General features: G+C 50.3%; 1 protein-coding gene and 1 long non-coding RNA gene across 2 annotated transcripts; one reads left to right on the top strand and one right to left on the bottom strand.

Annotated features, from left to right (window-relative positions):
- Nucleotides 1-24,047: 24,047 nt before the first annotated feature.
- On the bottom strand, nucleotides 24,048-26,718 carry LOC142476764 (uncharacterized). The gene is made up of 2 exons (XR_012791965.1): nucleotides 25,049-26,718; nucleotides 24,048-24,744 (listed from the first exon to the last, which is right to left on the bottom strand). It is a non-coding gene; the product is annotated as an uncharacterized LOC142476764 (long non-coding RNA).
- A 47-nt stretch (nucleotides 26,719-26,765) lies between these two features.
- Nucleotides 26,766-38,416, top strand: YIPF6 (Yip1 domain family member 6). The gene is made up of 7 exons (XM_075581936.1): nucleotides 26,766-26,917; nucleotides 28,761-28,889; nucleotides 29,957-30,035; nucleotides 31,083-31,125; nucleotides 32,424-32,549; nucleotides 33,084-33,241; nucleotides 34,854-38,416. Exons 1-7 carry the CDS (start codon nucleotides 26,822-26,824, stop codon nucleotides 34,976-34,978), a joined length of 756 nt encoding a protein of 251 aa, XP_075438051.1. The 5' UTR covers nucleotides 26,766-26,821; the 3' UTR covers nucleotides 34,979-38,416.
- The last annotated feature ends 30,802 nt before the right edge of the window (nucleotides 38,417-69,218 follow it).

Raw genomic sequence — 69,218 nt, 5'->3', positions numbered from 1 at the left:
GACAATCAATTGATTTTGAATAGGTGGAAGAATGTTTAATAAGTACAAAGTAGGTTCTGGCGCCTGGGTACCATGTTAGCCCGTAGAGAAAAGACTGTTTCCAATTAAAAAATAAAAAATGAGAGTAAATAATTATTTATTTACAAAATGTTTTACCAGGGGTGAGTAATACATTGAGAGTTACCGCTCGTTCTCACGTATGTCCTGGGCACAGAGTTATGATGACAAATACATGGGTACATTAAATGAACAGAGCTTATATATTATATAAAGACATTGCATTATACCTTTTAATGGATAACAAAGAATTGTCAGCTTCCAGGACAACTAAAGTCCCTACTGCAGCCAAGGTAAATGTAAGAATATTAACCCCTGAGGAAGCTCAACGGAGCAAAACGCGTAGGGGGGTGGGAGCTAGCTACAGAGATGCTTTGAGGACTATCCAGTGGCTGGTGTGGACTTTCTGGAGGAATTTCTAGCCGATATTTGGTCCCTCTATCCCTGGTCATTACCAACTTTCACTGTGCGCGGCCGTCGCAGCTGAATTACCGGTGGGGAGAAGGACCTGGGTGGTCTCAACGCCTGCTTATGCATATTGCTTGTGAGTGTAATATATCTCTTACTTTTCATAATGTTGTCACGGGGACTATAGGAGTGCTCACCCCAAACCGGACTGGACCGCGAGGGCCGAGGTGGGGGATACAGGTAAAGCACCGCCCTACAGCCGCGTGAGCGGGTCCGGTAAGCAGAGTAGTGTGGATAGCCTGGGTCGGGGCAGGGAGAGTGTAGAATCGTAGAGGTACTTGCCGGAGTCAGGGTCGGAGAGATCAAGAGTAGTCGAAGTCCAAAGCCAGGGTCGAGGAGAGGAGGAAGGTAGAAGTCCGTAGGGCGAGCCGGGGGTTCGAGGGTGCCAGAGGTCAGGAGTCCGGATTCAAAGCAAGGGGTCTGTAACAGAACGACAAGAGCAGACTGCGAAGAGTAGCTTGTAGCAAGCACAACCAGAGACTGACCATGCTCAGCAATCAGCTCTGGGCTGGTAGCACTATACACTGGTAGGAGCCAATGAGAACCTCCAGTGGTGATGTCAGATGAAGGTAGTAGAGCGGCTGATAGGCTGAGGCAGGATGCAGGACAGGTGTGGGAGGAACAAGTACATTGGCGGGGGCAGTGGAGGTGGACATACTTGCGATCGTGCGCGCGCGACTCCCGCAGCGGAAGGGGAAGCGGGAGCATGCCGGGAAGATAAGCAGAAGCCGTCTATCTGCCCCGGCGGCGCGCAAGTCCAGAAGGAGACGGAGGCAGGGAGGAGACGTGAGGCCGGATGCCGCGCGCCCCGGCGGCGGAGGGGGTGAGTGTCGGAGCGGAGGAGTAGGGCGCCGCGGGGGGTAGGAGACGCGGCGTCCTTACAAATGTAAAGCAATCTGCACCATGTCTGCCTTCTGTATGTTTGAATGTGGGATCCCCGTCCCACTTGTCCCCTCACTTCACTCATCTGGCGCTGACGAACGCCGTCGCGAGAGTGTCCGGACACACACACAAGTTGGTTACTCGTAACAACCACACAGCCTAAATCACTCACGGACCATGCGAGCGAGTCATTTATACATTTTTCACCTATGTAAAATACTGTATTGCACTCTACTTATATTTTATTTTTCATATATACCTGGATTTATTTGCACTCCCGATTCTCTGCTCCAAGTAAAAGTAAGAAACTAGAAATACATGAAATAGACGACATATATTTCTGCAAACTAAAAATATCTGCGCATGGGAAGAAGCCGTGTGCCCGCCTGATAAACGTTGGCTGGAGGGGGGGGGGGGGGGGGGGTTTGGGCAGGATGTCATTTTGCTGACAACGTATACAAGAAATAAGACAATAGATAGAAAACTGTAAGTGTTGCTGCTACAGTATGAACCCTGATAACCTACGTGACCTCTCTGCCCGCCCAATATCATCCAAATCACCCTCTCCAGTTTAAGTGACCGTCCTATATATCAGACAAATGAAAGTATTTTTAGAGAAAATTGTACTGTATTTGGCTTCCTTTGAAACACCATTAAAGTATTGTTTTACTTATGTGTTTCTTGTGAAAAATGTATACACTTCTATGTCGGTCTGGTATGTGTAATTTAGCCATTTGGCTAACGATAACAGCCGTATGTGATTACACAAAACAGCAGAAGACGGTGGATTTGGTGGTATTTAAAACTTCTTTATAAGCAGCCTTATCATGAAAGAATTTAGGTAAAGATCATACAAACAAATGTTGAACGGTTCAGGTTTCTCAAACATCGGAGAAACATTATAAATGGGTTACTAACCATTATGTTTCCAAGCATTTTCTATTGTTCCACAATAAAAACCCGGAAGGCCTTAAAGCTGCAGCGGAGGGGGGGGAAAGGGGAGCGAAGGGGGGGTGGAAAGGGGAGCGGAGGGGGGGGTGGAAGGGGAGCGGAGGGGGGGGAAGGGGAGCGGAGGGGGGGAAAGGGGAGGAAGTGGTGGGAAGGGGGGAGGAGGGGGGAGGTGGTGGGAAGGGGGAGGTGGTGGGAAGGGGGGAGGTGGTGGGAAGGGGATAGGTGGTGGGAAGGGGGGAGGAGGGGGAAGGTGGTGGGAAGGGGGAGGAGGGGGGATGTGGTGGGAAGGGGGAGGAGGGGGGGAGGTGGTGGGAAGGGGGGGAGGGGGAGGTGGTGGAAGGGGGGGAGGGGGAAGGTGGTGGGAAGGGGGGGGGCGTTGGTGGAAGGGGGAGGAGGAGTGAGGTGGTGGGAAGGGGGAGGAGGGTGAGGTGGTGGGAAGGGGGAGGAGGGGGGAGGTGGTGGGAAGGGGGAGGTGGTGGGAAGGGGGAGGCGGTGGGAAGGGGGGTGGGAGGCGGGTGGGAGGGGGGGAGTGGGAGGGGGGGGGGGAGGCGGTGGGGGGAGGCAGTGGGAGGGGGGGGGGAGGCGGTGGGAGGGGGGGGGGAGGGCGGTGGGAAGGGGGGGGGGGGGGGAGGCGGTGGGAAGGGGGGGGGGGAGGCGGTGGGAAGGGGGGGGGGGAGGCGGTGGGAAGGGGGGGGGAGGCAGTGGTAATGGGGGGTGGGAGGCGGTGGGAGGGGGGGAGTGGGAGGGGGGGGAGGCGGTGGGGGGGAGGCGGTGGGAGGGGGGGGGAGGCGGTGGGAAGGGGGGGAGGCGGTGGGAAGGGGGGGGGGAGGCGGTGGGAAGGGGGGGGGAGGCGGTGGGAAGGGGGGGGGGGGAGGCGGTGGGAATGGGGGGGGGAGGCGGTGGGAAGGAGGGGGGGGAGGCGGTGGGAAGGAGGGGGGGGGAGGCGGGGGAGGCAGTGGGAAGGGGTGGGGGAGGCGGTGGGAAGGGGTGGGGGAGGTGAAGGGGGGGGTGGAGGGGAGGTGAAGGGGGGGGTGGAGGGGAGGTGAAGGGGGGGTGGAAGGGAGGTGAAGGGGGGGGTGGAAGGGAGGTGAAGGGGGGGGTGGAAGGGAGGTGAAGGGGGGGGGTGGAAGGGAGGTGAAGGGGGGGGGTGGAAGGGAGGTGAAGGGGGGGGGTGGAAGGGAGGTGAAGGGGGGGGTGGAAGGGAGGTGAAGGGGGGGGTGGAAGGGAGGTGAAGGGGGGGGGTGGAAGGGAGGTGAAGGGGGGGGGTGGAAAGGAGGTGAAGGGGGGGTGGAAGGGAGGTGAAGGGGGGGGTGGAAGGGAGGTGAAGGGGGGGGTGGAAGGGAGGTGAAGGGGGGGGGGTGGAAGGGAGGTGAAGGGGGGGGTGGAAGGAAGGGGGGGTGGAAGGGAGGTGAAGGGGGGGTGGAAGGGAGGTGAAGGGGGGGGTGGAAGGGAGGTGAAGGGGGGGGGTGGAAGGGAGGTGAAGGGGGGGGTGGAAGGGAGGTGAAGGGGGGGGGTGGAGGGGAGGTAAATGGGGAGGTGAAGGGGGGGTGAAGGGGGGTGGAAGGGAGGAGAAGTGGAATGAGGGGAGGTGAAAGGGGGTGAGGGGAGGTGAAAGGGGGTGAGGGGAGGTGAACGGGGGCGAGGGGAGGTTAAGGCCGCTCACTCACCCGTCCGGCAGCTCCCACGTGGATCTGAGGCGGGAGGCAGCGTGTTGTGGCCGCTCCCCCGCTGTGTCCCGGGCGCTCGCTCCCCCGCTGACTGTAGCGGCGCCGGGGGGGGGGGATCAGGGAGACACTGACACTGGAGGGGAGGTGAAGGGGGGTATGGAGGGGAGGTGAAGTGGGGGTGGAGGGGAGGTGAAAGGGAGGTGAAGGCCGCTCACTCACCCATCCGGCAGGTCCCACGTGGATCTGAGGCAGGAGGCAGCGTGTTGTGGCCGCTCCCCCGCTGTGTCCCGGGCGCCGCCATCTTGGGTACTCGGCGCCGCGAGGCAGGCTGCCTGGCCACTGGCTGTTCCCCCGCCGGGGAGGGGGTGAGTTGTAGCGCCGGGGAGGGGGGGGCATGTATATGTGTGGGGGGGGAGAGGTGGGAGATATAGAGGGGGGGTCTCGCACGGCCGCTGACACTGGGTGGGGGGGGGGGGCGCTGAAGGGGTAATAATAGTGTGTGTGTCCCGCTGACTGTAGCGGCGCCGGGGGAGGGGGGGGGGGCAGGGTGAAAGCGCGGGAGACACGGGGAGAGGAGGAGGTGCGCGCGGGTACTGCTAACACTGTGAGCCCCGCTAATGTAGGTAACAGAGTGTGTGTGTGTGTGTGTGTGTGTGTGTGTGTGTATGTGTGTGTGTGTGTGTGTGTGTGTGTGTGTGTGTGTGTCCCTGTGTGTCCTTTGGCCCGTCACTCCGCCTCAGGCCAATGAGAGGTGTGCGGGGGCGGGCGGGCCAAGGGACCAATGACATTGCCGCTAGGGACGCAGACATACAGTGCTTTCACAAATATATAGTAGATATCTAGAGATATCTATTTTAATTCATTTCCACCCCCCACATTTTTCTATTCCTGTTCTAACATATATCTTCATTCATCTTTCATTTTTCTATTCTCTTTCCCTTCATCAATTAATATATGTTTATTTAATATAATTATTATAACTTTATCACTTTATGTTATTATAGTCATTTATTTACAAAGGTATATAGCTGTAGCTTCAGCCTTTACTATAACATTGACAACATCTCTTATGATTTCTCTAATGGTAAAATTCTTTGTCTGCTGTACTTCTTCCTACTGACCAATCAGTATGAGGTAACCGTGTCTATAAAGAGTATGTCTCCACACTATGTGGGTATTTCCCTGATGAAGTCATCTAATTGGTGACGAAACGCGTAGGCAATCTGCACATCACGCAGCCTTGACACGTGAAGCCGGGCACGTGCACGAGATTCTGATAGCAAGCAACTGCTTTTCTCCTGTATTTTATTTATTTACTAGCTGAGAGACCCGGCGTTGCCCGGGATGTAAATGCGTAATAGGTAGTATTATTTATAAATCGTGGAACAATAGGTGACTGTTTGTTGTAAAGGTTGGATAATAATATTGAAAAGAAAGATGGAAGAAAATGTAATACGATGTTGTATAAAAATGGTTTATTGTAACCACACCACAGTACAATGTATATTTTGGTGCCATAAGTGATGTAAAAATCTGAGTCGTGTGTCCTGCTAGGGTGTGAGGCGGCGGGTGGCGCGTGGGTTGTGAGTGCTGTCTGTGAGTGGGGGTCCTGCTAGGGTGTGAGGCGGCGGGTGGCGCGTGGGTTGTGAGTGCTGTCTGTGAGTGGGGGTCCTGCAAGGGTGTGAGGCGGCGGGTGGCGCGTGGGTTGTGAGTGCTGTCTGTGAGTGGGGGTCCTGCTAGGGTGTGAGGCGGCGGCTGGCGCGTGGGTTGTGAGTGCTGTCTGTGAGTGGGGGTCCTGCTAGGGTGTGAGGCGGTGGGTCAGTGATGTCGGGGGGTAGGGGCGGGAGGCAGCAGGTGTGTGTGGCGGCAGGTATGTGTCGAGTGTGGCGGGTGTCTGTTGAGTGCGTGCAGCGGCTGTGAGGCGGTGGGTGAAAGGCAGAGGCGGCCGGAGTAAGGGCGGGTGAAAGGCAGAGGCGGGGGTGGGGAGGCGGTAAGGCGGGCATGAAGGCGAAGGGCGGCGGGAAGGGGAGGAGGGGGTGGAGGAGGGGGGCAAGGGGTGGAGGAGGGGGGAAGGGTTAGAGGAGGGGGGGGGAAGGGTTAGAGGAGGGGGGGAAGGGTTAGAGGAGGGGGGGGAAGGGTTTGAGGAGGGGGTTGAAGTGTGGGAGGGGGAGGGAGGGGAAAGGGGAGCGGGGGGGGGGAAGGGGAGCGGGGGGGGGGGGAGGGGAGAAGTGGTGGGAAGGGGGAGGAGGGGGGAGGTGGTGGAAAGGGGGAGAAGGGGGGAGGTGGTGGGAAGGGGGAGAAGGGGGGAGGTGGTGGGAAGGGGGGAGGTGGTGGGAAGGAGGAGGAGGGGGAAGGTGGTGGAAAGGGAGAGAAGGGGGGATGTGGTGGGAAGGGGGAGGAGGGGGAAGGTGGTGGGAAGGGGGAGGAGGGGGAAGGTGGTGGGAAGGGGGAGGAGGGGGGAGGTGGTGGGAAAGGGGGGAAGGTGGTGGGAAGGGGGAGGTGGTGGGAAGGGGGGGGAGGTGGTGGGAAGGGGGGGAGGTGGTGGGAAGGGGGGGAGGTGGTGGAAAGGGGGGGGGAGGGGTGAGGTGGTGGGAAGGGGGAGGAGGTGGGAAGGGGGAGGCGGTGGGAAGGCGGGGGGTGGGAGGCGGTGGGAAGGGGGGTGGGAGGCGGTGGGAAGGGGGGTGGGAGGCGGTGGGAAGGGGGGGGGAGGCGGTGGGAAGGGGGGGGGAGGCGGTGGGAAGGGGGGGAGGGAGGCGGTGGGAAGGGGGGGGAGGCGGTGGGAAGGGGGGGTGGGAGGCGGTGGGAAGGGGTGGGAGGCGGTGGGAAGGGGGGGGAGGCGGTGGGAAGGGGGGGTGGGAGGCGGGGGGGAGGCGGTGGGAAGGGGGGGTGGGAGGCGGTGGGAAGGGGGGGTGGGAGGCGGTGGGAAGGGGGGGTGGGAGGCGGTGTGAAGGGGGGGAGGCGGTGTGAAGGGGGGAGGCGGTGGGAAGGGGGGGGAGGCGGTGGGAAGGGGGGGGAGGCGGTGGGGAAGGGGGGGGGGCGGTGGGAAGGGGGGGGAGGCGGTGGGAAGGGGGAGGGGAGGCGGTGGGAAGGGGGGGGGAGGCGGTGGGAAGGGGGGGGAGGCGGTGGGAAGGGGGGGGGGGCGGTGGGAAGGGGGGGTGGAGGGGAGGTGAAGGGGTGAAGGGGGGGGGTGGAGGGGAGGTGGAGGGGGGGTGGAGGGGAGGTGAAGGGGGGGGAGTGGAAGGGAGGGGGGTGGAAGGGAGGTGATGGGGGGGTGGAAGGGAGGGGGGGTGGAGGGGAGGTGAAGGGGGGGGTGGAGGGGAGGTGAAGGGGGGGGAGGTAAATGGGGAGGTGAGGGGGGAGGTAAATGGGGAGGTGAAGGGGGGTGGAAGGGAGAAGTGGAGTGAGGGGAGGTGAAAGGGGGTGAGGGGAGGTGTTGGGGGGTGAGGGGAGGTGATGGGGGGTGAGGGGTGGTGAAGGCCGCTCACTCACCCGTCCGGCAGGTCCCACGTGGATCTGAGGCGGGAGGCAGCGTGTTGTGGCCGCTCTCCCGCTGTGTCCCGGGCGCTCGCTCGCTCCCCCGCTGACTGTAGCGGCGCCGGGGGGGAGGGGGGGGGTATCGGGGAGACACTGACACTGGAGGGGAGGGGGGGTGGAGGGGAGGTGAAGGGGGGGTGGAGGGGAGGTGAAGGCCGCTCACTCACCCATCCGGCAGGTCCCACGTGGATCTGAGGCGGGAGGCAGCGTGTTGTGGCCGCTCCCCCGCTGTGTCCCGGGCGCCGCCATCTTGGGCACTCGGCGCCGCGAGGCAGCCTGCCTGGCCACTGGCTCTTCCCCCGCCGGGGAGGGGGTGAGTTGTAGCGCCGGTGAGGGGGGGGGCATGTATATGTGTGGGGGGGGAGAGGTGGGAGATATAGAGGGGGGGTCTCGCACGGCCGCTGACACTGGGTGGGGGGGGGGGCGCTGAAGGGGTAATAATAGTGTGTGTGTCCCGCTGAATTGAAAAGCAGCGCCGGGGGAGGGGGGGGTCAGGGTGAAAGCGCGGGAGACACGGGGAGAGGAGGAGGTGCGCGCGGGTGCTGCTAACTGTGAGCCCCGCTAATGTAGGTAACAGTGTGTGTGTGTGTGTGTGTGTGTGTCCCTGTGTGTGTGTGTCCCTGTGTGTGTGTCTGTCATTGTGTGTGTGTGTGTGTCCCTGTGTGTGTGTGTCCCTGTGTGTGTGTGTGTGTGTGTGTGTGTGTGTGTCCCTGTGTGTGTGTGTCCCTGTGTGTGTGTGTCCCTGTGTGTGTGTGTCCCTGTGTGTCCTTTGGCCCGTCACTCCGCCTCAGGCCAATGAGAGGTGTGCGGGGGCGGGCCAAGGGACCAATCAGATTTCCCCTAGGGACACCGGACATCCAGCAGGCATGCATGCATGCAGGCAGGCAAACATACAGTGCTTTCACTAATATAGTATAAGATAAAAATGTGTTACCAGGAAGTAATACACTGAGAGTTACCGCTCTCAAGTATGTCCTGGGCACAGAGTTAAGATGACAAATAATACATGGTTACAAATACATAGTTACATAAGTGAACAGGGTATACATTATATACAAGACATTGCATGTACAGTTAGAGATAATATATATTATAGGCGCGTGTAAAAGTTACAGATAATATATATTATGGGCGTATGTACTGCACCGACACACTTTATTCAAGCAAATACCCAGTATGTACCTGGCAGATACCTGGAATGCGCCGCTCCTCACCTCTGACAAGCCCCGTTGCGTTTGCCTTCCCAGCCTGGGTTCATGCCTGGCTGACGGGCGGCTGATCTGTTAAATGATAATGATTAGGATTTAATAGGCTGCAATGCTTCGCGTGTCTACCAGATGGCATAAATTCATGAATTGTAATACAGTATATATATATATACTGTGCAGTATTGCAGCCAGCGGGAATAAAATGCTTCAATCCCTTGCTGGAAAATACCTCAATGCACTCGGGCAGAAAACAGTCACAAACCTCAATACACCCGGGTATACCCGAATTCGTGGGACTAGCCGAGCTCGAATAAAGTGTGTCGCCAGTGTAACAGTTACAGACCAGATTAAAATGTGAGACAGCTTTAGTTTTTAAAGAATTTAGACTGGTGGCGGCTGTGAGAGTCTCCGGTAGATTGTTCCAGTTTTGGAACAATCGGGAATGCCTCCGAACGCGGACGCCAAACTTTGCAGTTTTTTGGTGATTTACTTACACTAGGACTGTGACGATAGCCGACACAGGTCTATTAATATTACACAAAAATAACTGGGTTTGAACTGAACGAGGCTTAAGATATAATAAAGTGATTTTATTCCTTTGGATAGGTGAACACACGAATAATACAGTAACAGACAAGAAGTACACTTACTTAGGGGTTGGGGAATGAGAAGTTTGATGTAGCATTTCTCTCAGCAATCAGGTAATCATTCAGGTGATATCAGGTAACCATATCAGCAAACGAAGACAAAGGATATAGGGTGGACAGCAGTTTATAAACCTTTTGTCCCTCTATCCTTAACATTAAGTACCTGATTACCTCCAGCCAATCTTTAATGTGGGAACACATTTTAATACATGCCCCCCTGCTAGCTGGCACAGGCGCAGTAGAACTCTGGGGTCTCATTTCTGTAGCCCCACATATGCAAATGGAATGCCAGCCAGTCTACCCATTTGGATCTCTGGCAGGAAAACCTTTGTTGGAAGTTGTTAAATGGGACACTTAAAAACTGCTCTGGTTTGAGCCTTCTCCGCCCTCAAATAAACAGGGAGGGTGACAAAACCCTTTGAACAATACTTAAGTCCTAGACATTGGGTCGCCTCTAGGGCCATCTGCTACCCTGGTATGCAAAGAAATTTCCTCTGGGTCTTTGTCCATACCTTGGGATACAGTATTAAACATAAAACATAAACGTATTAAAATATCCGGTTCCGTTGGGTTTAGCAGGTCCAAACTTCCCAGTTCTCATTGCCAGAACTGGGACACCATATGGTCCAAAAAGCGACTTGCTACGACCTTCGGAACCGGAGATACACAAATGCACATTAAATAATTTTTCACTTTAATACAAAAATCTCTGCTAAAAAAGAAATCTCAGCTTTTCACTAAATCCCCATTGAAAACAACGGGCTTCTCCACCATAGACTTTCAATTTTAAATTGCCGCCATTGAAGTCAATGGGGTTTCTCCGCCATTGAAGTCTATGGGAAAAGTCCCGAACTTTCAAGGGGGTCCATACTCCGTTGGGTTGGTCCAGGAGGTTCAAGGATGGTTCTGCAGTGATGCCGGAGCAATGACTGCAGATACCCCAAACCTTGATCCGCTGGGCCCTCCGGAACCGGAGATATGGCGTACCAAATTTCAGCTTTTTCCACTTAGTCATTTTTCTGAGCCGTTTCTGCCGCCTCCGGCAAAGCCTATGGCGCGACCCGCTCCATCTGGTTCGACCCTTATCGGGGGTCCAGGATTCGGGGACCCGGTTGTGGTCGAGTGGGGCGAAGCCTAGGAACTAGGGGCAAAAAGAATTTTATTCCTAGGGGCCCTAGAACTGTTTATTCCCACGCCACTTGACGTTGACCTTGACTTGTAAGTGATCAAAGCTCTCCTATTGAAAATGTATCCGCTTTGCGGTTTGCGGTCTGGACGGCAGCCAACTTGTTCTTCGAAAGTTACCTCGAGGAATCTCCATTGAAGTCAATGGGCCCATTGACTTTCAATGGGAAACCGCCGCTCTCCCTCTCGGACGCCACCTGCTGGTCTTTACAGGAAACAGGACTAAAACAACAAGATTCTCCATTAGAATGCATTGAGCCCTAATGGCGGCCAATGGGGACCTGCAAAATGGTGCCTGAAAAGGCGGGAAAATTACACAAAGAGCTATAATCATTAAAGGACTATTAACGCTTGTGCTCCCGGATGGATTCTAGTGTGTGTGTGATGCAGACACTGATTAAACTAGACATTACAATGGAACAGGGGAAAATACATTTACAGGTTATAACAAGGGTTAAATCACAGTTCTGGACCTCAGCCCAGTTAACCCCTTGTCTCCCTGGTGAGGTCAGGGGATGGCCAAATGGGGTGCAACCCCTTTAATACCGGGCCACCCCCTTTCTCCCTCTACAAGGACTGTTACCTATTTGGATGTCGGTCAAGTCGATTGGAAGTCCGCTGGTTTTCTGATGATCGCTGCAGATCTGACTGATCGAGATTTTCCATCATTGGAATTCAAAGTCACCAGCCAGGTGCCATAACCTGTTGTCTATCTCAATGCTTGTTTTTATTGTGCCACATGAGTGTGCATTTGTCTCCCCTTTTTTAATAGTTTTCAATTTTTATACGGTAATGCACTAGGGAGTGTACACTTTTCGTTCTTTGTTTTAAGATTTCTACTTGGATGTGGTGCCTCTCAAGAAGAGCACCCCACCCCCTCTGAATCGGCTTTCTCCATATGAAAACGGGACTTTGTTCTAGTTCTGGTATAATTGCAGTCTAGCATACTGTTATGGACTTATAGTGTGGACTATATCTCCTTTACTTATTTAGATCTATTGCTTCTCACTATATTGTTTGACTCATGGTCATATATATATTTTATTGATGATCACCTGTATACAGCTACTTACGGTATTGATCTACAGCGCTGGTTCTCTTTATATATAATATATATATATAACACAGAAAAGAAGACAGCTCACGGCCCGTAGCGTAAAAACATTTACATGTAATAAGGAAAGGGGAAGGGAGGGAATAGACTCACTCACAAGGAAAGCATAAAATCAAGCAAATTGTGAACAAATAATGTCACCGCCAGCCTGGTTGATCCACCAGTGAGTGTCCACAGGATGTATCCTCAGCCCTGGAATGGAATCAGATGCCCCTCGGTAATGACATCCGTGCGGTAAGGGGTAGGAGGTGAGTCTTGGGTCCCTGGTAATAGAATCCTAATCCACAGACTAACTGCAATGAGCAACTAGTGCTGTCTGCCTCGTGCAGCAGGGACACGATCCGGCCCCGATCCAACAGCCCCCCCCAGTGATGACCCTCAAGAATGTGAGATTGCTCCTGTTCAATGTCTTTCAAGGCATCAAAAGTGTTGGCAGAGAGAATATATTTGGAGGCAAGAATGGGTCCCTACTGATCCTCGGTTTTGTCGTCCACCAGAAACTGACAGGAGAGAGCATCGGCTTTCGTATTTTTTGAACCCGGAAGAAAAGAGATAATAAAATTGAATCGTGAGAAGAAGAGTGACCACCTGGCTTGACGAGCCCCTAAGCGTCGGCACCTTCGATATAGAGAAAATTCTTGTGGTCAGTGAGAATAGTGATAGGGTTCTCCGAACCTTCCAACAGATGTCTCCATTCCTCCAAAGCTAATTTGATTGCTAGAAGTTCCCTGTTACCAACGTCATAATTTTGCTCAGCTGGAGAATTTTTTTTCGAAAAGAATGCACAGGGATGGAGTTTGGCTTGGGGAGTCTTCCTCGGTATGATCCTCACCAGTAAGAAGAAGACGAAGGAGCCTGGCCTGTAGGGAGATAAATGCTGGTTGCATCAATGGCTTCCAAACCCACCGGGCATCTCTTGCGAACGAGGGGGATCTTATTCCTTTCGGCGAAACCTTGATCTACAAAATTTCCTCCCGACCCGGAGTCCACAAAATCCAGCGCAAAAACGTGGTAGCCCTCGCCGGTGAGCATAACAGGAAGCAGAATCCTGGTAGGTAGTTTCGCTGTGATAGGGGATAAAGAAAGTGTTCCCAATGTGATTTCACTGGACCTCATTGGGAGTTGGCATTTCCCAACTTGTGGGGACAATGAAGTACCAGTTGACCGGGATTGCCACAGTACAGACAGAGACCGGCGTTGCGTCAGTATTGTTTTTCCGTGGCAGACAACTTATTACCACCTAGTTGCATGGGTTCAGGGATACCGGGGTGAAAAGATTCCGGTGTGCTACCTGGGAAGAAGACACTCTCGGAGTGATCAGGCGATGGCGGGATCTTTCGGACCTCCTTTCCTGTAAACGTTGATCAACGCGGATGCAGATAGCGATCAGCTCCTCAAGATCGGTAGGACGCTCTTGTGCAGCGAGTTCATCCTTTAATGTCTCAGAGGCCTTGCCAGACGGCAGCTGATAGGGACTCATTATTCCATCCGGTTTCAGCAGCGATAGTACGAAACTCAAGAGCGTATCTAGTGACAGGACGGTTTCCCTGGGAAATGTGGAAAAGAGAGGAAGACGACCAGGTGTGTAAAAAGACTCTGCGGAATTCCTGGGCGAAATTGTCCTATGTCCTGAGTAAGGTCCGATCTTTTCTCCCAGATGGGGTAAGCCCAGGCCAGTGCGTCATCGGTGAGTAGCGAAATGATATACGCCACCTTGGATCTTTGAGAAGGAAAACGAGAAGGCATAATTTCAAACTGAATAAAGCATTGATTAAGAAACCCTCGACATCCGTGGGGATCTCCAGCATAATGATTGGGTGTCGGAAGTCGGGGTTCGGATGTCAGGGTCATAGGCATAAGAGTAGACGTGGTGGCAGCAGGACCCTAAGGGGCAGGCGCAGGAGGAGGGGCTTGCGCCCGAACCGTGAGAGACAGGAGATTCTCTTGTAATAAGTCCATGCGTCGGTTGTTCTGCTCTAAATATTCTCAATCTTCGAGAACATGCTGGCGTGCGTGCTCAAGACTTGCTCCACCTCAGCGGGGTCCATGTTTGTAGGGCTGAGCATACTGTAACGATGCGCTCACCACAAACAAGGCGTGACCATGAGGCCGAGGTGGGGATTTGATAAACGCCAACTCACAGGCAAGAGGGCGCGTCTGGAGTGTAGATAGCTCGAGGTAGCCGGGTCGGGGTAGGAGAGGTCAGTGATACTTGCCGAGGTCTGGATTGGAAAGGTACGGATCGTTGCAGGTACTTTTGCCAAGGTCGGGATTGGAGAGGTACAGATCATTGTGGGTAAGCCGGGGACAGGAACGGAGAAGTGCGGAATCCAAAAAGCAAACAAGGTCAGGCAACACAGGACAAGACAGGCAAGGTACAGACAGGAGGCAGAACTGAGTGACCACAGCACACATAAACAAGGTTATGCTCAGCCAATGTGCCAGAGGGCAGACTGAGCATATATAGGAAGGACAGGCCAATGAGGAGGAAGCATACTCCCTAGTATGCCTGACTGTGGTTGGAGACAGGTGAATCTAATTACACTGAGAAGGGTGGTAGGTCACAGAGGTGGCCTTAAAGACTCCTATTTGCACTCGCTTGACCAGTTGACTTAGGCTAGGAAAAATTCAATCCTTGGAGATAACTCCATAGCCCTACATGTACAATTATAAAATCACATTTATTAAACATATATACAAAAGAGACCTAATGTCTAAAAATGCCACTATGTGGCTCCAGGGAACACAGAGGAAGCACAGGAGTAGGGGAAATTTGCTGTTAGAGTATATTCAGTTATTGGGAGACTGCTACTGAGTATACTGTCGTATTGGTTTTGCTAGTACTTTCCTAGGGGGAATTCCCATCATAATCCTCTGTTAGTAACATTGAGGTGTATAGCCTGTGTGATAGGTTGGGATCCCAGCATGGGAAGGTTATTAGGTAGTTGTGGTTTATAACCATGTAGGATGGGGCTATGTAGTTCAGGGTAAAGTCCCTATGTGTCATATAATGTAGTATATAGACAGAATAGTTTAGGGACCCCTATATACTGTCCCTCTACCTTCCTTCAGTAGGGTGCAAGGTGCTCCTAATGGAGGCGCCCCGCTATACAAAACTGTTAGCAGTCTGGGCGTCACTACGTGTAGCGTGGCGCCGCTATTATTAATGAAGCAAGACAGTCAGTTATGCCGCTTTAAATGCTGTTTTCAGTGCTGTCTGAATGCATTCACCAATGTATATATGGAGAGAGCGCGCTCCCTTCAGCTGTTCATACGACCTGTGAGTGTCTCAAAACTCTCAGCTTCCCGCTTTGTGTTCCTCCGCGACTCCGGATGACGTCACCGGAAGTGCGTCATCACGTACCAACGCACGTTTCACGCTCGTAGGCGCTTCGTCAGGGTAATGGGAGTGACATCACTAGTCTCCTCCCTACTATAAGTGCTGGTTGGTTGGGGGCGTGTAGCATTTCCCAACCAATCCCAGTGTTGTGTGGATAGGAGGACAGCTGTATTTGATCCCCATTAGGGGACGTCATCCGGAGTCGCGGAGGAACACAAAGCGGGAAGCTGAGAGTTTTGAGACACTCACAGGTCGTATGAACAGCTGAAGGGAGCGCGCTCTCTCCATATATACATTGGTGAATGCATTCAGACAGCACTGACGACAGCATTTAAAGCGGCATAACTGACTGTCTTGCTTCATTAATAATAGCGGCGCCACGCTACACGTAGTGACGCCCAGACTGCTAACAGTTTTGTATAGCGGGGCGCCTCCATTAGGAGCACCTTGCACCCTACTGAAGGAAGGTAGAGGGACAGTATATAGGGGTCCCTAAACTATTCTGTCTATATACTACATTATATGACACATAGGGACTTTACCCTGAACTACATAGCCCCATCCTACATGGTTATAAACCACAACTACCTAATAACCTTCCCATGCTGGGATCCCAACCTATCACACAGGCTATACACCTCAATGTTACTAACAGAGGATTATGATGGGAATTCCCCCTAGGAAAGTACTAGCAAAACCAATACGACAGTATACTCAGTAGCAGTCTCCCAATAACTGAATATACTCTAACAGCAAATTTCCCCTACTCCTGTGCTCCCTCTGTGTTCCCTGGAGCCACATAGTGGCATTTTTAGACATTAGGTCTCTTTTGTATATATGTTTAATAAATGTGATTTTATAATTGTACATGTAGGGCTATGGAGTTATCTCCAAGGATTGAATTTTTCCTAGCCTAAGTCAACTGGTCAAGCGAGTGCAAATAGGAGTCTTTAAGGCCACCTCTGTGACCTACCACCCTTCTCAGCATAATTACCTATCCCGTATGCACCCTATCCTTATTTACCAGTCTATTTTATTCCAATTCATGGTGAGCGGTAGCCAATCCCTACCTTGTTATATATGCTTATAAGAACTCAGTTCTTTTCGGCTGACCAGCTCCCCAGAAATGGGACTACGTCAGCACAGCAAGTGTTAAGCGTGTGTGGTATAGGTGAACAATAGATTTTGCCATCTGCCTGTGTAATTGGGTACTATATCACTAGCCCCTATGGCTGTTTTTCTGTCCACAACACCAGACTTTGATGAGTGGCAAACTGAAGCCACTTCTGTTTTTTCACTTGATCAAGAGCTACCACCAAGCTCCAGTCAGAATGACATTAAAGGCTTTTTTTCCAGTTTGGAAAGGGCAATGAAATTACAGGCCCGTATCTGGTGGGAGATAACAAGCCTCACCAACTACCTCAGACTGGATCTAGTCCCCCGAGGTCTAAGACTGAACTTAGCTCCATCACAGTATCAAACTGATGAAGCCTTTAACAAGGCGTGGGAGTCAGAACTGCTCAACTGTTCATTTAAACTAATGAAACTACTCATTGAACATGAGACAGACAAACTAACAAAAACCAACAATAACATAGTACTGATTAAAAAAGACATTGAGACCTGGAGCGGACAGGAAGAGTTCAGTGACCTAGAAAAAAAGCTAAAAACAAACATTGACAAATTAAAAGCAGACATCAAACTAAGAAAACAGAAAAAATTTATTAGGGACTCCTCTGACTTCAAGGAAGGGAACATCTTTAGGTACAAAATAAAAGCATCCAAAAAAAGATTTGTCCCGCAGCCACTTGAAACATCTTCAACGGAGTGGGAACACTCTGCTAGTGACACTGACCCTGAAACACAAGGAGAGAGAGTTAACACAACCCACCTTGAGTATACTAACCCCGGGCCACATACTGCTTCAGACCAGCATTTTTTAGGAGCAGGAAGCAGGTACATCCAACCAGGCCGAGGAAGACCAGGAGGGGGAGGGGAGGTGTCACTAAGAGACAGAGAGATATGGGGATATCAACCCCAGATGCAACAGAGGAGACCCTACAGAGGGAGGAAGAGAAGAAACAGGTAGTGAATCTATCTAACAAAGTGCTTACAACACTCCATATAGAAGTTCTAAGCAAAGGCCTGTCTTTTTCTCCCACCAATGATATAGTCCCTTTCGAGTGCATAAAAGATCTTAATTTGTTCTCACGTAAACTCCTTCTACACAAGTTTTTTCAGAGAAGGAGACACAACTCTATACAGGGAACAATACTAGAAGACTTGACAGACGCTGACCTAGACAATTTAGAGATGTTGAATGACCTAGAGGAAGTTTCCAGTAGACCTTATGGTGAGGGTCCATTCACGGACCTCGACACAATCCACCTTTACGCCCCCCTCAGAGTCTTGCTCAAATGTGGATGTGTTTGTGAAACTGGTAACGACTGAGATCCTACAGTTGAGTAAAACTAATCAGAGACAAAACCTTACGCACCCACAACGCCTTGCACTAGTAGATTTGGAGAAAGACCCCCTGATCGAGATTAAACCCTCTGACAAGGGCGGCAACATAGTCCTTCTCAACAAGGAGGACTATGCTACCGAATGCAAAAGACTGCTATCAGATCAAGCGAGTTACAGGGTACTTCAGGAAGATCCTACAACAGTGTTCAAAACACAATTAAGGAAAATACTGAATGAGGGTGTAGACGCGAAAGTTATCTCCAAGAGAGAGCAGGAGTACATTATGGTAAAAAATCCTCAGATTGCCACGTTCTATTACCTACCTAAGCTACACAAGTTAAAACTACCGCCACCAGGAAGACCAATAGTATTGGGTATTGATAGCCTGACGGCATGCGCTAGCAAATATCTAGACGTGATTCTGAGACCGTTTGTGAACTCCCTACCATCATACCTAAGGGATACCAAAGACGTCCTTTTACGTCTTGAGGATGTGGTTGTCAGTGCAGATACACTACTTGTAGGTCTAGACGTTGAGGGAGTCTACACAAGTATCCCTCACGCCGTTGGTTTGAAAGCTGTTATACACTTTCTCAAACAACGAGGTAACAACTACAATAAACATAATGCATTTGTAATCCAGTTATTGGATTTTGTACTTACAAAGAATTACTTTACCTTTGATAAAAGATTCTACCACCAAATCCAGGGCACCGCTATGGGGACCACATGTGCCCCCACCTACGCCAATCTATATCTAGGCTGGTGGGAGGAAACGGTGGTCTTCAGCGAGGCCCTGGAAGAATACACGAGGTATGTGGACTGGTGGGGGCGCTACATTGACGACGTCATTCTCCTATGGAAAGGCCCCAAACCGCTCCTCAAACAATTCATTGAAAAGTTAAACGACAATGACCACAACTTAAAACTTACTTTCAACATGGACGACACATCCCTGAACTTTCTTGACCTGACAATCAGTAAACAGAAAGATGGTAAACTCATCACAACCATATATAGAAAAGAAACAGCGACTAACAGTCTTCTAAGGGCTGATAGCCATCACCCAAAACATATCATCCACAACATCCCTACGGGACAGTTCCTTAGATTACGAAGGAACTGTTCAACTGTAGAGGAATTCAATAAACAAGCTGATGATATGACTACTAGATTTATCAACCGAGGCTACTCAAAAAACAACATACGCAAGGCTAAAAAACGGGCCATCAATACACCTCGAGCTCAGCTTCTAGTAGACAGACAGCACCCACAAACACAGACGGGCAAAACCATACGATACATCGGGACATATAATAAACAGTGGCAGGATCTGCGAAAGATTTTTAGCAAACACTGGCATATCCTTACGAATGATGCTGACTTGAAACAGGTCCTTAGAGACTCCCCAACTATGACATGCAGAAGGGCACGCAACTTAAAAGACAGATTAGTGCATAGTCACTACAAGGACACTAAACCTAGGACGTGGTTAGGAGACAGGATACCCATAGGGTCATACCCATGTGGGCGCTGTAAAGCCTGTCCCTTTATGCAAGTTACTAAAAACATCAGCAAACCAGTAAGTAGTGACTATACCATTAAGAGCCACATCAACTGTCTGACAGAAGGAGTTGTATACCTCATCACGTGCAGATGTGGGGCACGTTATGTAGGAAAGACCCACAGGGCCCTTAAAGTAAGGATCCTAGAACATCTAGGGTCCATTAGAAACAAGAAGGATACCCCTGTTGCCCGCCATGTTTTACATGAACACAATGGGGACCCCAAATTCCTTACCTTCTGTGGGATTGAGCATATACCTTGGGGGCCGCGGAAGGGAAACTGGGACAGACGTCTTATGCAGCGTGAGTGTCAGTGGATATTCACACTGCAGACTCTGTCCCCAGAAGGCCTAAACGAGGGCTATATTTATTCGGCATTTCTGTAGGGATCATACCACGACTGTCACAGATATGGTTAAACATTAAGATGCGAGAATGGGGTTGCTGCGATAGATGACCCATAGTGTCAGGTCAGCAAGGATCAGTGATATCAGACAAGGGAGCTAAGATGATGGGGACAATCTGTAGTGACCCCTGATCCCACATATTCTTTGAACACATAGGGATGGGGTTCTTACAAAATCCACTCTCAAGACACCAACAATGAGAGAACAGGACAATGGGTCAGTTAAATAGAGTCCTAAACTCCCGAAGTCCGTATTGACTTTAGAGGCGGACCTTAGTAAAAACGTACACTCCTACACTAGACACACATATATATCTAGCTGTATGATATACAATCACTAACATCATCTGAGGTACCTAAACCCATTGCTGACGATCATCCTAGAGGATAAACAACAACACCTTGAACCAACCCATACCACACACATTAGTTAAATCTGATCTCAATGACAGACTATGTCCCAGTGTATATACATCCTTCACTATACTTTGCCATAGCACACACGCAGTACACCCTGTGCTGACTATGTACAATCATTTCTGCCCCTTATGAGACTGTATAATACCTCATACGTTGATTCGGATACGTTACCAAGGTAACATGAATCACTGATAGCAGGACGCCTAATACACACACCCCTAATGGGGATCAAATACAGCTGTCCTCCTATCCACACAACACTGGGATTGGTTGGGAAATGCTACACGCCCCCAACCAACCAGCACTTATAGTAGGGAGGAGACTAGTGATGTCACTCCCATTACCCTGACGAAGCGCCTACGAGCGTGAAACGTGCGTTGGTACGTGATGACGCACTTCCGGTGACGTCATCCGGAGTCGTGGAGGAACACAAAGCGGGAAGCTGAGAGTTTTGAGACACTCACAGGTCGTATGAACAGCTGAAGGGAGCGCGCTCTCTCCATATATACATTGGTGAATGCATTCAGACAGCACTGACGACAGCATTTAAAGCGGCATAACTGACTGTCTTAATTTATTAAAACAAACACATAAACAGCTGAGGGGATCCAACCCCTCCTCAGCTCAATGAATTAACTGCCCAGAAATGTAAACCATATATATGGTCTCTAAACATAGAAAGCTCTAACACAGTAAAACATACACAACAAAAACACAATCAATGTAAAAATAATAAACAGAGAGAGTACTAACAGCCCAAGGGAGTTAAGATAAAAACCGCCATAGAGAGCTATAATACTGCTGACAGGGGGAAGCGAACACTCACACTGAGGCAGAGAAGGGGGACCTCTGATGACCGTACAGGATCCGGATCACGGCATCAAAGGAAGATGGAAACAACCGCCTCTGGAGCCTCAGGCAAGCTCCGTTTCAGCCTCTCAGCAAACACGCGCAGGATGACCTGTCGTGACCTCTACGCGTTTCGCACCACGTGCTTCGTCAGGAGGTCACGTACAGCGTCATCTGCGCGTATTTGTAGGGAGAAGGGAATCAGTTAGGACGGCCCCCTTCCGACGCCAGACCCAATGCCCTTAGAATGCCAGTAGTATGTTTAAAGTGATGCTACCTCTTTCCCTTGAAATGTCACGTATTGCAGCGGTCACGTGTTGCCGGTTTAACAGACATAGATACGAATCCAAACCTGCAATACTTACATATAACATAACTTGAGATCATCAACGTGATCCGGATCCTGTACGGTCATCAGAGGTCCCCCTTCTCTGCCTCAGTGTGAGTGTTCGCTTCCCCCTGTCAGCAGTATTATAGCTCTCTATGGCGGTTTTTATCTTAACTCCCTTGGGCTGTTAGTACTCTCTCTGTTTATTATTTTTACATTGATTGTGTTTTTGTTGTGTATGTTTTACTGTGTTAGAGCTTTCTATGTTTAGAGACCATATATATGGTTTACATTTCTGGGCAGTTAATTCATTGAGCTGAGGAGGGGTTGGATCCCCTCAGCTGTTTATGTGTTTGTTTTAATAAATTAATACTAATCCTGTCCCTTGTGCGCTTTTGTGCATTTATTTCTTCTCTGTTTCTCAGGGTGTCCTCCCCCCCTTCGAGGGGGGATCACCTCTGAAGTGGGAGCCTCTGGGGAGACGCTCCATGCACGAGCAGCACAGGGATTATTCCTAACGAAACAACTGCAGCACGAGCGCTGAAAATCCTGCTTTTTGCTGATAACTGACTGTCTTGCTTCATTAATAATAGCGGCGCCACGCTACACGTACAGTAGTGACGCCCAGACTGCTAACAGTTTTGTATAGCGGGGCGCCTCCATTAGGAGCACCTTGCACCCTACTGAAGGAAGGTAGAGGGACAGTATATAGGGGTCCCTAAACTATTCTGTCTATATACTACATTATATGACACATAGGGACTTTACCCTGAACTACATAGCCCCATCCTACATGGTTATAAACCACAACTACCTAATAACCTTCCCATGCTGGGATCCCAACCTATCACACAGGCTATACACCTCAATGTTACTAACAGAGGATTATGATGGGAATTCCCCCTAGGAAAGTACTAGCAAAACCAATACGACAGTATACTCAGTAGCAGTCTCCCAATAACTGAATATACTCTAACAGCAAATTTCCCCTACTCCTGTGCTCCCTCTGTGTTCCCTGGAGCCACATAGTGGCATTTTTAGACATTAGGTCTCTTTTGTATATATGTTTAATAAATGTGATTTTATAATTGTACATGTAGGGCTATGGAGTTATCTCCAAGGATTGAATTTTTCCTAGCCTAAGTCAACTGGTCAAGCGAGTGCAAATAGGAGTCTTTAAGGCCACCTCTGTGACCTACCACCCTTCTCAGCATAATTACCTATCCCGTATGCACCCTATCCTTATTTACCAGTCAATTTTATTCCTAATTCATGGTGAGCGGTAGCCTATCCCTACCTTGAATCTAATTACACAGCAGAACGGAGACTCTGCGCACGTGCGCTGGTGCCGCGCATAGCGAGTGTGTGCTGCACGACGGTGACGTCACTGCACGAGCGGAGCCTGGAGGCAGGACCAGCGGGGACAGAATTTACTGCCGAGTGAGGGCCGTGCGCAACCCCTAGAAGAAACGCTGGTATTAGCGGGTCCGCGAGATGCGCTGCAGGAGGCAGGGGAGGTAGGACACCCAATCGCGGGTCTGGGTAAGCTGGGAGCGCGTCGGGGGGGGGGGGGTCTCAGATGACGGATCCTTACACAATCCCTGACCACGGCGAGTATATATATGACCATTCTGATCTCTCCTATACTGACCCAGCTACACGACCTTACTCTGCACTCCGGACGCGGTCTTGCAGTTGGAGGTCGGTGTATTCCAACATCCCCACCTGAGCCTTGCGGTCCCGTCCTGTTTGTGGTGAGCACTCGTTACACATACCTCCTTATACCCCCTGTGCCCATACCTCCTTATACCCCCGTGCCAAAACCTCCTTAAACCCCGTGCCCATACCTCCTTATACCCCCGTGCCCAAACCTCCTTAAACCCTGTGCCCAAACCCCCTTATACCCCCATGTGCCCATACCTCCTTATACCAACCTGTTCCCATACCTCCTTATACCACCCTGTTCCCATACCTCCTTATACCCCCTGTGCCCATACCTCCTTATACCCCCGTGCCAAAACCTCCTTAAACCCCGTGCCCATACCTCCTTATACCCCCGTGCCCAAACCTCCTTAAACCCTGTGCCCATACCCCCTTATACCCCCATGTGCCCATACCTCCTTATACCACCCTGTTCCCATACCTCCTTATACCACCCTGTTCCCATACCTCCTTACACCCCATGCCAATATCTCCTTATACCCCCGTGCCCATACCTCCTTATCCCCCCGCGCCCATACCTCCTTATACCCCCGTGCCCATACCTCTTTATACCCCCTGTGCCCATACCTCCTTATATCCCCGTGCCCATACCTCCTTATACCCCCGTGCCCATACCTTTTTATACCCCCCTGTGCCCATACCTCTTTATACCCCCCCGTGCCCATACCTCCTTATACCCCCGTGCCCATACCTCCTTATACCCCCGTGCCCATACCTCCTTATACCCCCCTGTGCCCATACCTTTTTATACCCCCGTGCCCATACCTCCTTATACCCCCCTCCCCATACCTCCTTATACCCCCCTCCCCATACCTCCTTATATCCCCGTGCCCATACCTCCTTATACCCCCGTGCCCATACCTCTTTATACCCCCATGCCCATACCTCTTTATACGTCCCTGTGCCCATACCTCCTTATACCCCCGTGCCCATACCTCCTTATACCCCCCTCCCCATACCTCCTTATACCCCCGTGCCCAAACCTCCTTATACCCCTGTGCTCATACCTCCTTATACCCGTGCTCATACCTCCTTATACCGTGCCCATATCTCATTATACCCCCTCCCCATACCTCCTTATACCCCCTCCCCATACCTCCTTATACCCCCTCCCCATACCTCCTTATACCCCCTCCCCATACCTCCTTATACCCCCCATTATATACCATGTACCTGTCTATTTTTAATTTTTTTCCACAGTAAAAATAAAATACAAATTGAGGTCCGTGAAACCCAAAAAACGTTTGTTTTTTTAACCAAAACACCCGTGCAAGCACATATCCTTAATATAAAAACCTTCCAAGCATACGGTTACCACGGGCACATTTATGGTAAAAAATAATGAATGCTCGGTCATTTCGCTAATGAAACATGCTCTGCAGTCTGTGCCGCTCTGACTTGGGGTGACGTCTCCAGCCTGTTTCCTGCACCCGGTACCCCATTCTTCATCCTGTTCTGTGCCGCTCTGACTTGGGGTGACGTCTCCAGCCTGTTTCCTGCACCCGGTACCCCATTCTTCATCCTGTTCTGTGCCGCTCTGACTTGGGGTGACGTCTCCAGCCTGTTTCCTGCACCCGGTACCCCACTCTTCATCCTGACCTGTGCCGCTCTGACTTGGGGTGACATCTCCAGCCTGTTTCCTGCACTTGGTACCCCGCTCTGCAGTCTGTGACGCTCTGACTTGGGGTGACGTCTCCAGCCTGTTTCCTGCACCCGGTACCCCACTTTTCATCTTGTCCTGTGACGCTCTGACTTGGGGTGACGTCTCCAGCCTGTTTCCTGCACCTGGTACCCCACTTTTCATCCTGTCCTGTGCCGCTCTGACTTGGGGTGACGTCTCCAGCCTGTTTCCTGCACCTAGTAACCGGGGTGGTTCCTGCATCTGTTGTCTGGGTACTTGCCTGTTTGTGTTAGGGATCTGCTAACCTTGGATTCCTGCAAAAACAGAAGAGTAGAAGGGGAAAAAAACCTTAATTACATCTGAAGGAAGCCACAGATTCCTCAAAATCCAAGAGAAGGTATTTGGGAAATGTACAAGCAGCGTTCCTCCTGCATGCCTTTGTTAGAAAGGTAAATAGCCAGGGAAATGGTAGGCACAGATATATACAGAGAAAGCAATCAGGCATGTAACCCATTCCCTGCCATTCCTGAAATGTGTTTCTGGATGTAAGATACTGTAACCATTTCACTGCCAGCGGGCAACGGTTAATGGTTTGTCAGATTTTGACCTGAAAGTCACCTTAATCGGAGATGTTATCCTTCTAGGACCGGAATCAGTCAGACTTGGGTGTTCTGAACCAAGTGATGACAATTTGATGGAGAAGTAGTGAATTTTCTCACGGGATTGCTAAAGTCTGTGTATTTATTTATTTAAAAAATATTTTACCAGGAAGTAATACATCGAGTTACCTCTCGTTTTCAAGTATGTCCACAGAGAAATGTCTCTCATGCTAAAAATCAGTGAGAGTCACAGATAACCACACGTGTTAACTGTCACTGGTTAACTGAAACCCACAAGTAAGTAATACTCCGTATCACTGAATTAAAAGAATAATGTTTCAAATGAGTACTCCACACTGACAAACTAACATTACAATACACATCACTGCAAATGATTTATAGTCAAATAAAGTCCGGTCAGCCTTCGCCTGTGTCATTGCCGTAAGGAACCAGTTTAGGTTGAAAAAAGACATATGTCCATTGAGTTCAGTCTTCTGCTAAATTCTAACCCGGTTTGATACTTAAATAGAAATGATATTAAATGACAATCCTTCCGTAGAAAGGACGCACACGGCATACTCAACCAAAATCATTTCTATTAAGTTATATTACGTGAAACACAAAGCAAAATGTGGATGTGTTTGTGCATCACGTAATATAAATTTGGTTCACTGCTCACTGTGGTGGTATTCTAATTACTGTCATTTAATTGGATACTTTGCATACAGAACAGTACAGAATATTAGTATATTAGATAGCGTCCAGAGAAAGCCTAGTGACCACATTTCTGCAACGGCTCAAACAGGACAGGTTTATATGACACAACAATATACTGCAGAAAGTGGATGGGCTGTTCTCATATGACGTCGCCTATCTGTCTGTGCTTCTGTACAGAACTTTGCACACTGGGCCTGTCCTGAGTAAACCAAGACATTTTCTAGATATACCTATGACATTGGTCATATGTGTAATTGTCATTGTATAGGTAATATATGCATGCATGGTTCAGTGGTAGGGTCCCTGCATGCTACAGGCTGTGGGTTATGTAGGATGGCCTTCACAGTGACCTCGCACTAAAGATAATTCATTTTAGATTCCAAGACAAATATAAGGAATACAATGATGTCCCCACACACACTGCTGACACTGACATACATACACATAAATACACACACACACACACACACACACACTGCTGACAATGACACACACACACACACACACACACTACTGACACACACACACACTGCTGGCACTGACACACACACACACATACACACACTGCTGGCACTGACACACACACACACACACACACACACACACACACACACACACACACACACACACACACACACACACACACACACACACACACACACACACACTGCTGGCACTGACACACACACAGCTGGCACTGACACACACACACACACACACACTGCTGACAATGACATACACACACAGACTACTGACACTGACACACACACACACTGCTGGCACTGACACACACACACACACTGCTGACACTGATACGCACACACATACACACACTGCTGAAACTGACACACACACACACACACTGCTGGCACTGACACACACACACACACACACACACACACACACACACACACACACACACACACACACACACACACACACACACACACACACACACACACACACACACACACCTGCGCGTGCGCAGCGACTCCTTTCTGTTGCCATAGAGACCGGACGCCTCGAGCTCCGTGACTCCAGACCGAGCGACCGAAGCGGAAAAGGACGCGGGGTGATGACGTCAGAGGATTCGACTCCACGTCGCTTGAGCTGGAGAAGGGAAAAGATGGCGGAAACGGAGGAAAGAGAGGAGAGTGGGAGCAAGCAGCTGGTGAGAGAGCGGGGGCAATAAACAGGAGGAGGGGTGGGAGAGAGGGGGCAATAAACAGGAGCAGGGGTGGGAGAGAGGGGGCAATAAACAGGAGCAGGGGTGGGAGAGAGGGGGCAATAAACAGGAGCAGGGGTAATAAACAGGAGCAGGGGTAATAAACAGGAGATGGGGTAATAAACAGGAGCAGAGGTAATAAACAGGAGCAGGGGTAATAAACAGGAGCAGGGGTGGGAGAGGGGGCAATAAACAGGAGCAGGGGTAATAAACAGGAGCAGGGGTGGGAGAGAGGGGCAATAAACGGGTGAGGGGGGGGCAATAAACGGGTGAGGGGGGGGCAATAAACGGGTGAGGGGGGGCAATAAACGGGTGAGGAGAGGGGCAATAAACGGGTGAGGGGGGGGCAATAAACGGGTGAGGGGGGGGGGCAATAAACGGGTGAGGGGGGGGGCAATAAACGGGTGAGGGGGGGGGGCAATAAACGGGTGAGGGGGGGGGGCAATAAACGGGTGAGGGGGGGGGGCAATAAACGGGTGAGGGGGGGGGGCAATAAACGGGTGAGGGGGGGGGGCAATAAACGGGTGAGGGGGGGGGGCAATAAACGGGTGAGGGGGGGGGCAATAAACGGGTGAGGGGAGGGGGCAATAAACGGGTGAGGGGGGGGGGGCAATAAACGGGTGAGGGGGGGGGGCAATAAACGGGTGAGGGGGGGGGGCAATAAACGGGTGAGGGGGGGGGCAATAAACGGGTGAGGGGGGGGGGGGCAATAAACGGGTGAGGGGGGGGGGGGGCAATAAACGGGTGAGGGGGGGGGGGGCAATAAACGGGTGAGGGGGGGGGGCAATAAACGGGTGAGGGGGGGGGGGCAATAAACGGGTGAGGGGGGGGCAATAAACGGGTGAGGGGGGGGGGCAATAAACGGGTGAGGGGGGGGGCAATAAACGGGTGAGGGGGGGGCAATAAACGGGTGAGGGGGGGGGCAATAAACAGGAGCTGGGGCTAGAGGGCAATAAACAGGGGCCGGGGGGGCAATAAACAGGGGCCGGGGCAATAAACAGGAGCTGGAGCTAGAGGGCAATAAACAGGTGAGGGGGGCAATAAAAATGAGCATGGGTGGGAGAGGGGCAGTGGTGGGAGCAGGGGTGGGAGAGGGGGCAATAAAAATGAGCATGGGTGGGAGAGGGGCAGTGGTGGGAGCAGGGGTGGGAGAGGGGGCAATAAACATGAGCAGGGGTGAGAGAGGGGGCAATAAACATAAGCAGGGGTGGGAGAGGGGGCAATAAACGGGTGAGGGGGGGCAATAAACGGGTGAGGGGGGGCAATAAACATGAGCAGGGGTGGGAGAGAGGGGGCAATAAACAGGAGGGGGCCACACTGGGACAGAGTAGGCCGCATATAGAAAGGAGAAAGCAGTAACTAATTTAGGGTTAGGGCAGAGTCTGTGCAGAGGGAGGACATGTCACTTGGGGGTAGGGTCCCCAGGACCTGGGAGAGATGTGCAGGGACACCATGTCAGTCTGGGGCAGGGAGAGGGTTTTATACTATTAAACCCTTCACTGCGCCCGCACCGCGGAGCAATATAATAATAATAATCATAATATGCGGAACAGCTAAACAATGCCTGGAGAGATGGGAACAGGCTAGGTATTGGGATATCCCTGCTTCAGCACAGGTGGCTGTCATTATGACTGAGCCACTGATTGAGCCATCTGTGCTGAAGCAGGGATATCCCTAATATCAAGCCTGATTGTGGCCCTTGAGGACTGGAGTTGGCCACTCCTGCTGTAGGGTATTAAATACACAGGTCCCTGTAGCTGTGTTCAGTGCTTTTGCCTCTCTCTTCCAGTTTGCAGGGTTATCGGATGTATCCATATCGGGAGACATCCCTGTGGAGGGGGAGATCACTGTCCCAATGGGGTCCCAATCACAGGAGGAAGAAAATTCCACGCTGGATGAGCCTGTCAAGGAAACCATTGTATGTGAGGGTAACCCTGAGCTGGGGTACATTCTGTGTGAGGGTAATCCTGAGCTGGGGTACATTCTGTGTGAGGGTAACCCTGAGCTGGGGTACATTCTGTGTGAGGGTAACCCTGAGCTGGGGTACATTCTGTGTGAGGGTAACCCTGAGCTGGGGTACATTGTTTGTAAGGGTAACCCTGAGCTGGGGTACATTCTGTGTGAGGGTAACCCTGAGCTGGGGTACATTCTGTGTGAGGGTAACCCTGAGCTGGGGTACATTCTGTGTGAGGGTAACCCTGAGCTGGGGTACATTGTGTGTAAGGGTAACCCTGAGCTGGGGTACATTGTGTGTAAGGGTAACCCTGAGCTGGGGTACATTCTGTGTGATGGGACATAAGTGCCTATTTCACGTTTCTCATAGGAAACACAAAGAAAAGGAAAAAATAGGTCGTATTAACATTTTATTGAACCAACAAAGGTTTACAGTATCCAAGCTTTCAAACCTCTTCTTTAGATACGTATGTAATACACTTTTTAATTTGTGCAAATAAACCTCTCTAAAGTATACATATTTCCCTTTTCCAAAGCCAACAAGAAGAAAAAGACTAAAAGAAACAAAGAGATCCCTAAAACGGATATTGTATTATGTAGCGAGCAGGTGTATGTCCCAGGATAACACAGGTGGGGAATACTTATTCACATTAGAAATAGAAGCTGTCAGGAAGGTGACCGTTTATAGGACAGAATCTTTGTTCCCTCAGCGTATGGTCTTCCATCACATATGTGCAATCCCTGGCAGTGTCTCTTATTGAATTCCTGGTGACCGTAAGGAAAGCAGACAGGGCGCAAACTGTGTGCAGAATGTGTATTCCGGTTCCTGTTCGGTGTATATGGCGATGCATATCTTCCTTAGAGAGGTTACCGGCCCCCGATGAGGATCTGGGAGATAAATCACCGCATGTGTCATGCTCTGTACATGTGTGCGCTGTGACCTCACATCTCCTGCGCTGTGACCTCACATCTCCTGCGCTGTGACCTCACATCTCCTGCGCTCTGACCTCACATCTCCCCCTCTTGCTGCAGATGCGGGATTTGAAGGCTGTTGGGAAGAAGTTTGTTCACGTCATGTACCCCAAAAAGAGCACAGCGCTCCTTAAAGACTGTAAGTATTCAGAGCTGGCACCCTCGTTACAATCAGGGGGCGGGATCTTTGGAGTCTGGGGTCTTCCTAGACCTCCAAAAACTGATTAACTGGCTCAGAAAGTGACAGATCATTAACCCTTGCAGGCTCATTCGCTCACCACTTCCACTCCCCTCGTAGATTATCACATCCTCAGGTGTTGTGTTACCTTGCGAGGTCCCCAAAGCTCATTTCCAGTCTTGTATCCTGTGTCCACTTCATCCCTGCCAGAGCGGCCTGTATTGTGCTGCTCCATATTGTATGGCCAGGCTGCCCGGCAGAGAAGAGCTATATGTGTATAGTTATTATTCGCACCGATACCGCTGCTCTAACTATACTCTTCCAGGGACCGTGTACAGCACCAGTCCCCCCAGAAGCCGATATGAGTTTGGTAACATGCCGGTATCCTGACCCCTGAGTGTGTCCTCCTTTTATCTGTATTTTTGTCATGTTGTCTTAGTCTGTAGTGTCTGAAGTCATTGTGGTATTGTGACTATGCACGGGGCAATGTGAAGTTCTGCGTTTGTTTCCCCCCCCCCCCAAATACTTATTTACAGAATTTATATCGTCTTCAAGCCACAATCAGATAGCATGTTCACTACCTGTAAAGCTATTATTAATAATAATGTTTTTCTTGTGTAGCGCTGACCGTGTCAGCAGTGCTGTACATATCATTTTTGCAGACACAGTCCCTGCCCCATGGAGCTTACAATCTATGTTTTTGCTGCCTGAGGCACAGGGAGATAAAGTGACTTCCCCAAGGTCACAAGGAGCCGACACCGGGAACTGAACCAAATCTCCCTGCTTCAGCCTCGGCCTTTACTCACTGAGCTCTGACATTTTAGATGTCGTTATGACCTTGAGGGAGGATCGCTACGATGGAATAATGTAAACATGCTATATATATTTGTTATTATTAACACCTTCAATGCCACACAGCCAAGCAACAAATTGCATTCCTTGTGGAACTGGAAGAGTTACTGTATGATTGGTTTGCTAATACTGTGGTACTCTGGTCTCTTTCTGTAGGGGATTTATGGGGACCTCTGGTGCTCTGTGTTACCCTAGCGCTGTAAGTACTCCTGTAATGTTTTATTACTTTCACAAGCTCTTAAATATGTCTGGTGCGTCCTGTGGAGACTCCATGCATATACACCGAGCACTAGGTCTTTCATTCTAAACCCCTTCCCTCCCTTGAACATAAGCACACAGCACTATATAATGATGCTATGTATACACGTAAAGCCTGCACATCGCCGTCTGCTTACAGGAAATACCACATACAGAAGCGTAAACCTGCAGAGCGTTGGCATGCCTGAGATTGTGCGGTGGTCTCTACCCCACAATAATAACCAGCAGGAGGACTCGTCCCGCCTGGGGAGGGGTTTCTCAGCGGGTTTAGGGCAGTGAGGAGTCAGCAGGACATGTTTATATTCTCTAATTAGGGTATTTTAGCTTGTTGGAGGTGCACAGTTATGCTTTGTTTTGACTTTAAGCGCCGGTTGATGATCTTCCATGGACACCCAAAATATGTACAGCAGCTGGAAAGGTCCTCCCCTCCGCCCGCGCACACACGCACTCACACACGCACTCACACACACTCACACCCCAGAAAAGTTAAGTACTGAATGTTATTATGTTAAATGTTATAATGTTTTTCACCCCCCTTCAACCTCCTTATTGCTTAGGGGGACTTTGTCAATCATTTTTCTAGCCTCAAAAACGTAAACATTTAAAATGATTCCTCACCATAAAATAAAAGAGCCTAGAAAAGTGTTTCCTGCAAAGAGAAAGTTGGGGATCGAGCTTTTAACGGCCCGTTCACTTCGGGGGCCAAGATATATTAATGGCAGCGACATATTAAGGGGTCACTGGTGGGGGGGGGGTGCCTTCTTATAGCCAAATCTGAAACCTATAAGTATTAAATCCTTTCTTGTTTTGTGAACGCAGTGCGCTGAGACTTGGGGGGAGGTTGATTTCCTCCGGCTGCTCCCGTTTATCTGATATCACTGTGCTGCACGGGCAGAAAGCTCTCCTCTTCTCCATTTCCTTTATCTTTCTGGCTCCCTGATGAGGGTGCGGGTAGCGTAAAACAAAACACTTGATTAGGAATCACTCATTCAGAGGCCCAGAATAAATGCAGTTTGTAGTTCATTTCCCCAAAAACAAAAGAAACCACATCTTTGCTTTTAGCACGGTTAATTTAGGTGAAGGAAGACAATTGGATCGTTCCGCTGTGTTTTTGCAGGATCCTCTGGTAGTGAAAGGGTTACGGGTCTGTCCTGCTCAGCCATGAGGGTAGGCCATGGCAAACTCCTTGTGTAGGCTCACTGCAGCTGATCTCTCACGTCCCCGCTCTCCCCATCCCAGAATGCTGCAGGGCGGCTCCGTTGACAGTAAGGAAGATGGAGGACCCCAGTTTGCCGAGGTCTTCGTCATCGTCTGGTTTGGGGCCGTCGTCATCACATTGAACTCCAAGCTGCTGGGGGGAACCATGTGAGTACCAGGTGGGGGGGGGGCTGTAACTCATGGCTGTGCCCCTGTGTTACAACACAGGTGTATAATACATGTAACCCTGTATCGCCTGTGCACACATCACACGCTTACTCCCTTGCTGCTGGAGTGGCTTGGCATTTAACCTGCTTATCGCATGAAGGATCAGCAGCCCCTCGCCGTCTCGCCGTCCCTCCTTCCCAAAGCTTTGTACCTGTGGGGTTCCCTGTTGCGCCCAGAAGCAGCCCGTGATTGCACATACAGATGAGCTTATAGAATATAATCACTGCAGGGCTGGCCGTTCTCTCCTCTTACTGCAACAGGGAACCACAAAAGCAAAACGTTCTGACCAAGTGACGCTACAAAGTGAAACGCGTAGGGAGAGGGACGTGCCGCCTGCGTTACCGTGCATCTTTTATCTAGTGAAATAAGATATGTTTTGTTGAATGAGAAGGTGTCTGTGCAGCGTGGGCCGTGGGGTTTGCTTGTCGGGTGTCTCGCAGGATTGCTGAGGTCTCTGTGCCGTTTCTCTTGCAGCTCGTTCTTTCAGAGCCTGTGCGTTTTGGGTTACTGCATCCTGCCCCTCACAGTGGCCATGCTGGTGTGCAGGTTGCTACTCATCGCAAGCTCCAACACCGTGACTTTCATCATACGGCTGGTAGTGGTGGCCACCATGTTTGCCTGGTCCACCCTGGGTAAGGACACCGCTTCCAGAGGGAGGACATCAATACACTGGAGATTGTGCAGAGAAGGGCTACTAATCTGGGGCATGATCTGCAGCCGGGCTCTTCAACGGGAGGCCTGGCAAGGGTCTGGGTGTGGCCCTCTGACTCCGGCTCCGGATGGTTTCATACTAGTGGCAGCTGAGTGCGGTTTCTCACACGGAAACTCACTTGTATGTTAGGATAATGTAAATATATATGGGACAGGTGGTATAAACGTTTGCAAAATACAATGCATCTCCAATGCCATCGTATTAAGCCTGTGGCCCCTCTACTGATCTGGCCCCTTTGGCCAACTGGTTGAAAAGTCCTAATCCACATTGAGACCCATCGGGAAAGACCTCACTCGGTGAGGACAGCTCGGAGGAGAGGGGGATGTGGTGGAAACATTTACATTACAAAGGGTTTCAGCAAAGTCCAGGAGGGAAGCCCAATATGGAGGAAAGAGGAGTCCTGGAGGTTGTTCTGACACTGGAGGGTGGGGGGCTCGGGGGAAAGGGGAGGGCGTACTTCACAGAAAGGGCAGTGGATCCATGGAATGGTGTCCCAGCAGAGGTGGTAGGGGTAATACAGTGAAGGATTTACAATTTGCATGAAATAGACACGCGGCTAAATCCTTAAAGCCTCGAGGATCAAACCGGGTCAGAGCTTTTTCCAGCTGATGGGAAATGGACAGACACCGTGGCCCAAGTGGTTCTGTTTCCAACTTCTGTTTAAAAAAGGCTTTTACTATATAATGTGGGTTCAGCTTTCTGGTCTTTGCTGCTCGCTGATTTTTAATGATTTGAAATGATTTTATTTTCTTAACACCGAGCCGAAAGCGTAGAATAACGTGGCTGCTAAGCCCCTCTCCCCGTCGGGATCTCCCACGTGTCCTGCATGGAAACCCCGCTCTGTGCTGCCTGGCGGAGGGGAGACAGTGAGAGGTGCCACGTGAGCCCTTTACTGGAGGACTTTTATATCAAAATTACAAATAAAATGAAAGCCAGCATGTCCGCTCTGCGTTACATGACCTGCAGCGAGGCCCAGAAAGCTGCGTCTTCTCACTTAGTGAAACATTACAAACAGTCTTTCATCTGTTTATATTTGCACGTGTGCACGCTTCAATATCGCCCCCAAATTCCGTGGGGGGTGGGGGTCACGTTTCTGTATTTTCCAGCATCTCCCCGCTGTCGCTCCGTTAAACGTGTGCGTAAGAGCAGTAATCGGTCTCTTACTTCAGGGAACAGATCTCTTAGAGAGCAACACTTGTATTTCGTTTTGTTTCATCGCCTTCATCCTTTTGGGTTTTGGAAACAAGGAGCACTAATTGGGGCCGTCTCCGAAGGAGCGCAGATTCTAATTGCGGAGGGGGTGTGGGGAGGAATAATAGATGCAGGAAGGAATGATCAGAACGGGGGCTGCAGGCTTTGAAGCTGAAAGACTTGGGAATGTACATCTTCATTGGAAGGGTAGTAGATGCAGGGAACAGCAGGGGTGATGGGAGGTAACATAATCTAAATACGATGCGGGGAACGGGATCCCCGCAGGTTAGAAAATCTCAAACCCTGTGTGTTTTATCTTTGCTCTTATCTGTCTTTTTCAGCCTCCACTGCGTTTTTAGCGGACAGTCAGCCCCCCAACCGCAGGGCCTTGGCTGTGTACCCCATATTCCTCTTCTACTTTGTGATCAGCTGGATGATTCTGACCTTCACACCCAGCGGTCACTGAGCCGGGGTAACTGGCGTCTTTCTAACAGCACCTGGGCTTGGAGCCTGTGGTGAACGGTCAGTCTGCAGAACACGGAAACGTCTGCTCCTGAGAGAAGCCGGGGCCGCCTCGGGGGGGCAGCGGCGTGTGGGGGTCCAAGCGTCTATATGTATATAATTCTGCACTATTATAGAAATCTGTATTTGTTTTCTTTTGTTTTCCTCTAACTCCTCCACTGCGTTTCTAGCAATAAAGAAGAGGGTAGAACAGTTAACCCCGGCGGTGCCAGCCCGACTTGCGAAGCAATGAGCAGGTTCCGGGTCAGTGTAGCAGGAAGGGCTTTGCAGCAGCATTGCAGGTTTCATTCTGGGCCTGTCCCAGAACAGCAGAACCCGACCCTGCGTGGGAAGACCCACTTCTTACTATTTTAATGGATATGAAGTCAGCAAAGGGGGTTCATCTTCCGCCATAAATTAAACTGCTTGCATTGTTGCAGGTGCTTCCAGCATAGAGGGGGTTAATGGGGTTTTGAGTCACATGCTGGGGATTTTGGTTGTCACGAGGATACAATGTTCCTGCTATATAGAGGGATACAATGTTCCTGCTATATAGAGGGATACACTGTTCCTGCTATATAGAGGGATACAATGTTCCTGCTATATAGAGGGATACACTGTTCCTGCTAGATAGAGGGATACAATGTTCCTGCTATATAGAGGGATACACTGTTCCTGCTATATAGAGGGATACAATGTTCCTGCTAGATAGAGGGATACAATGTTCCTGCTAGATAGAGGGATACAATGTTCCTGCTATATAGAGGGATACAATGTTCCTGCTAGATAGAGGGATACAATGTTCCTGCTATATAGAGGGATACAATGTTCCTGCTAGATAGAGGGATACAATGTTCCTGCTAGATAGAGGGATACAATGTTCCTGCTAGATAGAGGGATACAATGTTCCTGCTAGATAGAGGGATACAATGTTCCTGCTATATAGAGGGATACAATGTTCCTGCTATATAGAGGGATACAATGTTCCTGCTATATAGAGGGATACAATGTTCCTGCTATATAGAGGGATACAATGTTCCTGCTATATAGAGGGATACAATGTTCCTGCTAGATAGAGGGATACAATGTTCCTGCTATATAGAGGGATACAATGTTCCTGCTATATAGAGGGATACAATGTTCCTGCTATATAGAGGGATACAATGTTCCTGCTGGATATAGGGCGCCCTTAAAGCAGCATTCCATGCCGACAATTCATTTATTTTTACATGGGATTGAAGCAGGGGGTCTCCGGAGCTGAACCCCATTCATTTCCGCTCCAGGGACCCCCTGTTTCCGGGGGGGCTGCCGATAATCGCTCGGCTTGCAGGGATCACGTAATGACGGTTTCCAAGCTCACGGGCCAATAGGAAGCCGTGACGTCATCCTGTCCGACTTTCTATTGGCCGGCGGGAGCTTTAAGAAGCCGCGAGATACCGGCCCCCCCTGCGGAGGTAAGTACCCCCTGCGGAGGTAAGTACTGTATCGCTAGAAGCGTGGGGTCCCGGGGCTGAAATTAATAGCGTCAAGGCTATGTTTTTAAAACCAAAATCGGCAAAACGATGTGCCGGTCGGATTGGTCCTTTACCTGCGAGAAAATAACAAACTCGGTGACAAGTGCCCTTAACCCCTTCACTGCCGGCAGGGCCATAAACATAATCCTGTAACTGGAGTTCTTGCCCCCATTAAACCTGGGAGATTTAGCAGTGTGATGCGGGGAAAGGGTTACTATTTCCCAGGAGGTTCGCTGTGAGGTGAACGTGTTGGTGGCTGCGCTGTTCCTCACGGATCACCGCGTCCCGCGTTGGAGAAAGTATGATGCAGGCTTCTCTGGCATGGAAAGGGTTAATATTTCCCCGCTGTGTGCGCGGTGAGGTGAACGTGTTGGTGGCTGCGCTGTTCCTCACGGATCACCGCGTCCCGCGTTGGAGAAAGTATGATGCAGGCTTCTCTGGCATGGAAAGGGTTAATATTTCCCCGCTGTGTGCGCGGTGAGGTGAACGTGTTGGTGGCTGCGCTGTTCCTCACGGATCACCGCGTCCCGCGTTGGAGAAAGTATGATGCAGGCTTCTCTGGCATGGAAAGGGTTAATATTTCCCCGCTGTGTGCGCGGTGAGGTGAACGTGTTGTCGGTGGCTGTGCTGTTCCTCACAGATCACCGCGTCCCGCGTTGGAGAAAGTTTGATGTTCACAGGCTGTGGTGACGTTTCGGACGAGCTTTATAATTGCTCATGTTATTCTAAGAAAAGGTGCCGCAATCTGCCCCAGCACACGGATATGTACCCCCCGTTCTGCCCCCGAGGCTCACATGAGCGGCATGAAATGCTGCAAAGTGCTCGGGAGTCTTACAAAACGGAGTCCGCGTGTCGCTAACTACACATTGACAGGAATCTTTTCCATGGCTCCTGTAGAGGGCAGTGATGCACTGCGTGCCAGTGTGTACTATATACAGTGTATGCGTGCCGGTGTGTACTATATACAGTGTATGCGTGCCGGTGTGTACTATATACAGTGTATGCGTGCCGGTGTATACTATATACAGTATGTGTGTGCTGGTGTACACTATATACAGTGTATGCGTGCCGGTGTGTACTATATACAGTGTATGCGTGCCGGTGTATACTATATACAGTATGTGTGTGCTGGTGTACACTATATACAGTGTGTGCCAGTACACTATATACAGTATGTATTTGCCAGTGTAAATTATACAGTATGTGCGTGGCAGTGTACACGATATACAGTATAGGCATGCCAGTGTATACAGGGCTGTGCGTGGCAGTGTACACGATATACAGTATAGGCATGCCAGTGTATACAGGGCTGTGCGTGGCAGTGTGCACGATATACAGTATAGGCATGCCAGTGTATACAGGGCTGTGCGTGGCAGTGTGCACGATATACAGTATAGGCATGCCAGTGTATACAGGGCTGTGCGTGGCAGTGTGCACGATATACAGTATAGGCATGCCAGTGTATACAGGGCTGTGCGTGGCAGTGTGCACGATATACAGTATAGGCATGCCAGTGTATACAGGGCTGTGCGTGGCAGTGTGCACGATATACAGTATAGGCATGCCAGTGTATACAGGGCTGTGCGTGGCAGTGTGCACGATATACAGTATAGGCATGCCAGTGTATACAGGGCTGTGCGTGGCAGTGTGCACGATATACAGTATAGGCATGCCAGTGTATACAGGGCTGTGCGTTGCGTGGTCTCTTGCAGTGGCGGGATAATGAAGCACTTGTTTCCTCTAAATTTGCAGCTTTCTCTCTCCTTCCTGGGGTGCCACTAATTTGGGAGGGGGGCTGTGTGCTTTCTTTGATACTTGATCTGTTTTAAATTGAAGGGGGTAATGCAATCTATATTTTTAATTTATTAAAGGTTTTTTTTTTAATATGATGAAGTGTTTGCACTTTTTTGTACGATGTTCATTATCCGCGAGACTTCTGAACATATGAGATTATTACTCGCCTAGCGGAGTGTAGGATCAGTAGTGAATACGCAGATCCCCAAATCTGCACCTTGTGACCTTACGCCTTCAAACGTTCCATGTCCAGCAGCGAGGACACGGCGGCGGAGCAAGAACAAAATCTAATGTACATGGCAGAGATATGTAAGGCAAATGTAATTACTATAAACGTCTGTGAGCTCCTCAAGAAAGTACAGAGTGTCAGCTCATCAGGGCAGGAAAGGTGTCTGTAAAACTCCTATGTGCTGCGTACCGCGTGCTATAGTGTCATTGTGACATACATGTTACCCCCTCACACATACATGTACAGAGAGGTAATACCGGCATAGACATACATGTACAGAGAGGTAATACCGGCATAGACATACATGTACAGAGAGTTAATACCGGCATAGACATACATGTACAGAGAGGTAATACCGGCATACACATACATGTACAGAGAGGTAATACCGGCATAGACATACATGTACAGAGGCAATACCGGCATAGACATACATGTACAGAGAGGTAATACCGGCATAGACATACATGTACAGAGAGGTAATACCGGCATAGACATACATGTACAGAGAGGTAATACCGGCATAGACATACATGTACAGAGAGGTAATACCGGCATAGACATACATGTACAGAGAGGTAATACCGGCATAGACATACATGTACAGAGAGTTAATACCGGCATAGACATACATGTACAGAGAGTTAATACCGGCATAGACATACATGTACAGAGAGGTAATACCGGCATACACATACATGTACAGAGAGGTAATACCGGCATAGACATACATGTACAGAGAGGTAATACCGGCATAGACATGTACAGAGAGGTAATACCGGCATAGACATACATGTACAGAGGCAATACCGGCATAGACATACATGTACAGAGAGGTAATACCGGCATAGACATACATGTACAGAGAGGTAATACCGGCATAGACATACATGTACAGAGAGGTAATACCGGCATAGACATACATGTACAGAGAGGTAATACCGGCATAGACATACATGTACAGAGAGTTAATACCGGCATAGACATACATGTACAGAGAGGTAATACCGGCATAGACATACATGTACAGAGAGGTAATACCGGCATAGACATGTACAGAGAGGTAATACCGGCATAGACATACATGTACAGAGGCAATACCGGCATAGACATACATGTACAGAGAGGTAATACCGGCATAGACATACATGTACAGAGAGGTAATACCGGCATAGACATACATGTACAGAGAGGTAATACCGGCATAGACATACATGTACAGAGAGGTAATACCGGCATACACATACATGTACAGAGAGGTAATACCGGCATACATATACATGTACAGAGAGGTAATACCGGCATAGACATACATGTACAGAGAGGTAATACCGGCATAGACATACATGTACAGAGAGGTAATACCGGCATAGACATACATGTACAGAGAGGTAATACCGGCATAGACATACATGTACAGAGAGGTAATACCGGCATACATATACATGTACAGAGAGGTAATACCGGCATACATATACATGTCCCTTCCCCCGCACACATACATGCCCGTTATTATCTCTTTTTTTACCGGACAGAGTAACCAAATACCGGGCTGTCCGGTTCAATACCGGACACCTGGCAACCCTACCTGCGGGTGGGGGGTGAGGGGCTCTTATCTGCCATGAAATGGCATGTTTCTGTGTGTGTACTGTGGCAGGACGGCCTTGTGGTCGGGTCAGTGTATTTTAGACATTCTATATACACACATAGGAGGTAGGATGGTAGAGAATCCGTCACAGTTGCACTCATGTGATGTAATTATTGCTAGGATAACAGTGATCCAGGATAGTATCCTATATAACCAGTCATAGTGAGTAGAAAAAACAAACAATCATTTATTAATATGTGCAAAATAACACTGGGTGTGGAATATATACAACTCCACGGCTGACGCCAGGATGACGTCACTAAAAACCGATATATCACATAGAGTACAAGTGTCTCTCTTAATTATCTACATTTAGTGGGTATTAACCCTCGCTTATCATCCAGTAGATAAACTTGCACAGTCTAGCTCCCTGTACTGTGATTAATTGTGGTGGAGTTTCTTTACTCAGGGAGTATTAACCCCTATATAGGGAATAAGATTATCTCCTCACATATATGAGTACTCCCCTATTTTTAGTCACACTCCACTGCCAATATTTTATTCCCTTGTATATATTCCACACCCAGTGTGTTATTTTGCAGATATTAATAAATGATTGTTTGTTTTTTCTACTCACTATGACTGGTTATATAGGATACTATCCTGGATCACTGTTATCCTAGCAATAATTACATCACATGAGTGCAATAGTGAGGGATTCTTGTGGGGATAGGATTTTCTACAATCCTACCTCCTATGTGTGTATATAGTATTCAATCATTCCCTTGTGCACCTGTGATATCTTTTATTTACTAAGTTGTTATAATAGAGCGGTGGATCTTGTTATATTTTGATATTTTAGACATTCACAAACTTCGTTGGTTTATTTTTCCACATCCAAAACATTGCATTGGACACGGCGCCTTTAAGGCAAAACACAACCCATAAAACACAATCCTACTCCACACTGGGGAGGATAACTACACAGCCATGCCCCTGACTGACCAGCTGGGTATCTAAGCTAACTTCTGGTTATAAACACTGCCAAATATAACATACTAAATATATATAGTCCTTAATGTGAGGAGCTGGGAAGTCCATCCCAGAAGACTCCACACAATCCCTACGGATACTTCAGCACCTTATAGAAAGGCAGCCCCGCTTCCTCCGTGGGCAGTGGCTCAGGTTCCTGGGTTTGCGGTTCCAGCAGGCCTGGGGAACCGTACCCACCCGTGTCCTACTGGTTGGGGGAAAGTCCCCCCGGCAGCTTGCTGACTGCCATTTAAACCCCCTTGGCATCAGGAGTTGAGTGTGAATTGGGTGCACCCGCGGAGTGCCACTCGAGAGAAGTTAACCTCTCGCACCCTGGAAAGCCTGCATTATGTAACCTGCTAACATACAGGGTCCATGACTCTGTCACAGTACATATACCATGCAGGACCTGCCAGTGCTGAACAGGTTAATTTCCCAGAGATATCACCTCACCCATGGGTTGTGTGCTCAGATTGTAATAAAATCCTTCAGATACCGGATTTAAATCTTGTCCTGTCCAGACCTGCTCCCCTTCCTCTCACCCCCTCAGCTCAGCTGTCCGACCCCCTCTCATTATCTGGATGAGGTAACGCAGCCCGACGCTTACAGCTGCTGGGGGGAGAATTATCCGCAGCACGGGGAGAGTCCCAGAGTAACAACAATTCTCCTACAGGTGCACTCTACTGTAAAACAAAAATGTCCTCTACATGATTAAAATTCATCCCTCCACATGCAGGCAGCCACCCCCTAAGCTTCAGGTTAAAGTCCCTCTGAAAATCCCTTCTGCCTGGGATAAAACAACATGGCTGACATAACTAGTTTCGCTTTAATTCCAGTCTGGTGTTGTCACTTCCCTCACTTGGGAGGAAGAACAAATGAGCAGCGAGGATGAGACAAGCAGAGGATTCTGGGAGAGGAGATAGCCACAGAGCCTTCCTGATACAGTGAGGGTGAGAAGCAGGGGATTCTGGAAGGAGATTGCAGCCACAGAGTATCCCTGATTATTTATTTATATATATATATATATATATATATATATATATATATATATATATATACACACATATATACTGTACACACACACACACATATAGAGAGAGAGAGAAGAACAGAGACTGCACGTCCCATAGTGTAAAACAGTACATTTAATCAATAAAAAAGAGGACAAGGGGATTAAGAACACTCACAAAGTACAAGATAAAAAGGCAGTTTGTGATATAATCACCAGCAGCAGCAAGGCCGCACCGTCCTGGAACACATCAGATGGTAGATAGTCCTCCAGTTCACCTCCAGCAGTTGTCGGGTGGTTGGAAGCAATGTCTCTTAGCGTCAGTGCGATTAGGAGTTTCTTTCAGCCTCAGATCAGCTCCATGCGCTCTCCGGCCGTAAAGCGAGCACTGCGTGATGACGTAGTGTTGTGACACGAAACGCGTCAGGGCACGCTACCACGACACTACGTCATCACGCAGTGCGCGCTTTACGGCCGGAGAGCGCATGGAGCTGATCTGAGGCTGAAAGAAACTCCTAATCGCACTGACGCTAAGAGACATTGCTTCCAACCACCCGACAACTGCTGGAGGTGAACTGGAGGACTATCTACCATCTGATGTGTTCCAGGACGGTGCGGCCTTGCTGGGGGTGATTATATCACAAACTGCCTTTTTATCTTGTACTTTGTGAGTGTTCTTAATCCCCTTGTCCTCTTTTTTATTGATTAAATGTACTGTTTTACACTATGGGACGTGCGCTCTCTGTTCTTCTCTTTCTATAGTCTTCCTGTTAGAATTGGTTATTCCTTCTGAGAGCAGCCGTGGGTCCCTGAGCAGCATTTCCAATCACCATTGAATTTCTACTGGACTTGTACTAAGGGTTGGACTTTCTTCCATTTTTTGTCCCCTTTTTTTCCCTGTTTGTTATATGTTATTATTATACATTGGCACGTGTTTCTATATTTTTTACACATTTTGAACACTTTTTCACATCTATGGTTTTCCCTTTTTTTATTGTTAGATTGATAATATTTCATTTTATATTCACCAATATTATATACAATATTTGCACGGTTTAATTTACTTTATTTTACTTTGTTTCACGAGTGGCGCTACTGAAATCTTTCTCATATATATATATACTAGCTGAGAGACCCGGCGTTGCCCGGGATGTAAATGCGTAATAGGTAGTATTATTTATAAATCGTGGAACAAAAGGTGACTGTTTGTTGTAAAGGTTGGATAATAATATTGAAAAGAAAGATGGAAGAAAATGTAATACGATGTTGTATAAAAATGGTTTATTGTAACCACACCACAGTACAATGTATATTTTGGTGCCATAAGTGATGTAAAAATCTGAGTCGTGTGTCCTGCTAGGGTGTGAGGCGGCGGGTGGCGCGTGGGTTGTGAGTGCTGTCTGCGAGTGGGGGTCCTGCTAGGGTGTGAGGCGGCGGGTGGTGCGTGGGTTGTGAGTGCTGTCTGTGAGTGGGGGTCCTGCTAGGGTGTGAGGCGGCGGGTGGCGCGTGGGTTGTGAGTGCTGTCTGTGAGTGGGGGTCCTGCAAGGGTGTGAGGCGGCGGCTGGCGCGTGGGTTGTGAGTGCTGTCTGTGAGTGGGGGTCCTGCTAGGGTGTGAGGCGGTGGGTCAGTGATGTCGGTGCGTAGGGGCGGGAGGCAGCAGGTGTGTGTGGCGGCAGGTATGTGTCGAGTGTGGCGGGTGTCTGTTGAGTGCGTGCAGCGGCTGTGAGGCGGTGGGTGAAAGGCAGAGGCGGCCGGAGTAAGGGCGGGTGAAAGGCAGAGGCGGGGGTTGGGAGGCGGTAAGGCGGGCATGAAGGCGAAGGGCGGCGGGAAGGGGAGGAGGGGGTGGTGGAGGGGGGCAAGGGGTGGAGGAGGGGGGCAAGGGGTGGAGGAGGGGGGCAAGGGGTGGAGGAGGGGGGCAAGGGGTGGAGGAGGGGGGCAAGGGGTGGAGGAGGGGGAAGGGTTAGAGGAGGGGGGGGAAGGGTTAGAGGAGGGGGGGGGAAGGGTTAGAGGAGGGGGGGAAGGGTTAGAGGAGGGGGGGGAAGGGTTAGAGGAGGGGGGGGAAGGGTTAGAGGAGGGGGGGAAGGGTTAGAGGAGGGGGGGGAAGGGTTAGAGGAGGGGGTGGAAGTGTGGGAGGGGGTGGGAGGGGAAAAAGAGGTGGAGGGGGGGGAAGAGGAGCGGAGGGGGGGGGTGGAAAGGGGAGCGGGGGGGGGGAAGGGGGGTGATGGGGGGGGGTGGAGGGGAGGTGTGGAGGGGGGGGAGATAAATGGGGAGGTGAAGGGGGGTGGAAGGGAGAAGTGGAGTGAGGGGAGGTGAGGGGAGGTGATCGGGGGTGAGGGGTGGGTGAGGGGAGGTGAAGGCCGCTCACTCACCCGTCCGGCAGGTCCCACGTGGATCTGAGGCGGGAGGCAGCGTGTTGTGGCCGCTCCCCCGCTGTGTCCCGGGCGCTCACTCGCTCCCCCGCTGACTGTAGCGGCGCCGGGGGGGGGGGGGTATCGGGGAGACACTGACACTGGAGGGGAGGGGGGGTGGAGGGGAGGTGAAGGGGGGGTGGAGGAGAGGTGAAGGGGGGTGAAGGCCGCTCACTCACCCATCCGGCAGGTCCCACGTGGATCTGAGGCGGGAGGCAGCGTGTTGTGGCCGCTCCCCCGCTGTGTCCCGGGCGCCGCCATCTTGGGTACTCGGCGCCGCGAGGCAGCCTGCCTGGCCACTGGCTGTTCCCCCGCCGGGGAGGGGGGGGCATGTATATGTGTGGGGGTTCCCCCGCCGGGGAGGGGGGGGCATGTATATGTGTGGGGGGGGAGAGGTGGGAGATATAGAGGGGGGTCTCGCACGGCCGCTGACACTGGGTGGGGGGGGGCGCTGAAGGGGTAATAATAGTGTGTGTGTCCCGCTGACTGTAGCGGCGCCGGGGAGGGGGGGGCGGGGTGAAGCGCGGGAGACACTGGGAGAGGAGGAGGTGCGCGCGGGTGCTGCTAACACTGTGAGCTCCGCTAATGTAGGTAACACCCCCCCTACACACGTGTGTGTGTGTGTGTGTGTGTGTGTGTGTGTCTGTCACTGTGTGTGTGTGTGTCCCTGTGTCCCTGTGGTGTGTGTGTCCCCCTGTGTGTGTGTGTGTCCCTGTGTGTGTTTGTGTCCCTGTGTGTGTGTCCCTGTGTGTGTGTGTGTCCCTGTGTGTGTGTGTCCCTGTGTGTGTGTGTGTCCCTGTGTGTCCTTTGGCCCGTCACTCCGCCTCAGGCCAATGAGAGGTGTGGCGGGCGGGCGGGCCAAGGGACCAATGAGATTTCCCCTAGGGACACCGGACATCCAGGCAGGCATGCATGCAGGCAGGCAAACATACAGTGCTTTCACTAATATAGTATAAGATATATATATATATACTAGCTGAGAGCCCCGGCGTTGCCGGGATGTTTGTGGTGTGGGTGTGGCATTTGGGTGGGGAGTGGTCCACGCGGCCCATGTGCGGTGGTAGTGCTGCTGTGCTGTACTGATGGTGATTGTATCGGTGTGCTGATTTGGGAGGGTTTGGTGCTGATGTGGGGGTGCGGATGTGGGTGTGCCGATGGGGAGGTGCAAAGGTGGCGATGTGTGGGTGCTGATGGTGTTGATGGGGGCTGGGAATGGTGGGGGAGCCGAGAATGCCAGTGTGCTGGGGGGGCATGGGATACCGGTGTGCTGATGTGGTGGTGCTGGGGTGTGTGTGTGTGTATACACGTGTGTGTGTATGTGTATACACGTGTGTGTGTGTATACACGTGTGTGTGTGTATACACGTGTGTGTGTATACACGTGTGTGTGTGTATACACGTGTGTGTATACACGTGTGTGTGTATACATTGTGTGTATGTATATATTGTGTGTGTGTATACGTGTGTGTGTATACACATGTGTGTATACACGTGTATACATGTTTGTGTGTGTGTATACATGTTTGTGTGTATACATTGTATGTGTGTGTGTGTATAAGTGTGTGTGTGTGTGTGTGTGTGTGTGTGTGTACACATGTTTGTGTGTGTATACACATGTGTGTGTGTATACGTGTGTGTGTGTGTATACGTGTGTGTGTGTGTATACATGTGTGTGTATACACATGTGTGTGTATACACATGTGTGTGTATACACATGTGTGTGTGTGTACACATGTGTGTGTGTACACATGTGTGTGTGTGTGTACACATGTGTGTGTGTGTACACATGTGTGTGTGTGTAACACATGTGTGTGTGTGTGTACATGTGTGTGTGTGTGTACACATGTGTGTGTGTGTGTGTACACATGTGTGTGTGTGTACACATGTGTGTGTGTACATGTGTGTGTGTGTGTGTACACGTGTGTGTGTGTGTACACGTGTGTGTGTGTACACGTGTGTGTGTGTACACGTGTGTGTGTGTGTATACACATGTGTGTGTATACACATGTGTGTGTGTATACACGTGTGTGTGTATACACATGTGTGTGTGTGTATACACGTGTGTGTATACACGTGTGTGTATACACGTGTGTGTGTGTGTGTGTATACACGTGTGTGTGTGTGTGTATACATGTGTGTGGTGTGTATACATGTGTGTGTGTATACATGTGTGTGTGTGTATACATGTGTGTGTGTATACATGTGTGTGTGTGTATACATTATGTGTATGTATACCTGTGTGTATACGTGTGTGAGTGTATACGTGTGTGTGTGTATGTGTACATGTGTGTGTGTATGTCTCCACGTATGTGTTTGTATGTCTCCATGTGTGTGTGTGTATGTCTCCATGTGTGTGTGTACGTGTACATGTGTGTGAGTATACGTGTACATGTGTGTGTGTGTACGTGTCTACGTGTACATGTGTGTGTGTGTGTGTGTGTGTACGTGTGTGTGTGTGTGTGTACGTGTCTACGTGTACATGTGTGTGTGCGTGTCTACGTGTACATGTGTGTGTGTCTACGTGTACGTGCGTGTGTGTCTACGTGCGTGTGTGTGTACGTGTGTGTGTGTGTGTCTGTGTCCCTGTGTGTCCTTTGGCCCGTGACTCCGCCTCAGGGAAGGGGGGGGTTGGGGGGGAGGGAGGTGGTGGGAAGGAGGGGGGTGGGGGGAAGGGGAGGTGGGGCGGAGGTGGTGGGAAGGGGGGGGTGGGGGGGAGGTGGTGGGAAAGGGGGGGGGTGCGGGGAGGTGGTGGGAAGGGGGGGGGGTGCGGGGGAGGTGGTGGGAAGGGGGGGGGGTGCGGGGGAGGTGGTGGGAAGGGGGGGGAGGTGGTGGGAAGGGGGGGTGGGGGGAGGTGGTGGGAAGGGGGGGGAGGTGGTGGGGAGTTGGGAAGGGGGGTGGGGAGGTGGAAGGGGGGTGGAGGTGGTGAGAGGTTGTAAGGGGGGAGTGAAGGGAAGGTGAAGGTGGGGGTGGAGGGGAGGTGAAGGGGAGGTGAAGGGGGGGGTGGAGGGGAGGTGAAGGGGGGGTGGAGGGGAGGTGAAGGGGGGTGGAGGGGAGGTGAAGGGGGGGTGGAGGGGAGGTGAAGGGGGGTGGAGGGGAGGTGAAGGGGGGGTGGAGGGAGGTGAGGGGGGGGTGGAGGGAGGTGAAGGGGAGGTGAAGGGGGGGTGGAGGGGAGGTGAAGGGGAGGTGAAGGGGGGGGTGGAGGGGAGGTGAAGGGGGGGTGGAGGGGAGGTGAAGGGGAGGTGAAGGGGAGGTGGGGGGGGTGAAGGGGAGGTGAAGGGGGGTGAAGGGGAGGTGGGGGGGGTGAAGGGGAGGTCGGGGGGGGGTGAAGGGGAGGTGAAGGGGGGTGAAGGGGAGGTCGGGGGGGTGAAGGGGAGGTGGGGGGGGTGAAGGGGAGGTGGGGGGGGGGGGTGAAGGGAGGTGAAGGGGGGGTGGAGGGGAGGTGAAGGGGGGGTGGAGGGAGGTGAAGGGGGGTGGAGGGGAGGTGAAGGGGGGGTGGAGGAGGTGGAAGGGAAGGGAAGTGGAGTGAGGGAGGTGAGGGGTGGGTGAGGGGAGGTGAGATGAAGGGGGGTGAGGGGAGGTGAAGGGGGGTGAGGGGAGGTGAAGGGGGGTGAGGGGGAGGTGAAGGGGGGTGTGGGGAGGTGAAGGCCGCTCCCTCACCCGTCCGGCCGCTCACTCACCCGTTCGGCAGCTCCCTCACCCGTCCGGCCGCTCCCACGTGGATCTGAGGCGGGAGGCAGCTTGTTAGGGGGGGAGGTGGTGGGAAGGGGGGGAGGTGGTGGGAAGGGGGGGAGGTGGTGGGAAGGGGGGAGGGGGGAGGTGGTGGGAAGGGGGGGAGGTGGTGGGAAGGGGGGGAGGTGGTGGGAAGGTGGGGGAGGTGGTGGGAAGGGGGGGAGGTGGTGGGAAGGGGGGAGGTGGTGGGAAGGGGGGAGGGGTGAGGTGGTGGGAAGGGGGAGGAGGTGGGAAGGGGGAGGAGGTGGGAAGGCGGGGGGTGGGAGGCGGTGGGAAGGCGGGGGGTGGGAGGCGGTGGGAAGGCGGGGGGTGGGAGGCGGTGGGATGGCGGGGGTGGGAGGCGGTGGGATGGCGGGGGGTTGGAGGCGGTGGGAAGGGGGGGAGGGAGGCGGTGGGAAGGGGGGGGGGAGGCGGTGGGAAGGGGGGGGTGGGAGGCGGTGGGAAGGGGGGGTGGGAGGCGGTGGGAAGGGGGGGTGGGAGGCGGTGGGAAGGGGGGGTGGGAGGCGTGGGAAGGGGGGGGAGGCGGTGGAAGGGGGGGGGAGGCGGTGGGAAGGGGGGGGAGGCGGTGGGAAGGGCTGGGGGGAGGAGGCGGTGGGAAGGGGGGGGGAGGCGGTGGGAAGGGGGGGGGGAGGCGGTGGGAAGGGGGGGGGAGGCAGTGGGAAGGGGGGGGGCAGTGGGAAGGGGGGGGGCAGTGGGAAGGGGGGGGGGCAGTGGGAAGGGGGGGGGGCGGTGGAAGGGGGGGAGGCGGTGGGAAGGTGGAGGGGAGGCGGTGGGAAGGGGGGGGGAGGCGGTGGGAAGGGGGGGGAGGATGTGGGAAGGGGGGGGGAGGCAGTGGGAAGGGGGGGTGGAGGGAGGTGAAGGGGGGGTGGAGGGGAGGTGAAGGTGGGGGGGTGGAGGGGGGTGGTGGAGGGGGGTGGTGGAGGGGAGGTGAAGGGGGGGGAGTGGAAGGGAGGTGAAGGGGGGGGGGTGGAAGGGAGGTGAAGGGGGGGGTGGAAGGGAGGTGAAGGGGGGGGGTGGAAGGGAGGTGAAGGGGGGGGGTGGAGGGGAGGTGAAGGGGGGGGAGGAGGGGAGGTGGTGAAGGGGGGGGTGGAGGGGAGGTGGAGGGGGGGAGGTAAATGGGGAGGTGAAGGGGGGTGGATGGGAGAAGTGGAGTGAGGGGAGGGAAAGAGGGTGAGGGAGGTGATGGGGGTGAGGGGTGGGTGAGGGGAGGTGATGGGGGGTGAGGGGTGGGTGATGGGGGGTGAGGGGTGGGTGAGGGGACGTGATGGGGGGTGGGGTGAGGGGAGGTGAAGGCCGCTCACTCACCCGTCCGGCAGGTCCCACGTGGATCTGAGGCGGGAGGCAGCGTGTTGTGGGCACGCTCTTCCCGCTGTGTCCCGGGCGCTCGCTCGCTCCCCCGCTGACTGTAGCGGCGCCGGGGGGGGGTATCGGGGAGACACTGACACTGGAGGGGAGGGGGGGTGGAGGGGAGGTGAAGGGGGGGTGGAGGGGAGGTGAAGGGGGGTGGAGGGGAGGTGAAGGCCGCTCACTCACCCATCCGGCAGGTCCCACGTGGATCTGAGGCGGGAGGCAGGCGTGTTGTGGCGCTCCCCCGCTGTGTCCCGGGCGCCGCCATCTTGGGTACTCGGCGCCGCGAGGCAGCCTGCCTGGCCACTGGCTGTTCCCCCGCCGGGGAGGGGGGGGCATGTATATGTGTGGGGGGGGGAGAGGTGGGAGATATAGAGGGGGGGTCTCGCACGGCCGCTGACACTGGGTGGGGGGGGGGGGCGCTGAAGGGGTAATAATAGTGTGTGTGTCCCGCTGAATGTAGCTGCGGGGGAGGGGGGGGGTCGGGGTGAAAGCGCGGGAGACACGGGGAGAGGAGGAGGTGCGCGTGGGTGCTGCTAACTGTGAGCCCCGCTAATGTATGTAACACTGTGTGTGTGTGTGTGTGTGTGTGTGTGTGTGTGTGTGTGTGTGTGTGTCTGTCATTGTGTGTGTGTGTCACTGTGTGTGTGTCTGTCATTGTGTGTGTGTCTGTCACTGTGTGTGTGTGTGTGTGTGTGTGTCCCTGTGTCCCTGTGTGTGTGTGTGTCACTGTGTGTGTGTCTGTCACTGTGTGTGTGTGTCCCTGTCCCTGTCCCTGTCCCTGTCCCCGTGTGTGTGTGTGTGTGTCCCTGTGTGTGTGTGTCCCTGTGTGTGTGTGTGTGTGTGTGTGTCCCTGTGTGTGTGTGTCCCTGTGTGTGTGTGTGTCCCTGTGTGTCCTTTGGCCCGTCACTCCGCCTCAGGCCAATGAGAGGTGTGCGGGGGCGGGCGGGCCAAGGGACCAATGAGATTTCCCCTAGGGACACCGGACATCCAGGCAGGCAGGCAGGCAGGCAGGCAGGCAAACATACAGTGCTTTCACTAATATAGTATAAGATATATATATATATACATACATACATACATGTGTATATATATATATATACACAGAAAGATGACTGCGCTCAACAGGTACTAATGATATAAGTGCATAAGTACTAGTAAGCACTGTAGATTAGCATAAATGATCGATGGAGGATTTTGGACAGATGTGGAGATCTGATTCAAGTGTCACACGGAAGACATCGGAATCCCCCCTAACCCAGAAGACAGCCTTTACACTTTGTCTGCTGTGCCTGGACACGGCCAGGACATTTGGAACGTGCCGGTCTCTGTAGCTAACAGCGGGGCTATACAATCGCTAAAACACATCCAGTTTGTCTAGAGGGCGCGCTATACTTCCGGGTTAGAGCCCCAGTAGCGATCTCAACTAGATGGTTGCGGGAAGACCGGGGCCCTATCATCTACGAGAGCGGCTAGCCAGCGAAGGTACAGGATAATCTCCTGGTGTGGACTTTAAAAGGACTGAGTACCTTGCCCGTCATTACATTGCACGGGGACAAATATCCACGATCCTGGCATCCGGTTTACCCAAAAGAGACTGTTACACTTCCGGGTCACGGCTCCAGAGGCATGCACAGTTCCTGCACTCAGTGAAGACAGCAGAAGCAGCTGACATCCCACTTGAGAGAGAGCATACACCAACAGAGCCATAGCAGCACACGGAGGCGAATGAGTATACTCATTACATGCTTTTATTGATTTTTTGTTTGTGAGTGCATTTATGTTGGACCTAATCTATTTTTATTAAAAGTGTATTTTTCATGTTGCACTAGGATCGGGCGCTTTCTTTTCTTGTTGTTCATATATATATATATATACACACATATATATACACACGTGTGAAAAAGAAAGTACACCCTCTGAATTCTAAGGTTTTACATATCAGGACATAATAACAATCAGGTCTTAAAATTAGGTAAATACAACCTCAGGTGAACAACAACACATGACATATTACACCGTGTCATGATTTATTTAACAAAAATAAAGCCAAAATGGAGAAGCCATATGTGAAAAACTAAGTACACCCTTATGATTCAATAGCTTGTAGAACCACCTTTAGCAGCAATAACTTGAAGTAATCGTTTTCTGTATGACTGTATCAGTCTCTCACATCGTTGTGGAGGAATTTTGGCCCACTCTTCTTTACAACGTTGCTTCAGTTCATTGAGGTTTGTGGGCATTTGTTTATGCACAGCTCTCTTAAGGTCCCGCCACAGCATTTCAATTGGGTTGAGGTTTGGACCTTGACTGGGCCATTGCAACACCTTGATTCTTTTTCAGCCATTCTGTTGTAGATTTGCTGGTGTGCTTGGGATCATTGTCCTGTTGCATGACCCAATTTCGGCCAAGCTTTAGATGTCGGACAGATGGCCTCCCATTTGACTCTAGAATACTTTGGTATACAGAGGAGTTCATGGTAGACTCAATGACTGCTAGGTTCCCAGGTCCTGTGACGGCAAACAAGCCCAAATCATCACCCCTCCACCACCGCGCTTGACAGTTGGTATGAGGTGTTTGTGCTGATATGCTGTGTTTGGTTTTTGCCAAACGTGGTGCTGTGCATTATGGCCAAACATCTCCACTTTGGTCTCGTCTGTCCGAAGGACATTGTTCCTGAAGTCTTGTGGTTTGTTCAGATGCAACTTTGCAAACCTAAGGCCTCGGCCATGTTTTTTTTAGAGAGAAGAGGCTTTCTCCTGGCAACCCTTCCAAACAAACCATACTTGTTCGGTCTTTTTCTAATTGTACTGTCATGAACTTTAACATGTAACATGCTAACTGAGGCCTGTAGAGTCTGAGATGTAACTCTTGGGTATTTTGCAATTTCTCTGAGCATTGCACGGTCTGACCTTGGGGTGAATTTGCTGGGACGTCCACTCCTGGGAAGATTGGCAACAACTGTCTTGAATGTTTTCCACTTTTGAATAATCTTTCTCACTGTAGAATGATGGACTTTAAATTGTTTGGCAATGGCCTTATAACCCTTCCCAGATTGATGGGCAGCAACAATTGCTTCTCTAAGATCATTGCTGAGCGTCTGTCACCGAACAACGGAGGGAAATGCGCACTGCTCGGAGGGTGGCGAGAAAGCGTGTCTCCCGGAGGTGGGGGGGGGGGGGCTCCTGCTGTGCGGTATGAAAATGTAACTATTATTATTAGTTATTTCTACTTCTAATAGCCACAACCTGTATATATATCGCAGTGTTTTGTATAGTGCATACACAGAGCGAACCCTGCTCCTATTGGCTGCTGTCCCAGTCAGCACGTGTGCGCCCGGCGGAGGGGGGGGGGGGGCGGCGCGTGCACAGCGCTTCACCGCAGATCGCGGTCTTGGGAGAGATTGCGACGGGAGGGGGCGTGGCGGGGGTTTTGCTGGGGCGTGGCCATGACCTCACGTGGCGGGTTCGCCCTCATTGGCGGAACTGCCGGCGGGGGCGTGGCGGGGGTTTTGCTGGGGCGTGGCCACGCCTCCATCGCGAGTTCCTAATCCAATTTTTTTTGTTTTTCAGAGAACTCGTCGTAGAGCGCGGCCGCACCTTCCGCGCGGAGGTGGGGACCAGACTGATTGGGGGGTGCGCTTGTGCTCACAGCGTGCGCTGCAGAACACACTGAGACCTTACACAGGGCGTTCCATCCCCTGGCGCCCTGTACCGAAGGGGGGCGGCCGACTCATCTCGTGCGTTGAATGTGACGCGAGGGCGGCTCGGGATGCGAGGGCGGCTCGGGACTCGGGACGTGAGGGTGACTCGGGATGGGAGGGCGGCTCGGGACTCGGGACGTGAGGGTGACTCGGGATGGGAGGGCGGCTCGGGACTCGGGACGTGAGGGTGACTCGGGATGCGAGGGCGGCTCGGGACTCGGGATGTGAGGGTGACTCGGGATGGGAGGGCGGCATTTATGTTATATGTATCAAAATTCATATTAATATTAATATAATATATTAATATGCACTCTGACCCGCTCACACTCACTGACCCGCTCACACTCACTGACCCGCTCACACTCACTGACCCGCTCACACTCACTGACCCGCTCACACTCACAGACCTGCACACACTCTAACCAGCTAACACTGACCCGCTCACACTCACTGACCCGCTCACACTCACTGACCCGCTCACACTCACCGACCCGCTCACACTCACTGACCCGCACACATTCTGACCCGCACACACTGACTGACCCGCACACACTGACTGACCCGCACTCACTCTGTGACCAGCTCACACTGACCCGCTCACACTGACCCGCTCACACTCTGATCAACTCCCACACCTGTGACCAGCTCGCACACTCTCTGACCAGCTCACACTCTCTGACCAGTTCACACTCTCTGATCTTCACTAGCGATTGTTCATTAAGTTATTACCCTTTTCTTTATATTAAAGCTGCAGTTTAAAAAAAATATATATATTTTTTTTTTCCCATTCAATATGTGCATCTATACAATCTGCACACTGACAAGTGATTAGCTAAGCGACAGATCGATCCGTTCTCCTGTAATCGCTCGCTTGCTCCGGGCTATTTAATTCAGTTCTTGCACAGCATTCTGGGCAATGTAGTCCTGGAATATGATTGACTGGGCAGTTACTAGATACAATTGGTGCACTGCTAGAGAGAGGGCGGGGCTCCAGAGCCTGTCAGAAGGGGACGGGGACTGTCACTTTGGGAATGCTTCCTACATTAGAAACATTAAAAATGTCTTTAAAACATTTTTTTAATTTATTTTAAACGCTGCAAGTATTTTCTCAGCGTACAGAACTGATTTATTAAACGCACGCGCAGGATATTGCTGGGTCTGCAGCTTTAAAAGGAGGAACGTCCCAGCTGTACTATACCTGCCCTGTAGGGGGTGATATTTCCATAGTAACGCAGCAGTCTCCCCCAGGAAGCCTATGTGAGTTTAACTTGTATAATGTTACTAAGGCCTGGGTACCGCTGCATCCGGCGGCGCGCGCGTCACTCACCAGACCGGAGTTCCTTCCGAGCCAGCCCCAGTCCCTCCTACCTGCAAGGCTCGCTGCGCACAGTGACGCGTCAGCCGGCAGGGGATACACGAGGATCGTGATCCGATGCGGCGACGCGTCACGTGGTCTCGTAGTGAGAGTGGTCTCTGTAGCGCCCCCCTCCCTTCCGGAGCAGGGTTAGCCTGCGAAACGGGCACTGGGGGGGGCCAGCGTTACCGGGCTTCTCATTTGCCGGGCTTCTCGTGGTATTACCGGGCTTCTCGTGGTATTAACGGGCTTCTCGTGGTATTACCGGGCTTCTCGTGGTATTACCGGGCTTCTCATTTGCCGGGCTTCTCGTGGTATTACCGGGCTTCTCGCAGCATTCCGGGCTTTACTGGGCTTCTCGTGGTATTACCGGGCTTCCCGTGGCTTTACCGGGCTTCTCGTGGCTTTACCGGGCTTCTCGTGGCTTTACCGGGCTTCTCGTGGCTTTACCGGGCTTCTCGTGGTATTACCGGGCTTCTCGTGGATTACCTGGCTTCTTGTGGTATTACCGGGCTTCTCGTGGCTTTACTGGGCTTCTCGTGGTATTACCGGGCTTCTCGTGGCTTTACCGGGCTTCTCGTGGCTTTACCGGGCTTCTCGTGGCATTACCGGGCTTCTCGTGGTATTACCGGGCTTCTCGTGGTATTACCGGGCTTCTCGTGGTATTACCGGGCTTCTCGTGGTATTACCGGGCTTCTCGTGGTATTACCGGGCTTCTCGTGGTATTACCGGGCTTCTCGTGGTATTACCGGGCTTCCCGTGGCTTTACCGGGCTTCCCGTGGCTTTACCGGGCTTCTCGTGGCATTACCGGGCTTCTCGTGGCATTACCGGGCTTCTCGTGGTATTACCGGGCTTCTCGTGGTATTACCGGGCTTCTCGTGGTATTACCGGGCTTCTCGTGGTATTACCGGGCTTCTCGTGGTATTACCGGGCTTCTCGTGGCTTTACCGGGCTTCTCGTGGTATTACCGGGCTTCTCGTGGTATTACCGGGCTTCTCGTGGTATTTGATCAGAGAGAGAGAGATGGCAGAAAAAGCAGCAGAATATCTGTCAGCCTGTGACACACAGTGCAGTGTGTGTATACATTATACAGAGAGAGTGCAGTGTGTGTATACATTATACAGAGAGAGTGCAGTGTGTGTATACATTATACAGAGAGTGCAGTGTGTGTATACATTATACAGAGAGAGTGCAGTGTGTGTATACATTATACAGAGAGAGTGCAGTGTGTGTATACATTATACAGAGAGTGCAGTGTGTGTATACATTATACAGAGAGAGTGCAGTGTGTATATACACTATACAGAGAGAGTGCAGTGTGTGTATACATTATACAGAGAGAGTGCAGTGTGTGTATACATTATACAGAGAGAGTGCAGTGTGTGTATACAATACAGAGAGAGTGCAGTGTTTATACACTATACAGAGAGTGCAGTGTGTGTGTATATAGACACTATACAGAGAGTGCAGAGTGTATATACACTATACAGAGAGAGTGCCGTGTATGAATATATATATAGATAGATAGATAGATAGATAGATATAAATATATATATATATAGATATAAATATATATATAAAACGAACCACTGTAAACAAAAAATAAACTGATGCTTATCCCATATGCACACAGGAAGCAGATATTACCAGATGGTGGATCCGGAAAGCAGAGACGGCACACACAGCCAAGTAGTAGAAACAACTGTATTGATGTAGAATAAAGGCGCTGCATCCAGCGTTTCGGTCAGCTAAACGCGACCTTCCTCAGGGATGTGCAATGAAAGAGTGCCAGTGAACATACATATACCCAAACCAATAAAACATAATCAAACTCACCCGTGCCTGACCCAAAGACCCGCGAAGACAAGCATGTGGTGTCCGTGACACGCAATCAGGCCAGGGAACGCACCGCCATCTTGGACAGCCTGCTGTATTGAGTGTGCAGGAAATGAACTGCCGTCCTTTGTGATGACGCGCCTGCTAGCGACCCCGGCGCGTGATGACTCACCGCGTGTCGATCTAGCACATGCGCATCAGGGGCTGAGGCAGTACGAAGCCTTTCACTACGTAGAAATGACTGCGCATGCGCGGCCCCGAGATGTGTAACATGGCCTAATGCGTCCCGATGTTGCCATGGCAACGCAGGCATGGGCCATGCACACAATAGGTGCCGCAGACTTGGCATTAGCCGCACAAGGCTGTAAGCACATGCATACTGTAGGAGGACATGTGCAGAGGTACACAATGGAGACTGTTTTAAGGTGAAATTAAAACAAGGCTTTATTGTGCCTGTCGCTTTAAACACAGCAAAAATCAACATAAGAGAATAAGCCAAACAAAAACCCCTATCTCTGCTTTGGAGACTATCTACACATGTAGCTCAGCCCTCTCTGACTGGGTTGGGTAGCTAAGCTATTTACCAGCCCCAAATCATGGAGACATTTATCAATACACATAGACATAGATAATAGTCTTATACGAAAAGTCTTATCTGTTAGCTGGGCTGCTGTAGGGGAAGCTTCTCTGCTCTCTTGGAACCGCACCCTTGTGTGCACAGGCAATATCAGGCTCCAAGTTTAGAATCTTGTCCCCTTTGTCGTGTGGTCAGCTTGTCGCTCAAGACATCTGTCCTTCTTTGGTTCAGCCCATTTGTGGACTAAGGAATCTCTGCTCTGTCTCCTAGTTCAGCTCGGGTGTGAGCTAAGGAGTCTCACTTCCTGTCTCAAAGGCAGGCTTTTTCTACCACCTGCAATCAGCCAGGTGGTGTTAGTTAATTGCCTACCAGCAGTTAACCACCACACTGCTGGATTAGAGGCACATTTGTGAACAGGGATAAGTCCCCTGTTACACATACCATGCCTAAAAGATAATAAATCATATCCCCTATACTTCCTGTATTAGGAATAATCTATACAGTAAAACACAATAGGTAGCGCTAATAAAAAATTAAATATATAAAATATATATTAAATAATAATACATGAATACATAGATGAAAGGCAGCCTGGATACAACTCTGACCCCTGGTCAGATAGTAGCAATGGAACTCGAAATGTATCACTGGCGCTCACAAAGAATATAATAAAGTAAATATATACAACCAGATGGTATATGGCAGATCCTATCTACTGATTCCACATGGCTACACGTGGCAGACGCCAGAGAGACGTGCAGGAGCTGTACCAGCGTTCTATGAGAGCGGATACTCTCTAATTATCCATCTAAGCTCCGGTAAGCGGGCACTTCAGCCATTAACAGGATACCATTGGGACCTTCGTTATCATATTGTTATTCTTGTCATTCATGTTTTTTATGATATAATAAATGTTTTTTATTTAGTCATCTGTGTGATCAGCAACATTGTTATATAGTCATTGTTAGTTTGTCCTTGAGTGTTTACAGTATTACACTATGTTTTCTTGTTTTTTTATATTTCATATCTGATCACGACCTGCTGAGATCATCATTGGATCTGCCATATACCATCTGGTTGTATATATTTACTTTTTTATATTCTTTGTGAGCGCCAGTGATGCATTTCGAGTTCCTTAGGAATAATGTATGCCCAAGGTGGGGGAGTAAAGAGGGTACTGTAAACACTCAGGCATGGGCTAGTCAAATAGTGAAATACACGTGTCCCACAAACTTGACACTCACACCACATAAACAAACAAGAACACCCAAAAGAGAGTGAAGGGGGTGATAAGTGTGAAACATGAAGGGAGCCATGGAGAAAAATACAAAACACTGATATCCAAAAATCGTCAAAAAAATATCATCAAAAAGGAGAGAGGGATGGAAGTGTCAAAAATAAGCATTAAAGTGTCATAAAAACCATCCCAACTTGAGATGCTCATTTAGCCGGAGCTACAGTTCTCAGATCGTAGATCAGCCTGGCCCCATTCTGCAAGAGGAGTTTATTCCTGCCCCCCCCCCCCCCCCCCCGCGTGGTGCTTGCACTTGTACGATTGGGTACGCACCGAAGCATCGCCAATGAATGTCCCATGTCCCTGAAGTGCTTGGCAACTGGTAGGCATTTGAACTCTTGATCCTCAGTATTGGCCATTACTGCTTTCCCGATTGTGGACCGATGAACGGCCATCCGCTCCTTTAGCATCCTAACCGTTTTGCTAATGTAGTACAGGCCGCATGGGCACTGATCAAATATACTACAAATCTGGACTCGCAATTAAGGAATAGCCGAATTTTAATGCGCACACCCACTGTCTGGGTGGCAATATACACACACACTATACAGAGAGAATTCAGTGTGTGTGTGTGTGTGTGTGTGTGTGTGTGTGTGTGTGTGTGTGTGTGTGTGTGTGTGTGTGTGTGTGTGTGTGTGTGTGTGTGTGTGTGTGTGTGTGTGTGTGTGTGTGTGTGTGTACTTCAGTATTAGGTGATACCTTTTTTATTTGGACTAACAATTTATGTCATAGGACAAGCTTTCGAGAGTTCCCCTCTCGTCCTCAGGTCGGCAATACTGATTAACAAAGGAATCTATGGCTAAAACAGAGGTTTTGGAGAGCAGGGGGGGGGAAGAATAGCAGAGATGTACTGTAGATAAGGTAGGGTGAGAAAGTGTTTGAAGCCATTGAATAGTGACAAGGAGTAGGAAGTGGATGCTGTGGGGGGTGGGAGGGGGGGTAAGAATAGAGGCAGACAGAATGATTACAAACAATTCTGATAGGGTGTGAGAAACCCCATATCCGCATTAAGTCCTTTTGTTTTGGTGTCAAAGAGTCTTATCATTCTGAGCTCAAATGTTTTCCGTTCTCGGGTGCGTTTAAACATTCCATTGAGGATTTTGATTTTTAAATCATTTATGGAATGATCTGGTTGTGAGAAATGATGTCCCACAGGTGAGCAGCATCTTCCTTCTTCGTGGTGTTGTATAGAGTGTCTGTGCATATTCATTCTGCCTTGAAGTTTTGGGCTGGTTTCCCCAATGTAGCATCCTTGGTCACATTTGTTACATTGTATCATATAAACCACATTCCTGGATGTGCAGCTGTATGATCCTTTAACATTGAGGGTTCCATGGTTGTGACTGGCTGTGGGATGTTGGCATATATTCTTATATACACAGACAGCAGCAGAATATCTATCAGCCGCTGACAGTATCAGTCACCCAAAGAACAACAGACACACCTGAGGAACAAAATCGTGTTGGGGCGTCACATTGTGACAACATGTGGACAAATACTAATGTCCTGTCTATACTGTAATGCATCGCTATGGCAATGCTTGTGAATGAGTAAGGCATGCCAATAAAGCATTATTCCATTCAATTAAGAAGCAGGGTGTATGAGGAGAGAGAGAGAAGCACTGTGTATTGTAGAGAAGCAGCGTGCATAAGAGGAGAGAGAGAGAAGCAGCGTGCATAAGAGGAGAGAGAGAGAAGCAGCGTGCATAAGAGGAGAGAGAGAGAAGCAGCGTGCATAAGAGGAGAGAGAGAGAAGCAGCGTGCATAAGAGGAGAGAGAGAGAGAAGCAGTGTGAATGTATAAGAGGAGAGAGAAGCAGTGTGAATGTATAAGAGGAGAGAAGCAGTGTGCATACTGTAAGAGGAGAGAGAGAGAGAAGCAGTGTGTATAAGAGGAGAGAGAGAGAAGCAGTGTGTTTTGGAGAGAAGCAGTGTGAATGTATAAGAGGAGAAAATCAGTGTGTATAAGAGGAGAGAGAGAGGCAGTGTGTATAAGAGGAGAGAAGAGAGAAGCAGTGTGTACAAGAGGAGAGAAGAGAGAAGCAGTGTGTATAAGAGGAGAGAAGAGAGAAGCAGTGTGTATAAGAAGAGAGAAGCAGTGTGTATAAGAGGAGAGAGAGAGAAGCAGTGTGTATAAGAGGAGAGAGAGAGAAGCAGTGTGTATAAGAGGAGAGAGAAGCAGTGTGTATAAGAGCAGAGAGAAGCCGTGTGTATAAGAGGAGAGAGAAGCCGTGTGTATAAGAGGAGAGAGAAGCAGTATGTATAAGAGGAGAGAGAAGCCGTGTGTACAAGAGGAGAGAGAAGCAGTGTGTATAAGAGGAGAGAGAAGCAGTGTGTATAAGAGGAGAGAAGCAGTGTGTATAAGAGGAGAGAGAAGTCGTGTGTATAAGAGGAGAGAGAAGCCGTGTGTATAAGAGGAGAGAGAAGCAGTGTGTATAAGAGGAGAGAGAAGCCGTGTGTACAAGAAGAGAGAGAAGCAGTGTGTATAAGAGGAGAGAGAAGCCGTGTGTATAAGAGGAGAGAGAAGCAGTGTGTATAAGAGGAGAGAGAAGCCGTGTGTACAAGAGGAGAGAGAAGCAGTGTGTATACGAGGAGAGAGAAGCAGTGTGTATAAGAGGAGAGAGAAGCAGTGTGTATAAGAGGAGAGAGAGAGAAGCAGTGTGTATAAGAGGAGAGCGAAGCAGTGTGTATAATAGAAGGGGAGAGATGCAGTGTGTATAAGAGGAGAGAGAAGCAGTGTGTATAATAGAAGGGGAGAGAAGCAGTGTGTATAAGAGGAGAGAGAAGCTGTTTGTATAAGAGGAGAGAGAAGCAGTGTGTATAAGAGAAGAGGAGAGAGAAGCAGTGTGTATAAGAGGAGAGAGAAGCAGTGTGTATAAGAGGAGAGAGAAGCAGTGTGTATAATAGAAGGGGAGAGAAGCAGTGTGTATAAGAGGAGAGAGAAGCTGTGTGTATAAGAGGAGAGAGAAGCAGTGTGTATAATAGAAGGGGAGAGAAGCAGTGTGTATAAGAGGAGAGAGAAGCAGTGTGTATAATAGAAGGGGAGAGAAGCAGTGTGTATAAGAGGAGAGAGAAGCAGTGTGTATAAAAGGAGAGAGAAGCTGTGTGTATAAGAGGAGAGAGAAGCTGTGTGTATAAGAGGAGAGAGAAGCAGTGTGTATAATAGAAGGGGAGCGAAGCAGTGTGTATAAGAGGAGAGAGAAGCAGTGTGTATAATAGAAGGGTAGAGAAGCAGTGTGTATAAGAGGAGAGAGAAGCTGTGTGTATAAGAGGAGAGAGAAGCAGTGTGTATAATAGAAGGGGAGAGAAGCAGTGTGTATAAGAGGAGAGAGAAGCTGTGTGTATAAGAGGAGAGAGAAGCAGTGTGTATAATAGAAGGGGAGAGAAGCAGTGTGTATAATAGAAGGGGAGAGAAGCAGTGTGTATAAGAGGAGAGAGAAGCAGTGTGTATAAGAGGAGAGAGAAGCTGTGTGTATAAGAGGAGAGAGAAGCAGTGTGTATAAGAGGAGAGAGAAGCTGTGTGTATAAGAGGAGAGAGAAGCAGTGTGTATAATAGAAGGAGAGAGAAGCAGTGTGTATAATAGAAGGGGAGAGAAGCAGTGTGTATAAGAGGAGAGAGAAGCAGTGTGTATAATAGAAGGGGAGAGAAGCAGTGTGTATAAGAGGAGAGAGAAGCTGTGTGTATAAGAGGAGAGAGAAGCAGTGTGTATAATAGAATGGGAGAGAAGCAGTGTGTATAAGAGGAGAGCAGAGAGAAGCAGTGTGTATAAGAGGAGAGAAGAGAGAAGCAGTGTGTATAATAGAAGGGGAGAGAAGCAGTGTGTATAAGAGGAGAGAGAAGCTGTGTGTATAAGAGAGAGAAGCAGTGTGTATAAGAGGAGAGAGAAGCTGTGTGTATAAGAGGAGAGAGAAGCAGTGTGTATAAGAGGAGAGAGAAGCAGTGTGTATAAGAGGAGAGAGAAGCTGTGTGTATAATAGAAGGGGAGAGAAGCAGTGTGTATAAGAGGAGAGAGAAGCAGTGTGTATAATAGAAGGGGAGAGAAGCAGTGTGTATAAGAGGAGAGAGAAGTAGTGTGTATAATAGAAGGGGAGAGAAGCAGTGTGTATAAGAGGAGAGAAGCAGTGTGTATAATAGAAGGGGAGAGAAGCAGTGTGTATAAGAGGAGAGAGAAGCTGTGTGTATAAGAGGAGAGAGAAGCCGTGTGTATAAGAGGAGAGAGAAGCCGTGTGTATAAGAGGAGAGAGAAGCCGTGTGTATAAGAGGAGAGAGAAGCCGTGTGTATAAGAGGAGAGGAGAGAGAAGCAGTGTGTATAAGAGGCGAGAGAAGCTGTGTGTATAAGAGGAGAGAGAAGCAGTGTGTATAAGAGGAGAGAGAAGCTGTGTGTATAAGAGGAGAGAGAAGCAGTGTGTATAAGAGGAGAGAGAAGCAGTGTGTATAAGAGGAGAGAGAAGCAGCGTGTATAAGAGGAGAGAGAAGCAGTGTGTATAAGAGGAGAGAGAGAGAAGCAGTGTGTATAAGAGGAGAGAGAAGCAGTGTGTATAAGAGGAGAGAGAAGTAGTGTGTATAAGAGGAGAGAAGCAGTGTGTATAAGAGGAGAGAGAAGCAGCGTGTATAAGAGGAGAGAGAAGCAGTGTGTATAAGAGGAGAGAGAAGCCGTGTGTATAAGAGGAGAGAGAAGCAGTGTGTATAAGAGGAGAGAGAAGCAGTGTGTATAATAGATGGGGAGAGAAGCAGTGTGTATAAGAGGAGAGAGAAGCAGTGTGTATAATAGATGGGGAGAGAAGCAGTGTGTATAAGAGGAGAGAGAAGCAGTGTGTATAAGAGGAGAGAGAAGCCGTGTGTATAAGAGGAGAGAGAAGCAGTGTGTATAAGAGGAGAGAGAAGCCGTGTGTATAAGAGGAGAGAGAAGCTGTGTGTATAAGAGGAGAGAAGCAGTGTGTATAAGAGGAGAGAGAAGCCATGTGTATAAGAGGAGAGAGAAGCCGTGTGTATAAGAGGAGAGAAGCAGTGTGTATAAGAGGAGAGAGAAGACGTGTGTATAAGAGGGGAGAGAAGCAGTGTGTATAAGAGGAGAGAGAAGCAGTGTGTATAAGAGGAGAGAAGCAGTGTGTATAAGAGGAGAGAGAAGTCGTGTGTATAAGAGGAGAGAGAAGTCGTGTGTATAAGAGGAGAGAGAAGCCGTGTGTATAAGAGGAGAGAGAAGCAGTGTGTATAAGAGGAGAGAGAAGCCGTGTGTACAAGAGGAGAGAGAAGCAGTGTGTATAAGAGGAGAGAGAAGCCGTGTGTATAAGAGGAGAGAGAAGCAGTGTGTATAAGAGGAGAGAGAAGCCGTGTGTACAAGAGGAGAGAGAAGCAGTGTGTATACGAGGAGAGAGAAGCAGTGTGTATAAGAGGAGAGAAGCAGTGTGTATAAGAGGAGAGAGAAGCAGTGTGTATAAGAGGAGAGAGAGAGAAGCAGTGTGTATAAGAGGAGAGCGAAGCAGTGTGTATAATAGAAGGGGAGAGAAGCAGTGTGTATTAGAGGAGAGAGAAGCTGTGTGTATAAGAGGAGAGAGAAGCAGTGTGTATAATAGAAGGGGAGAGAAGCAGTGTGTATAAGAGGAGAGAGAAGCTGTTTGTATAAGAGGAGAGAGAAGCAGTGTGTATAAGAGAAGAGGAGAGAGAAGCAGTGTGTATAAGAGGAGAGAGAAGCAGTGTGTATAAGAGGAGAGAGAAGCAGTGTGTATAATAGAAGGGGAGAGAAGCAGTGTGTATAAGAGGAGAGAGAAGCAGTGTGTATAATAGAAGGGGAGAGAAGCAGTGTGTATAAGAGGAGAGAGAAGCAGTGTGTATAATAGAAGGGGAGAGAAGCAGTGTGTATAAGAGGAGAGAGAAGCAGTGTGTATAAAAGGAGAGAGAAGCTGTGTGTATAAGAGGAGAGAGAAGCTGTGTGTATAAGAGGAGAGAGAAGCAGTGTGTATAAGAGGAGAGAGAAGCAGTGTGTATAATAGAAGGGTAGAGAAGCAGTGTGTATAAGAGGAGAGAGAAGCTGTGTGTATAAGAGGAGAGAGAAGCAGTGTGTATAATAGAAGGGGAGAGAAGCAGTGTGTATAAGAGGAGAGAGAAGCTGTGTGTATAAGAGGAGAGAGAAGCAGTGTGTATAATAGAAGGGGAGAGAAGCAGTGTGTATAAGAGGAGAGAGAAGCAGTGTGTATAAGAGGAGAGAGAAGCTGTGTGTATAAGAGGAGAGAGAAGCAGTGTGTATAAGAGGAGAGAGAAGCTGTGTGTATAAGAGGAGAGAGAAGCAGTGTGTATAATAGAAGGAGAGAGAAGCAGTGTGTATAATAGAAGGGGAGAGAAGCAGTGTGTATAAGAGGAGAGAGAAGCAGTGTGTATAATAGAAGGGGAGAGAAGCAGTGTGTATAAGAGGAGAGAGAAGCTGTGTGTATAAGAGGAGAGAGAAGCAGTGTGTATAATAGAATGGGAGAGAAGCAGTGTGTATAAGAGGAGAGAAGAGAGAAGCAGTGTGTATAAGAGGAGAGAAGAGAGAAGCAGTGTGTATAATAGAAGGGGAGAGAAGCAGTGTGTATAAGAGGAGAGAGAAGCTGTGTGTATAAGAGAGAGAAGCAGTGTGTATAAGAGGAGAGAGAAGCTGTGTGTATAAGAGGAGAGAGAAGCAGTGTGTATAAGAGGAGAGAGAAGCTGTGTGTATAAGAGGAGAGAGAAGCAGTGTGTATAATAGAAGGAGAGAGAAGCAGTGTGTATAATAGAAGGGGAGAGAAGCAGTGTGTATAAGAGGAGAGAGAAGCAGTGTGTATAATAGAAGGGGAGAGAAGCAGTGTGTATAAGAGGAGAGAGAAGCTGTGTGTATAAGAGGAGAGAGAAGCAGTGTGTATAATAGAATGGGAGAGAAGCAGTGTGTATAAGAGGAGAGAAGAGAGAAGCAGTGTGTATAAGAGGAGAGAAGAGAGAAGCAGTGTGTATAATAGAAGGGGAGAGAAGCAGTGTGTATAAGAGGAGAGAGAAGCTGTGTGTATAAGAGAGAGAAGCAGTGTGTATAAGAGGAGAGAGAAGCTGTGTGTATAAGAGGAGAGAGAAGCAGTGTGTATAAGAGGAGAGAGAAGCTGTGTGAATAATAGAAGGGGAGAGAAGCAGTGTGTATAAGAGGAGAGAGAAGCAGTGTGTATAAGAGGAGAGAGAAGCAGTGTGTATAATAGAAGGGGAGAGAAGCAGTGTGTATAAGAGGAGAGAGAAGCAGTGTGTATAATAGAAGGGGAGAGAAGCAGTGTGTATAAGAGGAGAGAAGCAGTGTGTATAATAGAAGGGGAGAGAAGCAGTGTGTATAAGAGGAGAGAAGCAGTGTGTATAATAGAAGGGGAGAGAAGCAGTGTGTATAAGAGGAGAGAGAAGCTGTGTGTATAAGAGGAGAGAGAAGCCGTGTGTATAAGAGGAGAGAGAAGCCGTGTGTATAAGAGGAGAGAGAAGCCGTGTGTATAAGAGGAGAGAGAAGCCGTGTGTATGAGGAGAGGAGAGAGAAGCAGTGTGTATAAGAGGCGAGAGAAGCTGTGTGTATAAGAGGAGAGAGAAGCAGTGTGTATAAGAGGAGAGAGAAGCTGTGTGTATAAGAGGAGAGAGAAGCAGTGTGTATAAGAGGAGAGAGAAGCAGTGTGTATAAGAGGAGAGAGAAGCAGCGTGTATAAGAGGAGAGAGAAGCAGTGTGTATAAGAGGAGAGAGAGAGAAGCAGTGTGTATAAGAGGAGAGAGAAGCAGTGTGTATAAGAGGAGAGAGAAGCAGTGTGTATAAGAGGAGAGAAGCAGTGTGTATAAGAGGAGAGAGAAGCAGTGTGTATAAGAGGAGAGAGAAGCAGTGTGTATAAGAGGAGAGAGAAGCAGTGTGTATAAGAGGAGAGAGAAGCAGTGTGTATAATAGATGGGGAGAGAAGCAGTGTGTATAAGAGGAGAGAGAAGCAGTGTGTATAATAGATGGGGAGAGAAGCAGTGTGTATAAGAGGAGAGAGAAGCAGTGTGTATAAGAGGAGAGAGAAGCCGTGTGTATAAGAGGAGAGAGAAGCAGTGTGTATAAGAGGAGAGAGAAGCCGTGTGTATAAGAGGAGAGAGAAGCTGTGTGTATAAGAGGAGAGAAGCAGTGTGTATAAGAGGAGAGAGAAGCCATGTGTATAAGAGGAGAGAGAAGCCGTGTGTATAAGAGGAGAGAGAAGCCGTGTGTATAAGAGGAGAGAGAAGCCGTGTGTATAAGAGGAGAGAAGCCGTGTGTATAAGAGGAGAGAGAAGCAGTGTGTATAAGAGGAGAGAGAAGCTGTGTGTATAAGAGGAGAGAAGCAGTGTGTATAAGAGGAGAGAGAAGCCGTGTGTATAAGAGGAGAGAAGCAGTGTGTATAAGAGGAGAGAGAAGACGTGTGTATAAGAGGGGAGAGAAGCAGTGTGTATAAGAGGGGAGAGAAGCAGTGTGTATAAGAGGGGAGAGAAGCAGTGTGTATAAGAGGAGAGAGAAGACGTGTGTATAAGAGGGGAGAGAAGCAGTGTGTATAAGAGGAGAGAGAAGCAGTGTGTATAATAGAAGGGGAGAGAAGCAGTGTGTATAAGAGGGGAGAGAAGCAGTGTGTATAAGAGGAGAGAAGCAGTGTGTATAAGAGGAGAGAGAAGACGTGTGTATAAGAGGAGAGAAGCAGTGTGTATAAGAGGGAGAGAAGCCGTGTGTATAAGAGGAGAGAGAAGCAGTGTGTATAAGAGGGGAGAGAAGCCGTGTGTATAAGAGGAGAGAGAAGCAGTGTGTATAAGAGCAGAGAGAAGCAGTGTGTATAAGAGGAGAGGAGAGAGAAGCAGTGTGTATAAGAGGAGAGAAGCAGTGTGTATAAGAGGAGAGAAGCAGTGTGTATAAGAGGAGAGAAGCAGTGTGTATAAGAGGGGAGAGAAGCCGTGTGTATAAGAGGAGAGAAGCCGTGTGTATAAGAGGGGAGAGAAGCCGTGTGTATAAGAGGAGAGAAGCAGTGTGTATAAGAGGAGAGGAGAGAGAAGCCGTGTGTACAAGAGGAGAGAAGCAGTGTGTATAAGAGGGGAGAGAAGCCGTGTGTATAAGAGGAGAGAGAAGCAGCGTGTATAAGAGGAGAGAGAAGCAGTGTCTAAGAGGAGAGAGAAGCAGCGTGTATAAGAGGGGAGAGAAGCCGTGTGTATAAGAGGAGAGAGAAGCCGTGTGTATAAGAGGAGAGAGAAGCCGTGTGTATAAGAGGAGAGAGAAGCAGCGTGTATAAGAGGGGAGAGAAGCCGTGTGTATAAGAGGAGAGAGAAGCCGTGTGTATAAGAGGAGAGAGAAGCAGCGTGTATAAGAGGAGAGAGAAGCCGTGTGTATAAGAGGAGAGAGAAGCCGTGTGTATAAGAGGGGAGAGAAGCCGTGTGTATAAGAGGAGAGAGAAGCAGCGTGTATAAGATTTCCCTCCTCACTTCCTGTGGCCCCCCATGGAAGGAATGCATGGAGCCGCTTGGCTGGGATCCAGCAGCCAGAGGACAGATGTAGTTTGGGGAGATACCTCCCGTTCCCAGACTGTACCTCGCAGGCGCTGCGTGTCGCGCGTCCTGGGGCCGCAGGAAAACACCATTCTAGTGTTATTAATACTATCGTTTATTTGTAAATCGCAACATATACCGCAGCGCAGTACAGTGGGGGTACAGAGTGACACACAAGTAAGGGCAGCTGCAGACGGTAACAAGGCCCTGATTCTGAGAGCTTACAATCTATCTGTGACCTGTATAGCGCATACACAGAGCCCCGCTCCTGTGCGCTACTAACCAATCGGGGTTCGGAAACTCAACTAGTGGGGGGGGGGGGGGGACTGTAATTCTCAAAGAGAATTCTCTGGGGGGGTTTGGGGCGTCGGTGGGATATGTTGCCCAATGAGAAGGATATTTTGGGGGTGATGTATAGATACTTAGAAGATTTATACAGCACATTCATAACCGAGGGTAACCGGGTATTAGATTAGGGTTAATTGCTCTTCTCTCCGTGTGCACCGGGAGTCTGAAAAACGGGGAGCAAAAAAACGGGGAGCAAAAAAACGGGGAGCAAACAAACAAACCCAAAATTCAGTTAAAAGTAATTGGACAATGTCCCTTTCTCTGGTAATCTGGTGCTGTTTTCTCGCCTCTGGCATTGTGCACATTACGGGGACAGTTTAAGCCCTGTGGGCAGAGGGACCGGCTGTGTGCCAGGACATTGCTGCTTCCAGCCAACGGGATAACGGTGCAGGATTTGAATTCTCCGCTCCACCCCTCCCTGCCTCTCTCCCTGCCTCCCTCCCTGCCTCCCTCCCTGCCTCCCTCCCTGCCTCTCTCCCTGCCTCCCTCCCTGACAGCTTCCCTCACAGCTGTTCGTGGCCCCGAACCCCATGGACGTGGCTGGGGTGGGCTGTCAGTCCCCTCACGATGCCGCTGCTGGACCTCCTCCGGGCTTGTTTCAGAAGTGCAAAGGTACTGTGAGTGGCAGCTGCAAGGGACAGGCAGGGGGCTCTGGTGTCACCTATGGCTGTGGGTATTAATGGCACACACGTGAGTACAGATATATACACACACACACACACACACACATATCTCAAAAACGAATAGACGAGACCGGTCAGTGGATAACGAAATGCTTTTATTTGTGCGAGCTTTCGGGATATATATATATATATACACACACACACCCCCGAGTCGCTGGCCTCGGGGTAAGCCACGTGTGGCGGAGTGATAGATTAGTGGGGGGCGATTGTGTAATATATCCGCTCCCATCGTTCTGTGTCACGGGACTGCATGTTTGTT

This window comes from Ascaphus truei, unplaced genomic scaffold (assembly GCF_040206685.1).
Source record: "Ascaphus truei isolate aAscTru1 unplaced genomic scaffold, aAscTru1.hap1 HAP1_SCAFFOLD_1713, whole genome shotgun sequence".
Taxonomy (NCBI): Eukaryota; Metazoa; Chordata; class Amphibia; order Anura; family Ascaphidae; genus Ascaphus; species Ascaphus truei.
The sequence above is the reverse complement of the archived record's forward strand: the minus strand, read 5'-3'. Positions and strand labels throughout refer to the sequence as shown.

Excerpts from the sequence above, each read along its gene's own strand:
- YIPF6 (XM_075581936.1), top strand. The coding sequence starts at position 26,822 with ATGACGTCAGAGGATTCGACTCCACGTCGCTTGAGCTGGAGAAGGGAA. Across the intron at positions 30,036-31,082 it reads CACAGCGCTCCTTAAAGACT|GGGATTTATGGGGACCTCTG; the intron begins GTAAGTATTCAG and ends CTCTTTCTGTAG. Across the intron at positions 33,242-34,853 it reads GTTTGCCTGGTCCACCCTGG|CCTCCACTGCGTTTTTAGCG; the intron begins GTAAGGACACCG and ends TGTCTTTTTCAG.